This window comes from Aristolochia californica, unplaced genomic scaffold, assembly GCF_029961685.1.
Source record: "Aristolochia californica isolate CCGP_79_NKW_82.1479 unplaced genomic scaffold, dmAriCali1.0.hap1 SCAF_8, whole genome shotgun sequence".
NCBI classification, from domain to species: Eukaryota; Viridiplantae; Streptophyta; class Magnoliopsida; order Piperales; family Aristolochiaceae; genus Aristolochia; species Aristolochia californica.
Window position 1 is genome coordinate 38,049,260 of NW_027182279.1, and position 72,089 is coordinate 38,121,348.

Sequence of the window (72,089 nt, forward strand, 5' to 3'; positions counted from 1 at the left end):
CATCAAATGAAGTTGTTCATGAATCGAAAGGGTTCTGAAATTTAATATGGGAAAAAATTATCGTCCAGAACAGATATATTCAATATTTCACCAGCTCAGATCCCTATATACTGTAATGTCTCTTCGTTTTCTTAGGCAGATTCAAGTGGCTGGAACAATTCTGGCACTCGCTTCAGAAATCGCATTTTCAGAAACAGAAAATGGGTCAGAGTTGGGTTTTTTGAAGAAAGCTCGGTTCTGGTGTTTGATACTCTTTGGGCAAATGGACAAAACAAAGAGACCTGATCCAAACAAGTCGGCAAGACTGACTGGCTGTCTACAGATCGAAATGGGTTTGATCGAGTCAATCGGAGCAGGCTGAAAGTTTCTTCCGATTCGTTCTTCTTTTTTTCTTTTTTTCTCAATGTACTCAAGGAAAGAACTCGATTGCAATCTCTGGCCAGTGAATCATCAGTCATATTTTGCTGGTTGGTTCTTGGCAGATTGCAGACTGTCAGAGATTTCTTTAGTTTAGTTTTAAATTTTTTGAACTGTTAATTGTTGTAAATAATGATTTAGTTTCTCAAAATTAAGTAATCCATCTTACCGATAAAGAAACAGTGAGGGAACAAAGATTACTACGTTCATCGCCATATTTTCAAAATCCATTACATCATTTAATCCAAAATCTTAACATGAGATAGAACTAGGGTCATCTTTTCATACGAGTCCCGTATGAATGGATAACCAGACTTTTACTGAGATACGACTGGGGAAACTCCAGTGATTTCCAAGAAGGTCGAAAATAGTATTTTTTGCGACGTGGGAGAAGGGGGAAAGCATAAAAATAATCAGACGTCGTTCCAATATTTGATTAGTTTTTGGTTTTCTTTCTTCCTGTTTTTTAATCAGAATACTTTAATGGCGGAAGGAAATGCCCAGGTCGGGTAATATTAGTTAAAAAGAGAAGACCGGCTGGTTGGTGCCTTCCCTGTCAGAGTAACAACAAGCGGAGCGTTTCACCTACTCTGTTCTCATTCCCATCTTCTTCCCCAGCTTCTCGCATGATTACAATTGCTATTTACAGAAAGCGCGTGACAGAGAAAGGGAGACAGGCTGACTTAAGAATTTTTGGAAGGTTTCACCGGACTGGTTTTGTTAGGGGTCGTTGGAAATATTACTGACGCTCTCTCTCACAGAAATTTATAACTCTAGATTACATAGTTTACGGTCCTATTTATAGACATTAAGATTTAATCGGCACCGCATACACTTCTCATATTTGCAGAACACGTTTACTGGTTTTGCCGACTTCCTTGCCAGCGCATTGTGCTTGCCGACCTCCTTGCCGGCGCATGGTTCTTGCCGACTTCTCATGTGCCAGCACACTGAAAATCCAAAGCTTTTTTTTGCTGGGCTTCATGGATCAAGGTTATGTTCCAACACTCCCCTTTAAACTTGATCCTGTAACTTCAAGTAGAGTCCTTAATCTTATGAAGTCTTCACTTGTCAATCGCTTGGTAAAAATATCTGCAACTTGATCTTGTGACTTTACATATTCAGCCTGCACTTCCTTTCTTGCAATTCACTCCCGTATATAGTAGTAGCGAATGTCGATGTGCTTGCTTCGATCATGGAATACTGGATTATTTGCTAGAGTAATGGCTGATTTGTCGTCGACATAGATTCTGGTAGGCCCTTCTTGTATTAAACCTATTTCTTTCAATAGATTTCTGAGCCAAATAGCATGACAAACGCATGAAGTAGATGCAACATATTCTGCTTCACAAGTCGACAATGTGACAATCTGTTGTTTCTTTGACATCCATGTGAAGGAGGTATTTCCCATGAAAAATACAAATCTAGTAGTACTCCTTCGGTTGTCTATGTCTCCACCCCAATCGCTATCGCTATATCCAATAAGCTTGTAATTTTTAGAAACTGAATAAAACAAGCCTAAGTGCATAGTACCTTTTAAATAGTGAAGAATTCTCTTTGTGGCCTGGAAATGGGTGGTTGTTGGAGATTCCATGTAGTGGCTAACCAGTCCAACTGCATAAAGAATATCCGACCTTGTACTGCCTACCAAACTTTTGAAAAAAGTTGGATCTACGTTTTCTCCTTCTTCATGCTTGGATATCTTGATTCTGTATTCCATCGGTGTGTTGGTTGGCTTGCAATTTTCCATCTTGAACTTTTTTCAAGAGTTCTTTTGCATAACTTTCTTGTGAAATAAAAATTTCATTTTCTTCTTGCTTCACTTCGATGCCAAGATAATACACCATGAGCCCGATATCTGACATCTCAAATTCTTTGGCCATTTCTTTCTTGAATTCATCAAACAGGTTTGGATTATTACCTGTAAAGATCAAATCATCCACGTATAGGCACATAATCAACACATCTTCCTCTTTAATCTTGATATAGAGGGCATGCTCGAATGGACATTTTGTATAACCATGCTCTTGGAAATACTTGTCAATCCGGCTATTCCATGCTCTTGGTGCTTGTTTTAGCCCTTGAAGAGCCTTTTTAACTTCAAAACTTTGTCTTCATTTCCCTTCTCTTTATACCCTAAAGGTTGCTCGATGTAAACTTCTTCTTCAAGAACTCCATTGAGGAATGCAAATTTTACATCCATTTGATGTATTTTCCATTTTTTTAGCTGCAACAGAAATGATTAGTCGTATAATTTTTAAACGAGCAACAAGAGCAAATACCTCATCATAGTCAATGCCGACTCTCTGACTATATCCTTTTGCCACTAATCTTGCTTTGTGTTTTTTGACATCTCCCTTGGCATTTCTCTTTGTCTTGTACACCCATTTAACACCAATGGGTTTATGCCCTTTAGGGAGTTGAACGAGTTCCCAGGTATTGTTCTTCTCGATAGCCTTAATTTCTTCATCCATGGCATTTTGCTATTTTTTCTCTTGAGCAGCTTCGTGGAAGCTTACTGGTTCACAATCAGCAAAAAGGCAGAAAAGAGTGAGATTACAAAATGGCTCGATTTCTTCATATATTTCTCGAAGACTTCTTATCCGTAGCGCGATTCTTTGGCTCCCACTTGAATGTGACGAAGGTGACTCATCTTCGTGTGTAATTGCAGTAGATGGAGTCGTAGGCTCTAGTTGCATTTCTCCATTATGTTCGACTGATATTGGTTTATCTTCAGATGGAGGGGAGATATTGAAGTCACTGTTATGAGATCCAAAATCCCATAATCCTTCTTCGTCAAACACCACATCTCGGCTAATTACTGTCTTCTTACTGTCTGGATTATACAACTTATAGCCTGTGGAATGTGCATCATAACCAATGAAGATAAAACTTTCGCTTTTGTTATCAAGTTTGGTTCTTCTTTCATCTGGTATATGTGCATGAGCTATACTCCCAAAGACTCTTAAGTAGGAGGTGCCATGCTTTTTTCCATTCCATGCTTCTTGTGGTGTTTTTACCCAAACACTTCTTGTTGGAGATCGGTTTGATAAATAAACTGCACACGCCACAACTTCTGCCCAAAACTCTTTAGGTAATTTCTTGCTTTCAAGCATACTCTGAACTATATTGAGAATAGTTTGGTTCTTTCTTTATGCCACTCCATTTTGTTGGGGAGATCTAGGAACCGTTAGTGGTCGACGAATTCCATTGACTTTGCAGCATTCCTGAAATTCTTTTGGAAGTAAATTCTCCTCCTCAATCAGATCTCATGGCTTTGATTTCTTTACCACTTTCCTTCTCTACTAAAGCTTTGAATTTCTTAAAGACTTCAAATACTTTTGATTTTTGTTTCAAGAAATATACCCATGTTTTTCTTGAAAAATCATCAATAAAGAGAAGAAAGTAGTTGCTTTTACCTAAAGAGTTTGGCTTGATAGGTCCACATACATTTGTGTAGATTAGCTCAAGTGGCTTCTTGGCTCTTAACTCTGATATTTTTGGAATGCTTTTTCTGAATTGCTTCCCTGATAAACACCCTTTACACACTGGATTTGGGTGAGCCATTCGAGGTAGGCCTCTCACCATATCTTTCTTGGATAATAGCTTTAAAGCTTCAAAATTTAGATGCCCAAAGCGAAGATGCCACAACTACGATGTATCTTTATAACAAGCCTGTAAACACTTTGCAACGTCGTTTTGTATATTTAAAGGAAACATTCTATTCTTTGACTTATGTACCTTTGTTATCAAATCTCCTCTGTCATCTCTTATAAAAAGGCTATAATCTTTCATATGAATGTCATAGCCCTTTTCTAAGAGTTGACCCAAACTCAATATATTATTTTTCATATTTGGTACATAGTCGACATTTAAAATTAATTGATGACTACTATCTTTTGCACGAATAAGAATGATACATTTTCCTTGTACCACCATGGTGGAATCATTTCCCAGAGACACATTTCCACTTATCGATTCATTAAGATCTACGAACAAGCTTCTTCTTCCACACATATGGTTGCTTGCCCTTGAGTCAAGATACCAAGTATTCTCTTGCTCTTCATTATTGTTTATGTATGCTAATAACAACGTTTCTTTTTCTTCTGTCTTTGCTTCAGCATAATTTGTCTGCTCAACGAACTTGTTCTTGGGAGCTCTACAATCTGAAGCATAATGCCCAAATTTCTGGCAATTATAACATTGAATATGAGATTGGTTATACCTGGAATTCATGTTTCCTCTTCCACGACCTCTTGTTAAGGTTTCATCTCTCTCATTGTTGTTGTTGGAATTCTTATTCCAACCTCGTCCATAGCCGCGGCCTCTTCGACGTCCACGGCCTCGGCTTCTTCCTCGACCACGCTCATTTATTGCGTAGCCTTGTTTTTCATCATTTTCTTTGATTTGTGTCTTGAACAGTTGTTTAGAGAGATCTTGCTTTTTTTGTGCTTTTCTTCATAGGCTTGCAACGATCCTTGAAGTTGCTCTGTTGCCATTTCTTCCAAGTCTTTTATTTTTTCAATCGTCATGACGATATGCTCAAATTTGGGATCAATGAACGGAGTATCTTTTCTACTATTCTCACATATTCTAGCTTTTCACCGTTTTTTTTTCAATTGATTAGAAACAACTACTACTCTTGAGAAATAAACCGAAATAGACTCGGATGCTTTCATATATAAGGATTCAAATTCACCTCTTAGTGTTTGGAGACTACCTTTTTCACCTTCTCGACTCCTTTATAAGAGGTTTGCAACTTCTCTCACGCTTCTCTGGCGGAGGTTGCACTTGAAATCTTTTCAAACTCATCATCATCTAATGCTTGATAGATGAGGTCGAGAGCTTTCTTGTCTCTCTTTTTTGAATCCTTTAAAGATGTCTTTTGCTCTTGTGTAAGAGCATCTTCTCTTTCTGGCTCACTTTTCAACGATGTCCCAGACATCGTGTGCTCCAAGAAGTGCTTTCATTTTTATACTCCAGTTATCATAAATATCACTTTTGAGAATCGGAACTTGGAAAGATGTCACACTATTTGCCATTTTTTCAAAAAGAAAAAACTTATATAGTTTTTGAAAAGGTTCTACCTTATCAAATCGAAACTCTCAAAAATACGAATCCAACGCCTCCAAAATCACCCCGATCGGACGTCGGATGAACTTCTACAATCCTCCAGAATATTACTGAGTCAACTCAGCGAGTGGAAACCAGCCGAGTTGGACGAGTCTGTCCATGCGCAACTTTGGCGCTCAGGATGGACGAGTTGAGCCGAACGTGCGGGACGAGTCAACCGTGCGGAAATCGGCACGAGTTGATCGGATGACCCGATGATTAAATCGGGACAAGTACTGTTAAGTGAAAAAATTTAAAAACTCACCAGTACTGTTCGTCTTCTTCCTTCTGCAAAAAAAATAGAGACGTCATCGTCTCTGTGTTTGGATTTTCTTTTGCCGGAAAATCCTTCCACCGGAGACGTCTTCTGCCGGAATCTTGGTAGCGGTTCCTTTCATAAAGGATTTTCGACCAGCTCTGATACCACTATTGGCAATATTACCGTCGCTCTCTTTCACAGAAATTTATAACTCTCTCGGGACAGCAAGCTCTCTGAACTTTTCTCTTATTTCTGGATTCTAGATTACATAGTTTACGGTCCTATTTATAGACACTAAGATTTAATCGGCACCGCATACACTCCTCATCTTTGCCGAACACGTTTACTGGTTTTGCCGACTTCTTTGCTAGCGCATTGTGCTTGCCGACCTCGTTTGCTGACTTACTTGCCAGCGCATGGTTCTTGCTGACCTCTCTTGTGCCAGCACACTGAAAATCCGAAGCTTCTTTTTGTTGGGCTTCATGGATTAAGGTTATGTTCTAAGAGGGGTGTCTATGGAGTAAAGTGACAGGTCTGAAGATGGCCAAGCACTAATGGTCAGTTGCAGGTTGTGAAGACGTTTTAAATTAGTTCTAACACAACGTTTTAAGGAGAAGACTTCGATCACAAGGTTGCTTGGGTTAGTATTTGTGGAATTTCTTTGAGTGAGATTTTTTTTTTTTTTTTTATAATTTGTGGGAAGTTCCGAAACTATGGTTCTTTATATTATATGTAATACTTATATTTAATTTTTAAATTATTTTAATAAAATTGGAGGGAAAATATATATAAATTTTTTTAAATGTATGTAATATTATTTATGTTAGTCAATAGAATAATATATTAATTGAAAAAGTTATATTTAAGTGATTGAAAAATAAAGATTTATGTAAATTGATCGATGAACTATGTGACAACAATTTCAAATTAATTTATTTTGTTGGATTTGAATAAAAAAATTTTAAGATAAGCTACATAAATAATGAAAGTTTAAGCGGTAAAATATGAAAAAAAGTAGTGTCACTATCCACCATAATAATATATAGTTCCAAAAATAACTATTTTCTTCTCATTCTTTCTAGTTAATCTTATTGTTGATGATCGGTTTCTCATAAACTTTTCCCTTTATTTTGGACCTCTTTATTTTCCTTTGTAGGAGACAAGAATTTGCTCGATTTAATCACTCCCATGTAGTCTCTTTCTTCATGTATGTTATCTCACTCAATTCACGAAATCTTACTAATTTATTCATTAACACTGATTAATAAATTCTATCTTGTTTCCTTAAGGTTGTGTTTGGAACATAGAAAGTGGAGAGAAAAGAAGAGAAAGAGAAAGAGAATGAGAAAATACAAGAAAAGAAAAGAGGTTTCTTTTTTCTTGTTTGAATGCCCATGGAAAATGAGGGAGAAAATGGAAGAGAAATATAGTTTATCTTATTTAGATGCACGTGGAAAATAAAAAAGAAAATAAAATTAGCAAAATTTTAAAATTTTGATGATTAAGATTTTCTCTCAAGTTTTTAGTTTTTTTTCTTTTCTCCCAAAATTCCATAATTTTGTAAGAAAAATTTTATTAACTATTCTCTCTTATTTTCTTTTCTCTCAATGATTATGTGCCGCCAAACAACAAAAAATAACTTTCTTTCCTCTTTCCTTTTCTTTTCTGTGGGTTCCAAACAGACCCTAACTATTTCTATATTTTTCTTCGGGGTAAATATACATAGCATATATTCGAAAACTTATAGTAGAAATTTGCGCATATAAGTCGAAAACTTTCATTTGGGAGTAATGTAAAGAAAGAAATATTATATGTATGTATGGTACACTATTGTTGAATGCGACATCGACAAATCTAGTAAGAGAACGGTTTCCTTTATTACAAGAATTTTGGTTATGTTCTTGATTAAAGTAGGTCATGGTATTTGATGCATGTCATGTTAGATGTTGAACTGAACTACACATTTACAAAAGTCTAATCAGTTTTTAGTCATCAAAGTGTGAGCCTCGGAAGCAATTACTCAAAGAAGGTTGGTGAATCGAGTTGGCACCACAAAAGCTTATATAGAATTGAGGCTTATGTGAACAATCCTTTGCCCAGAACTCGTAGAGAACTCATGACTTCTCAGTTTAGACTTGTGAGTTAACTCGATACTCGTAGACCAATACAACATGCTTCAACTCAAAAACAGACGATCTCAAAGTTTATTCCTTTGAAACTTCACACAAGAATACAAGATTTGATGGCTCTGGAATCCGGCCGGCCAACAATAAACTCTTTACAAGTAAATAAGAATCTTTGATGGAGTTGAAGCCAACAGCTAGTGTATTGAACGAGCAAACTAAAGCACTTGGAAGGGCTGCACTTCTCCATGGATTTCAAGGAGCTGTAAATATGCTTGGAAGGTGCTTAATCAGCAGTAAAAGGCATTACATAGCAGTTTTAGAATGAGTCGAACTTGACTTAGAACTATGTAGTTAATCCTGCAATATTGATTGAGTCAAGAGGTTAGTTGTGGGCAACTGGATCTTTCTTCTGTCATCAACTCTCAGTGGCTTCGAGCTTCAATCCTGAGATCTTAAATGGTGGCAGTCGACCAGTTCTTTATGATGGAAATCACTAAAACTCTTTCAAAACACTGTGCTTGGTTTAGATCACTTGTATCTTAGTTCTTTCTGGGTGGAAATCATATACGAGTTACAGTAGTTAGAGGACTCAAAAACCAAAACAAGAACAAACTCTTTGTAACTTCAGTTATGAGTCCATGTGGTCCATCTTGTCCCAATGTTTTGATTCCAGACTTGAAGCATCCCTTCCATCTCTTCTAATATTTTTTTTCACTTGAAGCTTTCCCATACTAAATGTCATTTGAATTTCTCACTCGGCCATTGACTTCGATCAGGCTGTTGGGTTTACATCTACTGGTTTAGTAGCAAAAGTATCAGTTGAGCCAGGATCTCATGATGTCCAGCTGAGGGATATGCAGGAGAAATGGGTGTGGCTCTACGTCCTCTCCCCTTATGTCTATCGGTAACAGAAGCACCTCCTCCCTCCACTTTGTACAAATCTTTGCACAACAGCGATGAGGGCGAGGAACTGAGTGATAAGGGACAAACATAATCACTTCAGTTATCAGATAAGATCCTATTGGATTTATCCTATGTGATCATGTAAAACTTATATTTTCTATTCTAAATTATATAAATACCACCCTTAATCAATTGTAAAGTTATGGTTCAGTTCATCTTCTGATGTAGTTCAGTTCAATATCTAACACTGAAGACTCCTCCCTCCCTCACCTATAAAGAAAATAGGGAGTGTTGAAACATGGAATCGGTGGGGAGTTCCAACCTTCTGTCCCTTCTGTCCCATTTTTTTTCTATAGTTTTGGGGAGGTGCTCCACCTTCCCCTACAAGCCAAAGAGAAGGGAACAAGGCTGGGTGGGGTAGCACAAGTCTGTGAGCCATGGAGAAGGGGACAATCTGTCCAATTCACATGCTGAGAAGGTAAAAGATATTGAATATATAAGCCTATATGACTTATGGGTTTTTGAGCTATACATCTTCACTCAAGCATTTGCTGGCCTACTTATTGTCTCATGGGGTTTTCTATATATGAGTCACTTTCTAAAACAAACGTGAATTAAAACCATGACTCTTACCATTCTTCATTTACCAAAACTTTCTTATGTCTCTGAGAAGTAAGCCATGAATAGGTGTCATTCACCCTTTTTCGATCCACTCTGTTTTACTATAATTTTTGCAACTTCGGATTGGGATTTGACTCATCGTCACTTGATCCTGAGTTGGATTAGGCAGGTTGGGTTGACTTGCCTGAGTCACCCTTGACTTATTTACAAGGGGATTTGGCTAGAAAAAAATTGATTTTTTTTAAAATTACCAAAAATTATAAAAACTTTATTATGATATATAATATGTTATTTATAGTTGGTAAAATATTATAATTATTTGTGATACATAAATTTTAAGGTGTTGTTGGGTCCGCCATAATACACAAAATATTATCGAGACCCAATGGCATCGGGCAAGTAGACCCAACTCGCCACAATCAACTAGTCAAGTCGCCCCTGATCTTTCTATAGGGCAATTTGGCTAGAAAAAAATTTAAACATAAGGAAAAAAAATTGTATGATGATATATAATATATTATATATAATTAGCTAAATATTATAATGATTTATAATACATAAATATAGTGTAAGACTAACGACCTTCACAATTGGGATCGGTATTCGACTCAGTGTCCAACAATCCTAAGTCCCAACTCGGCGTGCAACATTTGACATACACAACTCGACCTGACACAGTCGTATAGTATTAATAATATTAAGTTTTTTTATTTTTTTAAAATAATTTATAACTTAATAAATAATAAGTCCTATTAATTAACTTAAATACTTATTTAGTAATTTTTCAATCATTACTTTACTTAGTGATTGACATTAAATTATTAATTGGTTACTCACTAATAATTTAAAGTGTTTTAAAGCCCTAAACCCTAACAATTATTGATTGATAGTAGTTTATTTTAAAATCCATTGCTTGACATATTTTTTACTATTAACTATTTATTTACGTTAATTATTAACATTGTTAATTAATGATTTATATTAATCATCTTTATTTAAAAATTATATTATTAATATTTAATATTATTATTCATTATTTCTTATTATTATTATTAACTATTATTATCAATCACTATTCTTCTAAAATATCAATTAGAAACAAATCAATAATTAGTGGATATTTTTGAAATATATGTTAATAATATTAAATAATAATAATTTCTATTACATTATTACTAATTAATAACTATTATGTTAATACTTAGTACTTCTTAATTAGTAATTATAAATTTATTTTATCGTTATTTTAATCGTTAACTATTATGATCTATTATTATTCATCCACAATATCTATTAATCCTTTCTTTATAATAGATTATAGTATAATCAATAATCATTTCATAATTAATCAGTTAATCTATAATAAGTAATAACTTAATAATTATCATATTGCATTGGTTAATGGGGGGTTTAAGTTAGGGCGAGTGGTCCTTCCCTAAGAGGAAGAAATTTTCCTATAAGCATATGAGCAAACGACATTAAATAATTAAAATATGCATTAAAAGTCAACTCAGGTATTAAACGGAATTAAAACATACATTAAAGTTCAATGTAAGCATTAAAACATGATTAAACAACTAACACCGTAAAATATGATTCAAATAGTAATTATTAATTATTAATTAGGCATTAAAAGGAACAACTACTTTTAAATAATATCATAAATACAATAATCCATATTTACCCGTTAGTGAAATATTCCCTAAGTAGAACTTAGGAAAGATTAAAAAAATATATATATATTCACCTACAAAGAAAGGGAGCCAGAGGAAGAAGAAGAAGGAGAGCAGATCAAAATAATTAGTAAAAAATATTATAAAATATGTTTTATTATGTGAAAAATAATTTTCATTACTTAGGATTAAATATTTTTAAAATTATTTTAATTAATATGTGCGGATAATTACTTAAATATACTAGTTTTTGGGTGGATAAACTTGGTTTATTTTGTGAACTATGAACCTGTTCAGCAAGGGAGAAAAATTATAAATATAAATTATTTTCTAATTAAATTATAATAAATATAGTTTATTAAAATAATTATAATTATTGAATTCATATTATTTTTTATTAATATAATCATTTTAAAAAAATTTGTTATTACTATTAGTAAAATAGTAATTTAAATTAAACCAAAAAACATATTTTGAAAAATATTAGGAAATTATGAAAATTTGTACTACATGTACACTTCATCATCACAGTGTGAATACATGGAGAATAGGGAAGATCTAATGAGTTCATGTTGGATGATGTGCTGGCTGATAACCAGACGATGTTGGCAATAGTGGTATGGCACCAAGTCGACTAAAGAAATTGCATTCCCAATGGTAAAAACAGGGTAGGGAAGGAAGAATAGCGGAATGTTGTCCGAAGGGAAGGAGGGAAGATGATGGGTGAGAAAGAAATGGTGAACAAACACCGATTTCGAGTGTTTTTGTTGAGTTGGATCGGTTCGTATTAAAACCTCAAAAGGGTAAAGAGCCGTTGAGCTCTGTCGTCGGGGAGGCAGAGTCGAGAAGACGAACAGTGAAATAAAATCAATTTCTCATTCATATGTTTACAAAATACAACTTAGGGTTTTATACAATGAAGAGGGGTCAAGTGGTAAAAACACAAATATTACAAAATAATAAATTAATAAATTAATTAACTAATAGATTACATTCTAATACTCCCCCTCAAGGTGGCGTGTAAATGTCCTTGACAACCATCTTGGACAATAAAGAAAAAAGGTGGGTAGAAGGGAGAGGTTTAGTAAACATGTCGGCTAGCTGGTACTGAGAACGAATGGGAAGTAACTTGAGGACTCCCGAAGTAACACGTTCACGAACAAAATGATAATCAATCTCAATATGTTTGGTGCGCTCATGGAATGTGGGGTTAGAAGCAATGTGTATCGCAACTTGATTGTCGCAGTATAGCAGCGCAAGAGATTCAACTTTGACTTGAAAATCTTGAAGAAGTTGTTGTAACCAAATAATTTCACTGGCAGTGGAAGAAAGAGCTCTATATTCAGCTTTGGCGGAGGAGCGGGAGATGGTGGTCTGCTTTTTGGCCTTCCAAGAAACTAAAAAATCACCAATAAATATGCAAAAACTGGTAGTAGATCGACGAGAATCAAGACAGGAGCCCCAATTAGCATCAGAAAAGGCCTTTAAAGGAACCAGAGCACAAGCATTAGAGTAAGCACGCATCTGCAAGGAAGAAGTAGAGGAAAACAATAGCCCTTGGCCAGGACTGTTCTTGAGATAACGAAGCAGGTGATGCACTGCCTTGAGATGCGGAAGACGGGGTTGGGCCACAAATTGAGTAAGCTTGTGGACAGAAAAAGTAATATCGGGGTGAGATAAAGTGAGGTAAAGAAGTTCAGTGGCATTTAAACGAAGTTTGGGATCCATGGGAACAAAAGTTGGTTTACAAGCCAAGTAGCATATGTCTTCAAGTAATTGTAAGGTGTAGTGGCATTGGGAAAGTATTATACCTTGCTTGGACTGAGCAATCTCAAGACCAAGAAAGTGCTAGAGACAACCAAGATCCTTGAGCTTAAATTGAGTATGCAGAAAGTGTTTGAGCTCAGTAATAGCGTGAGAGGAAGGACCAGAAAGGATGATATCATCCACATAAACCAATAGGGCGACAAAGGAGGAGCCATGACCTTTTGTGAAAAGAGAGTAATCGGATTTCGATTGAAGAAAACCAAAGGTGATTAAAACGTGAAAAAATTTTGAGTACCATTGGCGCGAAGCCTGTTTGAGAAGGGACTTGTGAAGCTTGCAAACTAGTTTGTTGTGAGAGGAAGAGGACTCCCCCTATCGAAGGTAGCCAAGAGGGAGATCCATATAGATTTTTTCAAAAAGATCACCATGTAAAAAGGCGTTATTGACATCAAGTTGAGCTAGATGCCAACCATGGGAGGCAACAAGAGCAAGAAGAACTTTCACAGTTACTAATTTGGCTATTGGAGAAAAAGTGTCGACAAAGTTCAAACCTTCTCGTTGGGTATAACCTTTAGCTACCAAACGAGCCTTATGTCGCTCAAGAGAACCATCATAGTTAAGTTTGATTTTATAAATCCATTAACATCCAATGGTATGTTTATCAGGAGGCAGAGGAGTGACAGTCCAGGTGTTGTTAGCTTCCAGAGCGGCCAACTCGTCACGCATAGGCAACCTCCATTCAGGACACTTCACTGCTTGATGATAGTATTGAGGTTCAACCTGAGAAGAAAGACTAAGCACAAAGTGTTTGTGGGAATTAGAAAGGGCATGATAAGAGATGGAGTTAGAGATTGGATAAGGCTGAGAGAGTGAAACAGATGGAAGAGAACCAATAAGTAAATTATAGTGATAATCCTGCAAGTAATGAGGTGGATGAGTCTTTCTAGTAGATGTGCGAAGAAGAGCACTAGCGGATGAGGAAGGAACAAGTGTGGGAAGATCATGAGGTGGATGACCATCAACTGGAATATCAGAAATAATGGGGGTCGGGAAAAGGATGAGCTTGGAGGGAGGAGTGAGGCAGAACTAAATCAGGAAAGGGATCAGTAAGTTGATCTGAACGTGTGATAGTATGGAAAAGGGAAAACTTCCTCATGGAACATGACATCTTTGGAAAGGAAAACCTGTTTGGTCTCCACATCATAGAATTTCTATCCTTTCACACCAGTTGGATAACCAAAAAACACACAAACCCGAGCACGAGGGTGAAACTTGGTGCGATGAGCAGCTAAGGTGGAAACAAAGGCTAAACAGCCAAATACACAGAAGAGGGAATAATCATGAGATGTGTTATAGAGCAAATGGAAGGGGGTGTTATGTCGTAAGAGAGGAGAAGGAGTTCTATTAATTAAGAAAGCCGCGGTAAGAATACACTCAGTCCAAAAAGGGACAGAGATGCAGGATTGAAAAAACAACGATCGAGCCACATTCAAAAGGTGTTGATGTTTTCTTTCAACAACCGAGTTTTGCTGAGGCCTTTCAACACATGAAAACTGGTGCAAAACTCCTTGAGCTTGAAAAAATTCAACAAAGGATAACTCAGGTGCATTATCAGATTGAAAAACCTTGATTTTGGCATTAAACTGCGTAGAAACTATGTTAAAAAAATGCGGTATCACAGAGACAGCATCAGATTTAGTCTTCAATAGATAAATCCAAGTAAATCTAGTACAATCATCAACAAGAGTTAAGAAAAAATGATGACCAGTATAAGAAACAGTATGATATGGTCCCCAAATATCACAGTGCACAAGATCAAAAGGAAATGCTGACAAATGATTATGAGATTCAAAAGATAATCTACGTTGTTTAGCTAGAGGACAAATATAACAAGGATCAGATTTATGTAATCTAGTTACATCACAGTTTAACTGATCCTTCAAAAAATCAAGTCTCTTATGCCAAACATGGGCAAAAATATTGTTAACAAAAACATGAGAAACAAAATTCAAACTTTGAGCACTGAAGACATAGAGATCTTGGATTTTGTCACCCTTGCCAATCGTCCTCTGGGTGGAGAGATCCTGGATAACAAAACAATCAGGAAGAAAACTTACTGTAAGGCCAGAGTTAGTAACTAAAGCACTAACAGAGATCAAGTTGAATTTGAATTGAGGAACAAACAGTACGTCTTTAAGCATAAGGTGAGAATGCAATTTAATATCACCAGCAAAGTGGACCAAAAGTTGAGAATTATTGGGCAAAATAACAGTAGTATGTGGGATAGCATGCAAGGAAACAAAAACATGAGCGTGAGAGCAAATATGTCGAGTGGCTCCTGAGTCTACAATGCATGATTGAGGGGAAGAAATTAGAGGATTTAAAGTCACAGAAAAACAAATACCTGCCAAGCAGTTGGATGTAGAAGATGTCGGAGCAGTAGTGACTGTTGCTGAGCTACTCAGGTATGTAGAAAGCATTGATATGAGTTGCTGATATTGAGTAGGGTCCAGATTCTGAACAAAACTTCCAACAAAAGGAGAACCTTGGCTATCATCAGCAATAGAAACTTGATGAGCAACAACATGAGAATTTTGGTTGGTTTTGGGTACGGGGCCAGGCAGATAGCCATGGAGCTTGAAACAACGAGCGATAGTATGACCAGCAATCTTGCAATGAGTACAGTAATATTTGTCCTTGTTCTGATTCCGGGGAGCACTGTAATTTTGATTCCGAGGAGCATTGTAATTCGGATTTCGGGGGGCACTGTAATTGGGTTGAAATCTCTGAGAGGATTGTGAGCAGGGTTTATTAATTTCTGTCTTCCCAGATTTAACCGTAAATGTCATCGTGTCAGTGGGAGTATGTGAACCCGAGGCTTGAGTAGTCTTCCTTTGTTGTTCCTCTTGGACAACTAGAGAAAAAACACGATTAATAGGGGGCATCGGATCCATGAGGAGAAGCTGACCACGAACTTGGGAGAAAGAGTCATCAAGGCCTATTAAGAATTACATGATATACTCCATATGGTGGAAATCAATAAGATTTTTAACGCCACCAGACGAGTATGTCCCACAAGAGCAATTAGGGCGGTAATTGCTTAGTTATTCCTAAATGGTTTTCAGCTTGGTAAAATAAGTGCTAACAGAATCCTTATCTTGACGCAAGTTCATCAATTCTCGTTTAAGCTGAAAAATACGCGGGCCGTTTAGTTGTTGAAAACGATCCCGAAGGTCTAGCCAAATTTCTCGGGCAGAAGCAGCAAAAATAACACTCGCAGAGATTGCCTTGGAAACCGAATTTAGGATCCAAGAGAGGACCATGTTATTATTCTGGGTCCAAGAGTTGAACAAAATAGGATCAGCACTTTGAGGTTTAGGTATGGAACCATCGACAAAACCCACTTTGTTCTTCACGGATAATGCGATCAACATCGCACGACTCCAACAGATGTAATTTTCACCGGTGAGCAATTGCGAGACAAGAACTTGCCTGAGGCTGTCCGAGTGGTGAATATAATATGGATTGGATGGTTCTTCAAAAATGGAACGGGATGAACTAGTACGAAGACCAGAATCGAAAGCAGTCGTCGATGAGTAAGTCTCCATGGAGTACTGACCGAAGCAGACCACCAATGCAACTCAAAAAAAATTCACCGAGAAATTAAAGCTGTGTATGCAACCACATAATCCAATAAAAATTCTCCACCTGAAGCCAACAGTGAACGTTGTGCCAACCAAACAGATCCAACACAAATCTTCCAACAAAATCCAACAAAAAATATTTCCCCCAAGGCCAACAGTGAACGTTGCACGAAAAGGCACCTTCGCGACTAGCTAGAAAAAAAAATCCAATCTACACTGAGAATACCCTCTCTGCCAACAGTTTTGTATCTCCTCAAGGACGGAAACGCCCAGACAGAAACGCCCAGCAGCGAAATCCAACCGGTAGCGGAACCAGACGAAGAGAAAAAAAATTAGAAGAGGTACGAAAGCTAACCTCTTTGCCGAGAAATAACCAACGGAGCCAACTGAAGGAGAAACCAGCCCCTGTAGAATGTCGATGGCCGAAAATAGGTTGCCGAAAGCCGAAAAGCTTCGCCAAAATCCGTCTTCTCGGTAACGGAACTAGATGAAATAAAAATCAGAAGAGGGACGAGGACTAACCTCTTTGCCGAGACACCGATGGCCGAACCAAACGGAAAAATAATCAACTGAGTGAGAACCACCGCTGCTGAACGCTGATGGCCGAAACTAGTCGTCGAAAATTTTGGGGAAAGAGACGAGGAGAGGTCCGTCGTCCGAAAATAATCAGAGAATGAGGATCGTCTGCTCTGATACCATATTAAAACCTCAAAAGGGTAAAGAGCCATTGAACTCTGTCATCAGGGAGGCGGAGTCGAGAAGATGAACAGTGAAATAAAATCAATTTCTCATTCATACGTTTACAAAATACAACTTAGGGTTTTATACAATAAAGAGAGGTAAAATGGTAAAACATAAATATTACAAAATAATAAATTAATAAATTAATTAACTAATAGATTACATTCTAATAGTTCGGCAATTAACGACTCATGACTTGCATGGTTCCCTATTTAACCTGCCTGATTGGCAACTTCAGGTCGACCCAACCCAAGGGTTGTGTCCCATATTAAATTATCTTAATTGATACCAGAAACCCACCCAAAACTGCAAATTTCAGTTCGGGCTGTATTCCCAATCTATTCAAGAAACGGGTCGGGTGTGGTTCAACCAAAATGGCAACTTCAGTTCGACCCAACCTCGTGGTCATGCCTACTGGTTAAGCTATGATTTTGGGTTAGTTCAGACCATCATTCATATCTAGCCCAGCCCCTTCTTGGCCCGGTCCAAAACACATCTTCTTTGCCATTGTTCCAAAGATGGAAAAAAAGGGGGAAAAAAAGACAAAAAAATTAGAAGAAGAATCGTGCGGTCACATGCCCTATCATCGTCACCGATCAGTCGACAGAACACAAATTTCTGCCATTGGCGAGAGAAACCGCATGCAGAGAGTCTTTCGATAGTTTCATCTTTCATTCAAATCTCGACCCACAAACTGAGTGAGATTGATGGAATGTCTCCTCCGCGCCTCGTACGTAAGCCCCATAAATAACTAAAGCAGAAAAAATAGAAAAAAGATTCATTAGACGACCAAAAACCCAGAACACTAATCCGCTCTGTCATGTCTCCCTCCTGTCTTTTTTCTCATCTGACTCGGAGGCTGGTCGAGAGAGTCATTCAAGTAAAATCTGCAGCTTCGGTTCTACAAACCCATCAAGCTCAGCTTCATTTGGAAACTAGGAGGAGGATGCAGTTGGTCGACCTTGTCCGATTGGAGTCTGGAGTTTGCAGCATCTTTTGATGCCTTCGGCCTTGTTCGTTCTCTGCGATGAGAAAAGTTGTCTACGCCAACAAGCTCTCTCCTCCGATTCATCCGTTTGGTGACTTGAAGGGATGGATTACAGTTCTTTTGATGCTTTTCTTTTGCAGGCATAGAAATGGTAAGTGGTAGGCTGGGGTTCGGGAATGCCCTAATTGGCTGTATTGGGAATATAGAAACCTACCCTAACGAGTGAAAATGTGATCGACCACGGTAACCTAGAGCCATGTGATTTCTGCCCCTTCTCACCCTGCTCAATTCCCCAAAAATTTCAATAAAATATGCACTCTCAGTTTGATGATAGATACCCTTTGATATAAATGAAAGGATGATGTAAAAAATACTCAGAACCTCAATTCATAAATAATGAAATATGAAGAAGATCACCATGGGTTTTTTCATTCATAGCTAGGAACATTTTTCAGCTATTAATCTTGCAGGAATCCCTGCATCTTGTATACTTAGTTTTTTTTTTTGTGTTCAAACACGAAAAATTTATAGCAAAATCAGCCTACAGAAGAGAAAGAATTCTTAAGAAAAGAATTCTTTTGTTAGGTGTGACTCACTGAATGAGGACTTCAGGTGGGCAATCAGATGTTCAGCTAGTCTTGCAAATAGTAGTTTCTCTTTTTGAAGATATTTACACCTTAGTAGTTTCTGTTGCATTAGACATATGAAGAGAGACCTATCTGATGGGTCCATCGCGATCTTGCATCAGCCTGATTGGAAGATCCTAATGGCCCCTTTGCCGGTTTCAGATTCTGAGACTTGATCAGGATGTTTGGTATTCTTTTTTCATTTTCTTCGTCTCTAGAGTGAAAGCCATAAAATATGCTTAGCGGAGACTTCGAAATTCCAGCATCCTCTAAAAGCTCTGCCAAACATGGCAGGGGTATAAGCTGGCAGACAAAGTTCTACATTCGCTAAGAAAACCCTCAAAACAGCAAGCGACATTTGCAGGCTGATGCCGCGAATGGGATTTTCAGTTTCGGGGTTAGGAATTTGATGGGCATTTCTGCAAGCCTCATTACTATCGGGTCAGATGATGATATCTCTCACCTGGGTTTCTCCTCCCTGCACTTCTTTTTCTTTACCTTTTGGGAGAAGGGTGGTTTCTTGATTTTTGAATTCTTTCCACTTGTTTGTTCTTGGTTTTGTTCTCTGGGTCTGTTTATCTGAGTCTCATCACCTCTGCACCGGATCACCATGGAGGGAGAAGGAAGTCACAGGGAGAGTAACAAGTTCCCTTGGCTTTACAGTCAGCCCAGATACTCCGTCGGAGATTCTTCTTCTTCTACTGCTGGTTTTCTTGGTGGGTTTTCATGGCCGCCAAGATCTTATTCTTGTAGCTTCTGTAGACGAGAATTCATGTCTGCTCAAGCTCTTGGTGGTCACATGAATGTCCACAGAAGGGATAGAGCGAGGTTGAGACAGTCACCTCCTTGGGATGGACAAGCTTCTAACCTCAACTCAAATCCTTACCCTAGCCCTAACCCTAGCCCTAACCAAAATCCTAGTCTCTCGTCTTCTTCCCCTCCACCCACTGAGATCCCAGTTGCAGTCACTCAAAGATTCCCTTCCTGGCTTTCTCCTTCCTTCACCTGCGTCACTTCTTCTTCACCCTCATCTTCTTCCTCCGGTGAGGCGAGGATATCAGGACAACTAGACTCCACTGATCCTCCGTCCTTGAAAGAAGACCACTTGAGAAGGAGGAAAGCCATTAAAGCTTTGTTCATTACCGAAGAAATGAAGACCTCAGAAGATGAAGAAGATGGTTCTGATGCTCATGGCCTTCTGAGGAAGCAAGAGAGCTTAAAGCTAGACTTGGAGATTGGCCTGTGCACCAACCCACCTGATCATAATCTGGATTTGGAACTTCGTCTTGGGTTCACTTAGACATTGCACCACTAAGAACCTGCCCTTGTACTTTTTTGCTCTCTCGTCATTTTGCTCATTCACTGCTTTAAATAATTTTACATGTATTTCAGATATTCAGTAGGGAAAGACACCATTCCTGCATCTACACTGAAAATCATGGCCAGATAGCTGCTGGACTTGCAGTATGTAGGAGACCATATGAGTTTGATCTATTAATCATTTTGAAATCCGTTTTCAGTCATCTAAGAACTATTTTATCATGAGATTTGATGCTACTTCACAAGTTTACTTCAGTTGTGATATGTATTTCCGTAGTAAAGAAGAAATTTATTACAGGAAAGGATTTGCCATGAGATCTGATGCTACATCACAAATTTACTTAGCTTCTTCTTGCTCTTCTTAAAGCAGGTTTAATGTCCTACTCTTTCACATATTATATCCCTTTGCAAGGATTGATTCCACTATGTTTTTATCTTATTAGTAGAGCAGAACTGATCATGAATCTAAGTTATGGCTCAGTTAGAGTGAAAGAGAAACGGTAGATGCTTTTAAGTGATGGGCTTCTTCTGGTGTTCTTTGCAAGCTTTTGACTTCTATCACATTCCTAGGGAAATGAGTAAAGCTATGCGAATTACCAGTATTTCAGTTCATACTTGCATTGGAAATGAGTAATTATTTTTGGATTTTCTAGGCTATAACTTCAAGAAAAAAAAAACAATGTCAAGAATATTGTCTTATGTTGACATATTAATCCATGCACATGCTTCCTTGTCTTTGTTCATTCCAATAAACCAGTAAAGGACTACAGCATGGTTCTAACTACATATAGGATGAAAAGGACCACAATATAGAAGCTTCATTGACAGTTTTTTAGGTTGCCATTTGTGTGTGTAAGTGTCTGAATAACTGAATGATGCAGTTGAAAGTTTTACTAGAGTAGTTGTTTCAAATAAATTGATCCAAGAATGGTTTCTAACCTTTGCTGATGGACTACAAGAGTAACAAAGCTACCTTCTTCACTAAAACCTTCAAGCTTAATCAATAACTTGATATGCATGCCATACTTGTATAGTTGTAGTCGAGAAGATGAATCAGATATATTTCCTATTTGCTTTTTCCCGAATAATATGATGTTTCATGTATGACAATTCCATATATGTACCTTCTATACTACTCGAAATAACTAGTTTTAAAGTTTAAATATGCGAGGGATGTCCATCACCTTTGATGATCCTAGTTTGTAACTACTTCAGACTCCAGAGAAACATCTCAAGGTTTTTAAAATTTCAGTATAAAAGAGAATTAGGGTTTTCCATTCATCTGAGTCACCTATGATTGAAAAATATGCAGAGTTTTGGCTCCCAAAATGAAATATATAGATATATACATCACTTCAATGTACATTAATTAGGAGATTTATTCTCTATTTTAAAAAGAAAAATAAGAATTTTCATTCCAAGTTCAAACTGGGTAGAGTCTAAGCCTCGTTTCACCCCGACGGCTAGTCAGGATTGGTGCGTGGGAGAGTTGGGTGAGTGTGTCAGGGGCATGATAGCCCTTTTCTTAAAAAAGGGGTGGTAATAGGGTCAATGTGGTAAAAGAGGGGGTTGAGGGGAGCCCTTGTTCCCTACCACTTAGACAGTGAAAATAGGAAGAGATGATTAAGCGCCGAGAGAGCGTCAGAGTCAGCCAGATGGGACGTCATCTCCCGATTAAACGTCACATTGTCCTGGCCTGCCACTCATCCTTCTTTTCCTTTTTATTTACCTGATTGCCCTCCACTGACTCCTCTGCTTATCTGACTCGCGAACCGGCCGACTCACTTGGTCTTCAAAAGGTTAGTCTGAGAAGAGATATATGGGAAACAGACTCGGTCTGTAACTCTAACGGAATCGGTCTGGCAGTGGTTTTGAGCTAGTTTTTCAAGAAGAAGCAAACTTCAAACGAGGGCAAAAGTGACAGTTTTCTGCTTTCTGGTGACAGGCAATAAATTCTGAGAGGAAGGAAGAGAGGGTATGTCTGTCTGAGAGTATCTGCCCAAAGAGCTTCGTTTTGGTGAAAGAAGGATGGGGAAAAGCGAGCTTCAGATGCACATCAACTTCACTCCAATCACTCATTCATTGCCTTTTAGAGGCAGGGTTTCTCTTCCCTCAACTCCTTCGTAAAGACATCTCTCCCTGTTGTCTCTTAGACGTCAGTACCTCACACACCTGATCTCATTCAATTCACATGGTTGCCCCTAATGAAAGAGAAGACTTCTTCTTGGTCTTCAAATATTTCTAACATAAATATGTTAAGAATATCTAGGATGTCAAATTTTTACTGGATTACTTGTTTGTTTAGTTCGTTTATAAACAGATAAAAAATAAAATCCACATTCAATTGAGATTTTGAATAATTTAACCTGTTTATTCTCTACCATTTTGTTAAATGAAATGGGTAGGAGTAATGACTACTCCATACCCGATTACTTGCTAATTTGGCGGATGATCTCGTAGTTGCAATTTTGTATATACTAGTTATAGTCAAACCTTACCTCACTATTTGTTACAAAAAGGACACATTCCGATAAAGCTGCGTCTGTGCCAATGGGAATGCTTAGCACAAAAATGACTAGTAAAAAAATAGGCAAATGGTATAATGGAAAATCTTTCCCTATTTCACATGGAACAGATATCTAGAATAAATGAAATTGGTAATAAAATATCCATCTTCCCTCTAGTCGTAACTAAGAAAACTTGTGGTTATCAGGATGTTCCCTCCCCCCTCCCCCCCCCCCCCCCCCCCCCGCCCTTTTTTTTTTCTATCTTTAACTCTAGGTTAACTAGGAATGTTCTTAGTTGGGAAATCTAAATAGCTGATTAGAAGGCGTAAATAGCTTCTATTTTAAGGAAGTATAAAAAGAGCAATTAATTGGGAGGGAGTGGGTCTAGTAACTTATGAGTTATCAATTGTCTACATGAATATTTCTACTGTAGAACCTAATTCTGTTAAAAAAAAATTGCTTCTTAATTGATTCTTACATATTTCCTATTCACATAAAACTTGCTTAATTAGGATCTAAACCGATTACATAGGTACAGTAAAAAAAAATCTTAAAGATGAGTTCATACTTGGTCTTTGTTTCCTCCAATCAGGTAATTACTGAGGAAATGTGAATGAGCCTAATCACTGGGCGACTGGTTCAAATCAAGCATCTGGAGGGGTACGAACACATTCTTTTAAAGTCTCCACCAAGTACCCAGATTTCAATTTACCGTGGAAGGAAAGATTCCCAACACAGTAACTATTATATCTGTATACCTTTTAGTCTACATTTTCAATTATCAGACAAGTGCATAGTAGAAAATGAAAGACCGGCTACCACTTACAAGTGAAATGTTAAGAACCCAGTTATCTACGGTCTGTGAAAAAAAATCTTACCAGCCCCATACAGGAGAACTCCGTCTCCCTGGTGGAGTCTTAAGGATAGCACTCACTTCTCCAATCGGATGGGGTTGCAGGAAATGCTGGTAACATGTTGTATGGTATGGTTGACAAAAAGCAGAGACCCACTGCGGAGTCGTCATAGCAGAGGTAAGGTTGAAAATGGGATGCTGGAGGTTCGACAAGATTGTTGTTTCTTCCACTGGATTGTGGACAAAATTGTAGCATTTGGATATAGGAGAAATCTCGTGTTTTCTGCCAATGTTCACAAGGAGTTGATTATGTAGCTTCTTGATAATAGGGAACTCCTGCAAGTTTTCCGAGGTCAAGAATCTGAACTGAAAGACATCTGCGCGTGCTCAGTGTCACGGTGCTCAAAATAGCATACCTTTGTGAGCTCAGTGAATGAACCATCAATTAAAGCATCAGGAAGAAATTCCGCCAGAAGCCCAATTCCCCTGTAAACGAATAAGAAAATGTTGGTCTCTAGTTATATCAATCCTAATGAGATGAGAAATTTCTTTAGGATGAAATTTCTTTAGGATGAGGATATTACCTAGGATCAATACAGAAAAGAATGTAGCACCTGATTATGTGGAAAAGGAGACGAGGAGACAAATCTTGGTGTACAGCCAGAAGAGTGACCTAAATAATGAAACAGTTGAAGAGAAAACGAACTTACATAATTTGAGGCTGCAACATAAAGTAATCTCGGAATAGCTTCAGAGCCAACGACACATACCAGATCTTTCAATGTTTGCAATAAATCTAGGAGTAATCTGTCATGCATACAATGAAAGATGTAATGCAACCCTATCATGTCCTGGAGAACTGCTTCAAGGATATGCATTGCAACCTAGAAGAGATCAATTTTTGTGAAGTTTTGGACTACATGACAAATTTCTCTGTATCACGAGGTCAAAGAAAAGAAAGCAGGCAGCAGTCATACCACTTTCGATAATTCATTCCCAAATTGTATTGCAAACAAACACGCATCAACTACGTCATTCTCAGTGACCCAATGAATAATTTGAGGCTCCCGAGCCTTCAAAAAATAATAATAATAATAATAATAAGAAATTTTAGTAGAATTTCCATATGGTAGCATGAGTTACAGATTACAAAAGCAGAATCAAATTGCAAGCACCTGGCATAGAATTCCAAGCACCGAAAGAGAGATTGCTTGCACATTCTTGAATGTCTCTTCTTGGCTTTTGAACATTATTAAAGGTATCAAGAAGTTTAGAACACCAGCTGTATTTTAGGAAAAAGAAATATTGAGCTGGTTAATGTGCATTTAAGAATCAAGCTTGAACATTAAAAAGTTATCACATTCTTGAAAGGCAAGTAGTATATAAAAATTGGAGAACATGGGATCTTACTATGTACGAATTTCTGCTTTATTTCACTGTTGGCTGCAATTGTCTGCAAGTTTTAGAAAACCTCATGAACATAAAAAGCGGATGCCGCAGGGAAAAATAAAAAACACCAGATTAAGAGTGAGGAAGTATACCTGGAGAAGGGTGAGAACATTGGCCAGTCGCTTAGAAGATCTTGCGTTAAGACTTCCATCGATCATCTTCCCGTAAAATGAGACAACCTCCTGTTCCAATACAATTATAAGAAAGCAATTCATTCCAACGGTATCGCATTTATGCTGATTAAAACAGATGAAGCATACAGAGGGACCTGTAACAATATCGTCATTGTCCCACAAGAATTGAATAGCAAGAATCCAGCTTTGTTGTAGTTCTCAGCATCTTCTTCCCTTTTCTGACACCAATAAATAAGGTGCAAACGGGTCAAAACCTACGCAATCTGATGAACCATTGATGTCCCAATAGAAACTTTAATAGGATGAAATAGAATGAGGACGAAGAGCAACCTTTCGAACTGACTTAAAGTGGAAGTCCACATAAGATGTTTAATCGATCCAAAAGGAAATTTGGTTATAATTGTTGGTAAAAAAATAATGAATCTGAAATCCTAAATATTGCATAACCTAATGTAAAATTATCATCAGAGAGTAGTATGACAAGTCCAAGAGCAACTAGGAAAAGTAACCTAACTAATTCAAAACAACACTACCAAGTGTTGAACTAGGAACTGTTTATCAGCACGGACAAATAATGGACAGCCAATTTCAAGTAACTGAACAATGGAACACTGCCACAGAAAAACTAAATTAGAATGCAGCCTTGATAAAGTTCAAAAGTACAAAATAAGGAAAAAATCAAATCAGCGAAAATTCATATCGGTCTCAAAAAAAGAAAAAAAAAGAAGGGAAAGCTAAATTAAATCAATAAAGGACGTCGTAAGCAAAAAAGGAAAAACAGAGGCCAGAGGTTCCAAGTGTAAGCAATGTGAATCATACATCTTCCAAGAACACGCCGAAATTTCCTAACGACCTCAACAGAGAAAGTTAAACAAATAAATTGCAAAATTAATAACCTCAATTGAGAACAAGCAAACTAGATCTACGAAATAACATCAATCATAAACTAGAGTGAAGCAGCAAGGAAGTATTCAAAATAAAAACACATAGACGAGTCAACGAAGAAAAAAAACCGAAAAATAAAGAAAACGAAAAAGAAACCTCGAGTAGAAAATTGCTGAGAGCTCGCAGTGCTGCTTCTCTGAAATTCATATCTTGAAGCTCCAGAATCACTTCCGGTATCGCCATCGGCTTCGCCATCCATCTCATTTTGTGCTTCCTAACTCCTCTTTTACGTTCCTTAAATGCCGAAAACTCTGACAAAATAGTCCTATTAAGGAAACTCAGAAAGAAAAGAGACCAAACGATCAATTGAATGGAAAAAACAGATTACAGAGGCGGACCTTGATCGATTATGGAATCATCCAGGAGATTAAGAGATCGTTCTTCCCACTGCTCTTCTTTCTTCCTCGGTGCTTCTTCGATCACCGCCATTTCGTTTTCCTCTTTCCTTACTCCGTACATTTTTAATTTTTTTCGTTTCTTTCGGAAGTTTTTCCTGGAGGAACAGAGAGCGCAGGCAGTTCAATTCAAAGGGTTCCACCGTTTTGGAGGGAGAACTGGGAAAGCGGTTAAATACAAGAGTGACAGATTGTACTCGCGGACGCTTGTTCAATTCCTTGTTGGGACAAATATCTACACGCGCCATTAAAGTGGGCCACGCCAAGATCCGCCTTTTAAACGCGGAGAGACAATGATTGGTCTTTTAGCAAAAGTCATTCAATTCGTGTGAGTGCCAATATTAACTTATTTTATTAAGAGGTTTGATGTTGTTTTCATTTCATCAAATCCTAGATCAAAATAATTGTCGTCTTGTTTAAGTCCAGGGTGGTTGACTCGGGCTCAAAAATCTGAGTCAGGTCAAGTTACCCAAATTCAGAGTGGGGCGATTCCATCCCTCTACCTGACTTGAGTGTCATACAAATCACGTTGATTCACCCCAGGTTGTGAGTTGACTCATCGAGTCATACAACAAAATGTCTTATACCCCAACATGTCATTGACAATACACCATTCGGTGTTTTCTGAATTCATATATAGCAGATCTTAGAAATCAGAGCAACTCACTAATCCATGTGGGATTATTTCTTAATACTAACTCAAGCCAAAAAATCTAAATTAGGTCAAGTTATTCAAAATTCAAAGTTGGTCTCTCGGCAATTCCATCTATCCACCTGACTTAAGTGTCTTACCAATACGAGTTGATTCACCCCTAGTTGTGAGTTGACCCGTCGAGTCATACGACAAAATGTCTTGGGCAATACATCATTCGGCATTTCGCTCACTAATCTATGTGGGACTATTCCTTAACACTCCTGGTTATTTGCCTGCCGTGATACCATGTTAAATTGGGTCTAACGCCCATCCAAAAATAACTAGCCAACATAGTAAATATCTTTTCCAACTAATAAACTCAAGATAACGGAGTCACTTACATTTGTTATTTTAAATCCATCGATATAAACTAATCAAATTGGCCCCGTGACAACCCAGAGCTTGTTTCAAAACCTGAACTGAATCTCGCAATCATATCACTGTGAGCAGCTGACATATGGTTGATGAGGGATCTCCCACCAGCAACGACAAATCTGCGCAGTTAATTTTCAGAAAGAAGGTCGTTTCCAACAATAGGCACAGCTCAGGAGGGAGACACGGATTGAAAGCCGAGGAAGAAGAGAGGACACTGATACTCCGCGGCCACAAGCGCGTAACCAACTCGCCCTAGAGAAAAGCCCGGCCATCTCTGGAAATAGGAGGGCATTCACCTTGTCGGCCTTATTAAAGGGAGCTACCTCCTCCCGGTCATGCCCGTCTTCTGCATTCTGCTTTAATCTGCGACTGGAGGTCCGAAAAGGTGCAAAGAGGGAAATAATTGACGCTTAGTCATGTTTATAGGCTTGTGAAGACCGCCGACTCTTTCTGTATAGTTTTTGTTTATAGTTTCCAGTAATTTGTTGAAGATGTCTTCATTACAAATGAGCTTGGAAGAGATCAAGAATGAGAATGTCGACCTTGTAAGAAGGATTTCATTCCAATATCTCCTTCTCGTTTCTGGAAATTTCCGGAGTTTGACTGATATGGTTCTGGTGTTTGGTGCGTCTGTCACAGGAGAAGATTCCGGTGGAGGAAGTATTCGAGCAACTAAAATGCACCAAACAAGGTCTGACCATGGACGAAGGGGAGCAAAGGATCCAAATTTTTGGCCCCAATAAGCTTGAGGAGAAAAAGGAGAGCAAATTGCTCAAGTTTCTGGGCTTCATGTGGAACCCTCTCTCATGGGTCATGGAGATCGCTGCTATAATGGCGATTGGTTTGGCCAATGGAGGGGTAGTTTTTTTTCTCTCAGTTTCTTTTAGCTCTTGCTACTTTCTTTTATTTAGTTTGTGCAATTGAAACTAATGTCGCTTCAAATGCAGGGCAAACCACCGGATTTCCCAGATTTTGTTGGTATTGTCGTCCTGTTGATCATCAACTCCACCATCAGCTTCATTGAAGAGAACAACGCAGGCAACGCTGCGGCAGCTCTCATGGCCGGTCTGGCTCCCAAGACTAAGGTCCTCCGCGACGGGCGGTGGGGAGAGCAAGAAGCTGCTATTCTGGTCCCAGGTGACATTATCAGCATAAAACTAGGCGACATTGTTCCTGCTGATTGTCGACTGCTCCAGGGGGATCCCCTCAAGATCGACCAATCCGCACTCACCGGCGAGTCCCTTCCGGTAACCAGACATCCCGGCGACGAGGTTTTCTCCGGTTCCACCTGCAAACAAGGTGAAATAGAGGCCATCGTCATTGCCACCGGTGTGCACACCTTCTTCGGCAAGGCTGCCCACCTTGTCGACAGCACTAATCAAGTCGGACATTTCCAGAAGGTGTATATAAATATGCAATGCAAGCTTCCTTCAATCCATGGAACGAAGATTTAATGGATTTGATCTTGGGTTATTACAGGTGCTTACGGCAATCGGCAACTTCTGCATTTGTTCGATAGCTTTTGGCATGCTGGTTGAGATCATCGTCATGTATCCGATCCAACACAGAAAATACAGGGATGGAATTGACAACTTGTTGGTGCTGCTCATTGGTGGAATCCCCATTGCCATGCCCACTGTGCTATCAGTTACCATGGCTATTGGGTCGCACAGACTATCGGAGCAGGGAGCCATTACTAAGAGGATGACGGCCATCGAGGAGATGGCTGGCATGGACGTCTTATGCAGCGACAAGACGGGGACCCTCACTCTCAACAAGCTCACTGTGGATAAGAGCATCATCGAGTTGTTTGTCAAGGATGTAGACACGGACGAGGCAGTTCTTTTGTCAGCGAGAGCATCCAGAGTGGAGAACCAAGATGCCATCGATACTTCCATTGTCGGAATGCTAGCGGATCCTAAGGAGGTAAAAAGACTAAAAATAAGCTTTTAACATTACATTGTTCTCTGATGATCATTCCTCATGGGTTGATCCTCATTCCACCATTGCAGGCCAGAGCAGGAATTCAAGAAGTTCATTTTCTTCCATTCAACCCCGTCGAGAAGCGCACTGCTATTACCTACATTACCCCCGATGGTACCTGGCATCGTGTTAGCAAAGGAGCACCTGAACAGGTGATCAAAGATCTTGCTGCTTCTTTCGCTAGCATTTGATGATTGGATGAAAAATAAAAATAAAAAAAATACTAATTCGTTCTCCTACCAGATTGTTGAATTATGCAACCTCAGGGGCGAGGCGGAGAAGAAGATCCATGCAATCATTGATAAATTTGCAGAGAGGGGACTGAGGGCACTGGGGCTGGCCAGGCAAACGGTGCCGGAAGCAAACAAAGAGAGTGCAGGAACGCCATGGCAATTCGTCGCTCTCTTGCCTCTGTTCGATCCTCCAAGACATGACAGTGCAGAGACCATCCGCAGGGCTTTGAACCTCGGCGTCAATGTGAAAATGATCACCGGTGACCAACTGGCCATCGCAAAGGAAACTGGACGCCGCCTTGGCATGGGCACCAACATGTACCCTTCGTCCTCTCTCCTCGGCCAAAGCAAGGACGAGTCCATCGCTACCATCCCCGTCGAAGAACTCATCGAGAAGGCTGATGGGTTCGCCGGAGTCTTCCCGGAGCACAAGTACGAGATCGTGAAAAAGTTGCAAGAGCGTAAGCACATCTGCGGTATGACTGGGGATGGAGTGAACGACGCCCCCGCCTTGAAGCGAGCGGATATCGGTATTGCTGTCGACGACGCCACTGATGCTGCCAGGGGCGCTTCAGACATCGTCTTAACTGAACCTGGGCTGAGCGTCATCGTGAGCGCAGTCCTTACCAGCAGGGCCATCTTCCAGAGGATGAAGAACTATACCATCTACGCCGTATCCATCACCATTAGGATCGTGTTGGGTTTCATGCTTATTGCCCTCATCTGGAAGTTCGATTTCTCGCCCTTCATGGTGCTCATCATTGCCATCCTCAACGACGGAACCATCATGACGATCTCCAAGGACAGGGTTAAGCCATCCCCCATCCCTGATTCCTGGAAACTCAACGAAATTTTTGCTACTGGAATCATCCTCGGCACTTACCAGGCTATAATGACTGTCGTCTTCTTCTGGCTTGCCCATGATTCTGACTTCTTCACTGTAAAAATCCAGATTATCTCAATTTCTTTCTTCAACGATGGCACGGAAAATTGATCATCAAACTGAAGTAAAGAAATTCTTACATGTTTTGGGAATTGGATGCAGAATACATTCGGAGTGAGGTCACTGAAGGGCAGCACATACGAGTTAATGGCAATTTTGTATCTTCAAGTGAGTATCATCAGCCAGGCACTGATCTTCGTCACTCGATCACGGAGCTGGTCATTCATTGAACGACCTGGCTTCCTTCTCGTCGGTGCCTTCTTTGTAGCGCAACTGGTAAGAGGCAATTTCGTTCATTTGTTCATCGATCATTCCATAAGAATCGATTAAAAACGAAATTCAGAAACTGATCAGATATGGATTGTGGTGACTTATTTGATCTCCTAGGTTGCAACTTTGATTGCGGTTTATGCCGATTGGGAGTTCGCCAAGATGAAAGGCATTGGCTGGGGATGGGCTGGGGTTATCTGGCTCTACACCATCGTCACCTACATTCCCCTTGACATCCTCAAGTTCATCATCCGATTCGGACTCAGCGGCAAGGCCTGGGATAATCTCCTTCAGAACAAGGTACTCGAGTCATAAAAAGTTCTGCTACACACCATAGAATAACAACTGAAACTGACTGGGCATCTCTAATGGTGATTAACAGACGGCGTTCACAACCAAGAAAGATTATGGAAGGGAAGAGAGGGAGGCTCAATGGGCATTGGCACAAAGGACACTCCATGGGCTGCAGCCAGCCAGCACTAGCGACCTTTTCAGCGACAAGAACAGTTACAGAGAACTATCTGAGATTGCCGAGCAAGCTAAAAGACGTGCCGAGGTTGCCAGGTACAGATCGAGACGATAAACAAAATGAAAATCCTTCTCTCAGAACTTTTTCTTTTTTGAGGCAAAAAAACTGATTCTGTGACAATGTCTTTCAGGCTGAGGGAGCTTCACACACTCAAGGGGCACGTAGAATCAGTGGTGAAGTTGAAGGGACTGGACATTGAGACTATCCAGCAACATTACACAGTTTAAGAGTGGAAGAGAAGAAGAGATCAGAAAGAGATGACTTCTCCTTTTTTTTTTTTTTTTGTTCTTTCTCAGTCTATTCTTTGTAATTAGCAAGTTGCAATAAATAAGCCTGTGTTTGTTATCCATGCTGAAGTTGTATAGCAAGTGAACAGTCGTCATTTATCATGAAAAAAATCAATTAAGCAAGCATTTGGATTAAGGCTCTCCCTTCTCCTCATTTTCTCTTCTTGCTTAGTCTCTCTCTTCTTCTCCCCTAACTTCTCACACTCTCATCAACTTTCATCATCATCTTCTTCTACCTTCTTCTCTCTCGTTATTCTTTGTCTAAACACTAAATTATATGGATAAAGCTCTATAATTTACATGGTATCAGAGCAGGGGTTCGGGGCTATAAATTTTAGCTGCTCAAAGCTTTCATTGGTTGCATGGAAGGCGATATGAGTGCTACAAGGAGCTTCGGTGGTTGGACAAGAATAGCGTGTATCTTCATCTAAAAAGATAGGTTTTTTTGTTTCTCTTTGTTCTACCTTAGAGCATCCCTTGCCTGTTTGTTTCTTTTTATGTTTTTGTGCGAGTTTGTTTGCATGCACATTAAAACCCAAGTGGCATGCATACTCTGGTGATTTTTTCAAGTTGTTGAAACCTGGCCTTATTGCCTTTGATTCGAAATGAAATTTCCTTTTGAATTACAGCCTTAAGTCTCTCTTGTTTGGCTTGTTTTTTCACTAGTTCCTCATAAAACACTAAGTTAGGGTTTGAGTCAACTACTATCTCTTGAATGAAAATTCTGGATGCTTTGGATATTTTGGTATTCTCCCTAGTTTCATACCGGTACCCAGACGAGTCTTCAATTGTTTTTTCTTTTTCTAGTTAAGTGAAGGCTGCTACATTCCTTGTGCCCTTCTTGTTCTTAACTTAGAAATCAATCTTTGGAGTCTTTTCTATTCAATATGGCATAATCTTTACAAATTCCTCCTTAGAGTTTGGTAAGTTAAAACATATTTCTTAAGGATCGCTATTGTTCCTCTCAACCAAGTTCCAAATTACCTCTCTTGGGCTTAGTTTGTAAAAGGTTTTTGATAACCGTGATTTCGATGACTACCTCACTGTACCTCCTCCCACAACTATGAGGAATATGCCGACTACAAAAAGTGGCTAAAGGAAGATACTTTGGTAATCAGTTGATTGATAAATAGCATGGAGGTAGTTAATGCAAATAATATTCTGCACTTAGGCACAAATATGGGACACCTATGCAAAGTCATTTTTAATTTCTGATAGCCTTTAGAAATTTATGATATTTTTTAGGCCATGTACAACACCAAGTAAAGAGACAACCTTAATATTTTATTTTTTTATTATTTTTTTCAAAATTCTTAGTGTTCTTGTAAGACTGGAAGCTCACATTACCTTATTGAGTTGACATTGTAATTAAGCAAAAGCAACGTGAGAGAGCTTGACCATATGCTTGAAGGGGGAAATTTTTCTCTTTTGGAGCTCTCTCTCTCTCTCTCTCTCTCTCTCTCTCTCTCCCACGTGCAACCTTCTTCTCAACCTTAAGCTATCAGTCTTCCTTCCTTCACCTCTTCTTTCTTCCTTCTCTTTCTTTTCACCTAACTATGCCTTCTACATGTCAATACCCTAGAATTTAATATGGTATCAAAGCAGGGGGTTCTAGGGCCTTAATTGAATGCTCTTATTGAAAATTTGGATGCATGAGAAGACATCTTATGGTTGCTATACCAAGTGAAGCACCTAAGTTGATAAATGCTACTACAACTCTAAAGTTCGTGTGTTACCTCTTGAGATAAAGTTCAAATTGTATTCCTATAAAAGGGTACTTTTTATGTTCAAATTGTGTCTTTTTCTTCCATGCATGTTAAAATCAGCTCTTCATGCACATCTAGAGGTATTGATTTGAATTTTTTTTTTTTTCATCAAAACTATGCAAATCATAGCATAGTTAGAATCATTAAATTGCCCATTAAAATTCAATCATTCCTATTAAATTTCAGGAAATAATTTTGAAACTTTTACAAGTTTTTCATATTTTCTAAAGTTGAAACTCTAATTTAGGATTTGGAGTTTTTATTTTTTTTCAATTTTTATTTGCATTGGTATTGGATTTGTTATGATAAGTAATTTCCTATATACTTGGAATCTTATAGTTGTTTCCTTCTTTTAAAATTAAAAACATAAAAAATGTCTTTTTTCTCATCCATATCCTTCTAATAGATGTGCAAAGGTCTGCCTTTATTCCCTCTTTGATCTAACTTTTGAAGGTTCCTCAATTCTCTATTGAGTGTCAAACTCACAAGTTCTCTTATTCATCATAATTACTCATTCGTTATCCTTGTCACATATCTATTTGTGTGATTGTTTTTTAAATGAATACTTGCTATTTGGAATCCTAAATGCCATCTCCAAATATGGCTGAAGGGTTCTTCCTTCCATGATTTTGGGAAAAAAATATTTTTTTAAATTACCTCTATTCTATTAAAAGGTGCTTCAAATTATTCTTCTGGGTCCCAATTAGTCAAGAAGTTCCTCATTCTTCGAGAGTTGGTTGATCACCTAAGAAAGTCTCCTCCCTCCTTTAATGAGGAAGATGCTAACTACAAGAGGTGGCTCAAGGAAGATACATTAGTAATCAATTGGATGATAAATAGTATGAAAGAACTTACCTCTTTGTCATTGAGTACGAAAGCGTTCGAGCCAATTTGACATTTCTTCACAAAGATCAGGCTCTTTGACTAGAGTCCTCTTTATAGCCATCATTTTGGTCCGAACCATGGTGATATTTCGATTTTGGTGAAGAAGGGGTGAAAGTAGAGAGTTTAGCCTTGGATTTGAATGAGGGATTCCTCGAAAATCGAATGACAGGAGCTTTGAAGACAATGAAGCACTAAGAATAGGTAGGGTTTGAGTTTGAGAATGATTTGGAGTGAAGAGACTAAGGCAGAATTCATTTGAAACTTTTTAACTTCTCACCTTGCATCATGAATGATCGATCGTTTTGTTTCGATTGATCAATGTACTATGCAAAGTAACAAAAGTGGAAACTTTTGATTTCCACTTCACTCTTATGACACTACTAATGTGGGATGTTTTCTTTAAACTCATGTTTTTCAGCCTAAGTGGATCAAGGTGGGTTGCACATGCCTAGTCTTCCTAGAAGCTTTGAGAATCGACCATATCCTAATGACTTTGTAAAAATATCCACCAGTTGATTTCAATGGGAACAAATTCAATTCTAATTACCTTGGTTTGAACCAACTCTATAATGAAATGATGTCTTATTTCTATTTGTTTTGATCGAGAGTGGTGAATCGGGTTCTTACTTAGACTTATGACACTTATATTGTGACAATGTACTGGAATTTGTTTTTGCTCTAAACTATAATCATCTAGTTGTTGTTTCATCCAAAGAAGTTGAACACAACAACCTCCACAAGCAATTTATTCAGCCTCGGTGGTGGATAGTGCAATTGAGTGTTGTTTATAAGAAAACTATGAGACAAACATATTTGTAAGTAATTGGCAACTACCACTCGTACTCTTTTTGTCAAAATTTCAACTGGAAAAATCAACATCGGAGTAACCTACTAGATCAATGGCTAATGATTTTGAGTACCAAAGACCTAAGTTTGGTGTTCCAAGTAGATAACGAAAAATTCATTTCATTGCCACTAAGTGATATTCTCTAGGCTCGAATTGAAATCTAGCACATAGGCATATCAAGATCATTATATTTGGTCTTCTTGTTGAAGGGTAAAAGTAGGGAATCTATCATGCTTCTATATAGGTTTTTATCTATGGCCCTACTGGAGTTGTTCGAGTCAAGTTTCAAGGACGACCTCTTGGGTTCTAGATGAACCTTTCACAAAAGAAAAATACAATGAAAGGATAAAACAACTTACATCCTTTGACAGTTAAAGAGTACCTTCACCTTGAAATATCCAAACCTCTAGCTTTGTCGCATAATTTAAATGTAGGAGCTTATCTAATGCATATGCAAAGGAGAGGAATGGAGGAAAGAGTGTGGGAATTTAAAAAAAGTATGCTTACTCTTTCTCTCAAAAACCCTATGAGAAGATTTTCAAGGATTTGAGAATAAATGTTGAAGAACATGCCATAAATGCTCATTAATTTCTCAATGGGAGGTTTGGTGGGTATTTATAAGTTTTCCAAGCCAAATTAACCCTTTTTTGCCCGTTTGCGAAAATCAATGTTTACATTGATTGATCTCTGTAAAGTGACTGATCGATCTATCAAGTGTAACAACTATTTTTATATTAGAATGTGTCTTACTGTTGATGGTATGATTGATCAATATCTTCCCGTTGGGTTTGCCATTTTAATTTGATTGATCAATGCCAATGTATGATTGATTGATCAGAAACCCCCTACAGTGCATTACAAGTATGATTGATTAGTGAACTTCACATGTTCGATCATGCTTTATCTCCCTAATTCAAAAAGTTGTATATTATCGATCGATCATGTATGTTGATTGACCAATTAAGGTAAAATTTACTTGCAAATCATGCTTTATAACACAGTTTGGCCATGTTCAGGATGATTGATCATACTTTATAATCTTGGCCTGTGCATTTTTGGATTGTCAGTATTAACAGATGTTGATCGATCATTCTTGTGGTGGTTCAACTAATTTGACTTTGAAAGCATGAGAATGAATGACCCTAATTGTTTCTAAGATGTTTGAATTATGTATATGTTGATTTTAAAACATGTATGAATACAACATATATCTTAAAGCTCCAAATTTGCATTGTACCTCAAATCGAAAGAGTTGGACAACTCTCTTTTACATAAACTAAGTTTTGACATATCTCAGTAAATCCTAAACCCTAGTCTTCACACTGTCTCCATCTTCCAATGGTACTTCTTCAAGATTTGACTTTCAATGATGCTTGAGGACTTTGAGAAGTTTGATTCGTTTTGATACTTTAGACCTTGAAATGAATGTAGCTTGAAGGAAAAATATCTGAAATACTTAATTAAAAATTTTCAGCTCTATTAAATTTTGTTATCATCAAAATTAATAAGGGAGTCAACAACACCTGTGTTATGTTTTACTCTGGTTCTGATAATTTACAAAGACTCTATGATGTTTTTCTAACAATGTATAATACTAACCATGATGGTAATCTCATTGAATACTAGCCTAGTTTCATGGTTTCTTGCAAAAATACAGTTAGCTTAGCTCTATTCCACATATGTTTTAGTTTAGGAAAGTCGAAGAGAGGCTTTGGTTGGGGCTATCTACTTAGCCAACCTATAGTCATATATTGATGTGGTAAAGACACAAGTTATAAGTTCAACCACAAAACTCTCCTTTGATGACATTTGTGCCACTATGCTCTAGATTCCAGCCAAACAAGCAGATTTGAAAATATATTTGGTTAAGAGTTTAGCCATGCTCAGTCAAGGTAGACGATAGAATTTCTTAGGTAAAGGTTGGGGTAGGAGTTAGTTCGACGTAGAAGAAGAGGCATGAAATATGGAGATACATCCAAAAATCAGGTTACCGCTCATGTTTTCTCCTTTTGTGGATTGAACAATCACCTAGTAGATAGATATTGGAAGTTTCATGGAAAAGCAGCCAACATGAATCAAATGGCTGATGCTCTAGAGACTAAGGAAACTAGAACTTCTTCTAACAAGAGTTCCAAGACTCTTATAGATGAATATTATGAGATTCTTAAAAAACTTAAGAATATGTTGGTTACCTCCTAGTGCTACCATTGTCATTATAGATATGTATTTTTCTCTTTCATGTTCTAGTACTTCACCTTGGATTCTTGATTTAGAAGCCTCTAAATACCTCATTGAAACAATTGGTATTATTTTCTCCATCTCCTTGTCCTACTGACCAGTTTGTCTTAATTGCTGATGGTTCTAATACTAAGGTTCAAGACGTAGGTTGTTCTTCACCTTCTCCATCATTTCCTATGTCTATTGTTTTGTTTGTTCCACATTTTTTCTTAAATCTGATGTCAGTGAGTCAAATTACAAAAAGACTCAAATGTTTCATTACCTTTTATCCCACTTATTGTGTTTTTCAGCACAACTACGCCGAGCAGGTGATTGGTGGTGCCATAAAAGAGGAGGCCTGTACTTATTTCAGCATTAACAATTTCTTCACAACAAACTCTACAATGGCACAATTGGTTGCGCTATCCTTCATTACCTATGTTACAAGAGTTAGTCCCATCTTTGAAATCTATTTCTAGTTTACAATGTGAGTTTTGTCAGTTGGGTAAGCAACATAAGAGTGTTTTTCCTTCTCATTCTAAGAGGAATAGTTCTAGTCATTTTTCTCTTTTTCAATCTGATGTATGGGGCCCAATACAAGTTCCTAATATTTCTCAGTTAAAGTATTTTGTCATTTTTTTGGGTGATTATAATCGAGTCATGTGGTTGTACTAAATAAAAGATAGATTTGAAGTTTTTCCTATATTTTACTCTTTTTATCATATGGTTGAGACTTAATTATAGCAAAAGATTCAACTTTTTTGTGTTGATCATGCAAAAAGATACTTGTCGTCTTAGTTGCACTCCTTTTGAAATAAAAAATGCATGATTCATCAAATATTGTGTGCATATATTCCCCAGCAGAATGTGGTAGCAGAGTAGAAAAATAGACATTTACTAGAAGTTGCTTGACCTTTACTTTTATCCATGAATGTTCCTTAGTTCTATTGGCCACATGCTATTTTTTTTGCTTCTTATCTTAACCAATTGCCCACCAATGTTTTTCACAATAAATCACCTTTCATGTCTCTATTCCAAAAAGAAATTTTTTTTCTCTTTCTGCTCGAGTATCTAGGTGCACCTATTTTGTTCATAACTTATTACAAAACTAGAATAAATTTGTTTCCAAATCTTTTAAGTGCATATTCTTAGGTTATTCTAGGAATAAAAAAGGATATATTTTTTTTTATCATCCTTCTTCTTACAAACCTTTATTTTTGCTGATGTTACCTTTTTTGACGATCCACCTTTTTACTGTAATGTGTCTGCTCCTCCTAAGTTTGAATCTTCTATCGGTATGCCCTTACCAACCCATCTTGCATTCACCAAAGCCACCATTGTTGGATCCTCTTTCTCCATTGACTGACCAATCATTTGTTCCATCTCCTGATCCAAAGGCTAGTGATTCTCATTCTTCTCATATTATTTTTAGTCCTCCATATGATACCCATCCGATTTCAATCCGTAAAAAATATCATTCTTGTGTTCAACATCAATCCTCTACCTCTTATCCTATTTCCAACTTTATTTCTACTTACCACCTCTCCTTCGAATGTAGTTATTTTCTATCGGCATTGCCTACTTTGTCAATTCTTGAATCATGAAGAGGCTCTACAACATCCAAGTAGGGAAAACTGCCATGGAAAAGGAAATGACAACCATGTATCATAATCAGACTTGAGACAAATTCTTTGTCTACTAAAAACTCATGGGTTGTCAATGGGTTTTTACAATGAAGAATAATCTGAATGACAGTCATGCTCACCTTAAAGCCAAGTTAGTTGCTAAAGGGTTCACTTAGACTTATTGTATTGATTATGAGGAGAGTTTCTCTCTTGTTACTATTGTGCGAGTTCTTATATCTCTTGCTACAAATTTCCATTAGTCTCATCATCAACTTGATGTCAAAAATGAATTTCTTCATGGTAGTCTTTTTGAGGAAGTGTATATGGTTCAATCACCTGAGTTTGTGGTTGAAGGGGAGAAAGTGTGTAACCTAAAAAAATTCAACTTATGGGCTCAAACAATCACCACAAGTTTGGTTTGATAAATTTAGCAAGGTGGTTTCAGATTTAGTTATAAAAAGTATGAGATGGATCACTTGGTGTTTGTTAAATATACTAATAAAAGAGTTGTTCTTATGACACTGTATGTGGATGATATTATTAGCAATGGATGTGATAAGAGTAGCATTTGTCAAATTAAAGAAGGATTGGGTAATGTTTCTTTGTATTGAAGTGTTATAGTCACAACATGACATTGTTTTATTGTAAAGGAAGTATGTGTTGGTTTTACTTGAATAGATTTGGATGCTTAGTTTTTTACCTCTTGAATCCCCAATGGATTCAAATATGAATTTGTGTGTAAGGCTTGGTAATGAGGTAGATGTTGGTAGATTTCAAAGGCTGGATGGTAGGTTGGTTTATTTAATAGTTACTAGACTAGATATTTCATTCGCTATATGAGTGTTATTAGTCAGTTTTTGTACAAGTCTAAACTCTCTCACTAGAAAGCGCTCAAATGGATTTTGAGATATTTAAAGAAGAACCCATGACAACTATTAGTTTATAACAATCATGGACACATCAATGTTGAAGGTTTTTTTTATGCAATTTCGGTAGGCTCTTCTGATGATAGAAAGTCCACTTCTAGTTATTGTACAACAATTGGTGGAAATTTAGCTACTTGACACATGTTAAATAGCAGATATAGAAGAGTCTTACATGAGTCTCATAGTAAGAAGTCTCATAGAGCCAGAATTAATATTGTAGAGTCCTATAGGAGTTTCACAAAAGAGTCTTATTTAAAGGTATTTTAGTTATGCTAGTCTTCTATTTATGTTCAATTGTTCAATTATTTTAGGACTTATCTTTTACTATTTAACTTTGAGTGCAACTGGGATAAGGGTAGTATAATTGTAATGGAATTCAACTTGTTTCCTTTATTATCAATAGAGGCTCATTGTACTCAAATTATGTCAAGTCAATGAAGTATTTCTCTTTTCAGAAATTTAACACAGTATTAGAGCCAGATTATTTGAGTTGACTTGGTCAACCCATAAAGATAATGTGATCCTTTTATTATCTATCATCTCTAGTAGTTTAGGTTCATCTTTTATCTTTTTTCTTTCTTTTCTATCCTAGTACCTGTTGTTTTCTTAGCGCTTGCACCTCCATAATGAACTTTTCATATTTCAAATTATATATTGATATAAATTTCTCCGCGTCTATTTTCTAATGCAATTTTTTTTTTTTGGAAATTGGAGTTTTCTATAAAGAGAAATCAATATTTGAAGCAGCAAAGATCAGATTGCAAGAGAGTTTTGAGTAGCAGTGAAAAAAATTCAATTTTAGAGTCATTTTATGCCATCAAGAATGAGACTTTATATGAAGAATAATATGTCAAAAGATATATCTATAAGTCTATTTTCTTACCTATCAAAATAATTCTCAATTTGAGTTTTTAAGAGGGACATAACAATATTGGAAGAGTCAATGGTCATGCTGGCTAGAGAAGAAAGAGTACTTAGTACGATCAGATTATTGAGTAAAACATTTATCGAATTATTTATCTCAAAATAATTTTATTTATGAATAAATATTACACGTGAATGAAATTTATCACAGTTTATTTTAATGAGAAGAAATTTTCATATCAATTTGATCTATATGTAAGTAGACATTCACATTAGAGTAGACAACCATAAAGCTATAGAATGAAGAAAATATAGAGATCATAACATATTCAATAATGACGTTTTTATGTCAAATTATGCATCAAATTAAATATTTTCGAGTCTAATTTCTTATGAAAGAAACTGTTTATGATTATGATCTATATTGTGGGAGGTATTGATATCAGAAGTACTAAAGGTCAGTTCTGCCGAAAATCTCTCTTTTTTCCTATTTTCTCTCATATTATCTTTCCATTTATTGGCATGAATTGAGTTTCTTCGCCTAGAATACTAGTTTTTTAGCCAAATTTCTCTTCTAATCAAAGAGTTTTGGTTAGAAATAATCATTCCATGATTTGTCCGTGCAAGGTACACAAAAATCTCATGCTTCGATGTTGTTTTCAAGTTTTACATTTTGTTACTTGATTGTGTATCTTAATCATTGTCAATCCAAAAATTGTGGTCAGCACAAAAAAAAATTATACTTGATTAAATTTATTTAAGTTTTCTTATTATAGTCTCCCCTAGTTTTTCAATAAAAAAATTCTTATTCTATATTCGTTTGAAAGTATGAGCGTTGCATAGTCGCCTCCTTCCAGTTAAAGTTGTTTTCCTCTAGTGTTTCTTCAGTTTATCTTCTTGTGCCCAACATCTAACTTAAGTCAAGTATTGTATTTGTCACCCAAATAGTGATTTGTGTTTGAGCTACCCTTAAAAATGAGTAGTCTCTTTGTTAAAACCTAAAATTGGGTCATTTTTCTGTGTTTAAAATAGAGCGGAGTGTGTTTTAAATTATGATTGTTTTGACTAGTGTATGGAGCTTTGTCATATGACTAAGAGTGATTTTCTTCTCTTACATTGTGTTTTCTTCAAGATTGATCTCTATGTTCTTCTTATCCTTAACTTGAAGGGGAGAAGTAGAAGAATAAGTACAAGAAAGAGGTATTTTGTTTCACATGTTTTTTCTGTGACCAAAATATTCGAGAAAGGGAAAGAACAAATGATGAAGATTTAACATCTATAAAAAATTTAGCCAATAAAGATTGAAGACCAAAATCATTTCATAGCAAGTTGAAGTTATAAACTCCAACTTGAGAGGGAGTGTTGAAGAGAAAATATGGAAGAGTCTTACATGACTCTTATAGTAAGAAATCTCACAAAGCTAGAATTAATATGATGGAGTCATAGGAGTCTCATAGGAGGAGGTAGCTAAGTACAAAATTGAATTTCAAAATTCAAGCTCATGCATAGTTATGTAAACAATTTGAAGATCTCAAAGTAAAACATCTCTAGTTCAAATTTAATTGACCAAAATGAATCAAACAATTTTAAAGTAAGTGTTTGTTGAAACTTGAAATTGAAAATTTAGCCCCTAATATTGAATAAATACGCAAATGTGACAACTATTCCTATTTCTAGAATAATTGATATGATTTCAATGCCCTTGAGCAATTATTCTAACAAGGATAAAGCTAAGTAAAAAAATGTCAAAATAATTGTGCAAAAATACTTAGCTCGTTTGAAGAGTGGCTTTCCAAAATCGAAATTCAAACCTCAATTTTGATTTCAAAGTGTGAATGAGCTCAAGAGTGGTCATGGAATCCTTAACAGTTAAAATTATAAAATTTTGAGTGAAAATAGTTTAAATAAACGAGTTCTCAACATTCACAAAAGAGGTATTTTATCCTTTTGTAAAACTCAATAGAATCATGACCAAAAATTATGAAAAAAAAGTACTTTTTTTTTTGAGAACTGCTAATCACATGGATAGGTTACTTACAAAATTTGGAGACTTATCTTAACTGAATTGAAACCTTAAATTTCCTCTAACTCTTTTGGGTTGCATCGTGCGAACACATGGGGGGCTATTAGAATAGTCTTCTATATACTCAGCCTTTTTTGCTTCTTTAGTTGTTCAACCATTTTTAACTGGTCATTTGAATACTCAATCCAATTATACTTCACCAATAGTTTGTCTCTCTCATAGTCGCTTGAATGGATCCTTGACGATTGAATGATCTTCTTGGTCATGCCTTATTCACTTGTTTTCTTGTTTGGCTTCTTCTGGGCTTACCACTTAAAAGTATTGGCAAACATGCCTAAGTAAAGAGCTTTCTCTCTCCTAGTTAGTCAAATGGTTGGCTTCACACTATTCAAATGGATGGTTTTGCCTAGTTGAACATCGTTTTGTACATTTTGACGTTGGCCTTGACAATTGTTTCCCAAGAGCTTTCTTTTTTGTTCGATCAAACGAGTCTTGCTAAGTTGTTTAGATCATGTTCTTTTTGCCTTGAGCATTTGTAACCTTTTTTGATGGGTTGTTCCAAAATTTCTTGGTTGGTCAAATAGCTATGCTACAAGAGCTCGTTTAGGGAGAGTCACACACAAGTGAGTGGCACCTCCTCTCACATTGTTCTTCCACTGGTCTCATCTCTCTAAAATCCATGTTGCATTTTGATTGTTCGGATCTCCCTGATATTGTGATTGTTTAATTGCTCATTCTTTTTCACTTTGTTAACTATTAGTGGACTAAACCACTATCCCAAGTCAATGGTAGGGTTAGTTTTCATAATATTACACACAATAACCTAAATTAGATTTTTTCAATGATTTTTATTTTTAAATTAATTAAAATTATTTTCTAAAAGAAAGCAACAAAGAGATGAATTAAGGAACTTTTGCTACCAACTTAGGTATGTTATAGTGATGCATTTTTTAGTCTAGAACTTCACAACCCTGGGAAATTATAAACAAATAAAAAATCTAGAGGAAAAATGTCTAGCTTGTTTTAAATTTAATTAATGAGGCACTATAGTTAACAAACATAGTAGAATAAAAAAACTCAAGAACTTTTGCAAACTAGTTAGCTAGATCGGTTTCCCCTAGCCCACCCTTCTTCTTTTTTTGTCGGTGATGAACTGAACCCCCCACCCCCACTCCACCCTTTGTATTTTTTTTTTTTTTTAAATTATATTTAAATTTTTGTATATAACAACTTGATAATAATATCATACCAATTCAATCGGAAAAGAAAAATTGTGGTTAAATCAATTAACCCAGGCTTGGCTGCTTAACCGAATTGATTTGCGAAGAAACTCATTTTGATGGGAAGTGACAGAAATGAGTAAGATTAATTGGTTTTAATTATTTGATGACCATATGAGTACTTGTTTCATTCATAACCGGCAAGCTGGTGACATAAGAAAATTAAAATATTAAATTATAAATTATACATAAGAAAGGTTTTTTAAAAGTAAATATTTTTTAAGATATAATTAAGTGATAAACTTGTAACCCAACTTGATCCATAAACAGTTGAGCATTTATGCCCCTTAAATTTAAGACCACTTGAGTCGCGGGTCAATTAGGGTGGACTCAGGTTCAACCCGACCCAAGGGCCCAAGCGTGGACCACAAAATTTCATAAAATAACAGTAAAAACGAACAACTTCCATTTCTCTAACTAACAACATCAAAAAGGGTCAAAAAGGTAAAAATTAATTTTAAAAAATTACATTTTTAGCCTCCGAACAAGAATTAATGACCGTCAACAAAGACGATGGGATGTATCCCTTGAGAGCATTCGTTAATGGCGTCCACGCCGCTTAATTTTGAAAAGCTAAAAACATTAAAAAAAAAAAAGGGTGAACAATGAAGTCTCAGAGAAGAGATTTGAGCGATCGGGCTTTTCTGGGCTTCCTCGATCGATTCTTGTAATCGGCATCATCGTCGTCGTCTTCGTAGTCATCATGGCCATTATCGACATCACCAGCAACTTCTTCATGTGCATCATCCGCGTCCTCATCAACAACATCATCATCATCATCATCAGCGTCGGCGTTGTTACCATCATGGGTCGGAGACGCCGGTGTGGCAGCCGCCGGAGCGGTCGCCGGTGTTTCGTCCACATCCGACCCCCTTCGCCTCCGCCAGCGCGGCCCGAAACCAGAATAGTAGTAGAAGTCCGACACGGAAGTGGTGGACGACCTCTTACCGCGGATACGGCGGTACTCTTCCCCTGCCGCGTCGGGTTTACGGAAGGATTCGTAGCGGTAGCAGCGTTTGAGTGTTAAGTGGTGCTCGCAGAGCGAATGCCCTTCTTTCGCCTCTTTGCCGCATTTCCACCCCTTGCTGCCGGTCTTCCGGCACATAATCTTCTCCTTGTCACGACATTCAATCTTTTCCTCTTTCCCTTCGATCAATTTCTTCCGCGGAGACGCTCTGCAAAATACTCCAGCTTGTGAATTGAAGAATTTTGACTTCGATAATTTTCTAGTTAGGCTGCGGATAAAAGCGAGGAAAACCCTAATGTAATGGGCAAGAAGCACAAGGTCTGGAGCTGCTGGGAATCATCACTGACCTCTCATATTCAACAACCTTCTCATCTCTTTCGTCTTCCCCGTCCTGCATAAATCCACACCATTCTTTCTCATGTTCCAAACCCAGAATAAAATATCATAAGCAAATAGAGAAAACCTAGAAATCTAATTCATTTCACTCGACAGGAAGACTGTCCTAATCCATAGCGTAAGTGTTCTCGAATCCCAATCCCAGCTGCACAAAGAAAACCAACAGCACGCCCACAATCGAGAGAAAAAAACCCTAGAACCAGAAAGTTCAAAATGCAGGAAGATAATCCATTTCCGTGACGGCGGCAGGCTACGAATTTGAAGATCCGTGAAACGAAGACAAAACAAGATTGGGCCGTATAAATTTGAAACTTACCTCAGCTTCTTTCAGTTGAGATTGGGGCGTGAAGGTCATCACATCCCATGGTGACCGGTTCAGCTCGCACACATGCGTCTCGACCTTGGCCTGCAGCGCTGGAATGATGGGCGGAGAAGCGGCGCAGGCGGCGGCGGCTGCTATCTTAGCGAACTTACGAATCCTCATGCGTGGTCGGCGTCGGGAGAGATCAGCTTCTGCCTCTTCTTCTCCTCGTCGCTTCCCCGCTTCGGCTCTCTTCGTTTCTGTGTTGCAGATCTCGCCAAAACACGCGAATGAGGGTTTTCTTTTCTCTTCCTCTCCGTTCATTTTTATTAGTCTCGCTTTTTTAATTGACAAAACTGCCCACGTAATTCTTTTCTATTACAAAAACAACCCTCTTCTCGTCTGAAGTCACTTCAAGATATGACACGTGGCAGAAATTCAGCCCTTTAACTACCAAAATGTGATGTCTGGGCCCACCATATTGAAGACGTAAATGAACGGTTCCGATCAATCGTGACATCTGTGGCACGAAAACGCGAGCTTTGGTAGTGTGAGCACCCGCGTGCTCGCAAGTGTAATTTGGTAGTTTTACAGGAACCGGAGCAGTATTCTTTAGAGCCCCTGCGGCTACAAAAGCAGGCCGAGGGCACTTCTCTGTTATCTAATGACGTTATTACCCTCATTGCAACAAACAAAACCCACATCAATCCCAGATGTATGACATGCTCAAACGTGACCGGTTTCTCAATCGCGCGAGTGATGTGCTCTGGTTGAGAGGACCCACGTTCCAGCCAATGACATAGCGAGTACCGGCGATGAACTCAGCCTCGGCCAGTAGTACTTTTGGCGGGAGATTCGATTCTTTTTTTGTAAAAGATTCATATTTTATAAACAAAAGAAAAGGGGTTTTCAATTATCTCATTATCTCAAATCGGACGGCTGGGGTCGTTTAGAATATCCTCCCTTGACACGTAGGAGATGACACGTGCGACGGGCTACCTACTTAACTATCATTAACTGCCATGGGTTTCGACGTTTTGTAGTTGTGAATTCGAACTGAGGGTATTTTGGTCAAACTAAGCAAGAGATATTTAATAAAGGTTTTAGGCGGGGATCCGGTGAACCAAACCGCTAACCGATAATAGCTTGGCAGTAAACGAGATCGACGGCTGTTATTCGTTACCCAGTGGGATCTAAGTTTGTGAGCTCCACGGCTGAAGTGAGGAGTTTCTTTAACATGAGGGTAGGATCGTAAATAAAAGTCTGAAATGTATCGAGTTGAAATAGGCGGAGAAATGGAAGATAGGAAAGGAATCGCCTTGGGTCTGGTTTTCGCTAGAGATCTGTAGAGAGATAAAGAGGATCGAACGACGATTGAACGCTCATGAGGATCCGCAGGCACGCCAAGCTTGCTTCGGTTTCTCCTCCGTTCGGTCTTCCGACGTGGGTGAAGAACCAGTTGTCGTCGCCGCACGAGGAGACGGCTTTCCTTTCCCAATCTCAACCAAAAGAGCACCAGGTGTGGTTAGAACTAGATGAGATGGTTTAGGGGTTATTTCATTTCTGCTTTTGAACACCGAGTTTCCTGTTTTTCTCCATCGTATTATTTGAAGTGTGTTTAGGGATTTCTTCGATTTTTGAGGTCTGTTATCGAGCTTTCTGCTTTTAGGGCTCTTGCGAGGCCGTGGATAAGAAACTGTCGGTAGAAGAATCAAATCCTGAATCTGTTGATTTGAATGCTTCCTCAGTGGTGGAAACGACTAAAGAGGTTGAGCTTCTGGGCTTCCTTTATTGTTTCACTTCTTCTTCGTTTTAAGCTTTCTGATATGTGAACAAGTACATATACGATAATTTATGCAGGACGAAGAAGAAAAGCACGAAAACGAAAGGTGAGTAAAATCACTCAAGAGTGTTATGCTTTTTATCGTAATTTGATAAACCCCAAAAAATATCATGCAGATTTCGAATAAACAAAATATTTCATGCGTTTCAACTATCAAACAAAACAATTGGGTTTTGTAGAGCGAAATCGTGTAAAAGGAAGGCAGAGAATTACGAGAAACAGATCATTTACTGTCGAAAGAAAAGCACCAACGGCTGGAAATGCAAAAGAGAGGCGAAAAGGGGACATTCGCTCTGCGACCACCACCTGAAGCAGCGGAGAGCTTACCACTACGAGCCTCGCCGGAAACCCAATCGCACCGCCGGCATTCTTGATCCGAGTTTCGTTCTATTCCTGCCGTCTTCGGACTTCTACTACTACGCCGGGTTCGCCCCGCTGGTAAGGAGGAAGAGGAGAGGCTCAGAAGCTACGGAAGAGGCCGTAATCATGCCTTCGTTGTCATCCTCCTCTGGTGATGGCGATCACTCTCGTGCCCACGACCGCGACGATGATCCCAGCGACGCCGATCCTGAGAAGAAGAGAGGAAGAAAGCCCATGAAATCTCGATCACTCAAATCCCTCTGATTTTCGTTCACCTTATTCTAGATTTCTCATAAATGATGGCGACCACGTCTCCGATCCTCTCCTAACCTGATTTTGTTTTCCCTTTTTTCAAGATTTTCTTCCTTTTTCTGAAGCTGTAATTACTGGTTACTGCCGCTGCTGCTGCTGTTCCTACTTCCGATACTCGACGGTAATTTTGAATTGGTACAAGGGTATGCATGTAATTAAATGATTCCCAGATCGTCTGGTCCAAAAAGTTATCTAATCGGGGACAGTTTTATTGACATTACAGATTGTTGCAGTAAAAAAAAAGAAAAAAGGGCCAATCAGAGGGTGACATGTGTTCAACCCTTTGGTCGGCAGAGGAAGATGGGAGTCACTAAATCGTGTTCCTTAATATATACCACATAAACTATGTGACTATTTAAATATGGAAGAAAAGTATAATAAAAGGTGACAAAAATCATATAACCTAAGGTTATTGATATAATTATGGATCATGCATCTAGTTTTGCACCAATGTACTTAATTTATAATAATTGATGAAATATTTTATTCCTCCAGAAATTCAATATTGAATGAGAACGGTTTTTTTTTTTAAATGAATTCGCTCGGTTAACCCACAGAAATAATGTATTTATTTTCTTATTTATCATATCTTCCTTGAAATTTGCATTTTCATACTATATTTTTTATATTTTAAATTATATATTTATGGAAAGATCAGTGAATATAGTTTCCAGTGCAATTTTTTTTTTGTTAATCAGAGTTTTCTACAAAGAGAAAATAGCATATGAAGTAACAAAGTTAGGCAGTAGAAAATATTCATGCGACAGTAAAAAATTTCTTTACATGTTGAAGTTACAAAGTCAAGTTTGGAGGGTACGGTTAAAGAACATCCATGGAAGACTCTTATATGACTCTCATTTAAAGGAATCTTATAGGAAGACTTAAGTTTAACTTAGATTTTATCTATTTGCTCTATTAGACATGGAGACCTAATAGAGACCCAGTGTATTCTTCTCCATAAATTCAAGAAGGGTAAAAACTTCCGACCATTTCTATTTGCAAACGAGTCGAGGCATCCTCCCTTGTACTACTTTCTATAAATTTTTAAAATTTTAATTATTTAATATTAAATTTACTCTAATTTAGTTTTAAGTTTTTGTGGTTTAACTGACTAATTTAATTTTTTAATTATTTAATGGCAAAGCTCAACATCAATGTTTTGTTAGCATATTGATGCACATTGATCAGTTTCAATTTAGTAGGGATGTGAAGACAACTAGTACATGTTATGGAATTTGTCTATGTAATATTACCTTATATAGAGTTGCATGTTTGCTCATCTTTTCCCTCTCTCAACTTGTGTCCAAGCCCTACTCCCTCTCTTTCTTTCTTTTTTTTTCTTTTTCTTCACTAGCTCTTTTTTCCATTTTTTTCTCTTTTCTCTCTTGCCCTTATACACATCTTCCCTCAATAGTTCACTTCATTTTCCAACCCACTTAATTTCTCTCTCTCTCAATCTTTTCTTGCACTTGGTTGAGAAGATTGGACCTTTCTAAGGGTATTCTTGTTGACCCAAGTGAATTCTCAAGAGGAGGTGAATTCATAAGTAGACAAAAAAATTCTTATCGATGTTCTCCTAATAGTAGTCACTGCCCAAGAAGCCTTAAAAAATTCCTCTAATAACTCTATTAGCAAAAAAAAATATTCAAAATAGATTTTGGCTCTTTTTTAAGCTACATGTATGCTCAAATACGCTACTACAAATCTCTCTTTGAGGTTGAATGGATAGATTCTAGCTCTACCAAACTCACCTATCTAGATCAATTGACTCTAGATCGGCCTTATCGAGAAAATATAAAAATACAAAATTAAGAAAAACTTACACCCTTTGAAATACAGATGTTGGAAGACATCTCAAAGGGAGTAGAGCATTAAGTCTCCCTTCTTCTATCTTAAATCCGTCCCTAGACTTTTCTCTTCTCCCAAACTCTCTCTCCATCTCTCTTTAGTCGTCTCTCTTCTTTATCTTTTCTCATTTCTTCCTGTCTTTTCTTCTCCTCTTCTTCTTCCTCTCCACTCTAACCACCCTGGTCGAACAACTTGTCATGGGATTCTAAATCCAACATGGTATTTGAGTTAAGGATTTAGGATCCCCATTTTAAGATGGTGGTTACAAGCCTCACGTAAACTACTCATGAAGCAAGGTATCAAGCCAACAACAAGATAATTTTTTTATCTTTATTCTTTATCTCCTTTAATGACATGGTTGCCAAGTATTTGATCTCTGGAAAGGAATTAAGATATGATGGTTTTCATATAGAAGCTTTGAAGGATATATCTCTTGGTTTAGAAGATGTTTTTATAATGCTTATTTTTCACTCGGTTTGTAAGTTTGCTTTCTATTGATCAAGATCGGTTATGTTGTGACAATTTGCATGAAAAGTTGATATTTTATGCATTATAATTTATACGAAGTCAAGCTTTATCATCCTCTAATTAGTATGATCGAAGATTATCTCTTTCTTGGATTTGATGAATAAATTTAAATTGGTTATTGTGTTGCTCTCGTTGCTCCTCTCAAAACAACTCGAATAAGTTTTTTTTTTTTTTTTGGACCAATTGCGAAGCCTTAAGTTTTTTAAATGATAATTCTTGCATGAAAGAAGTTTCTATCTTCCTCTCCTCCACATTTTGATAAGTGGTGGATTTACTTGCTCAAAGATTCCACAGAAAAGGGGGAAATAAAAGTGTTTTCTTTGGATTAATAGTTGGAGCCAAATGAAGAAGGAAAGTTCCTTCTTTAGATCACCTTTCCAGCCCACATGATATTGGAAAGATTTCAAATTGTTTTGACTTGCTTTGATTTGGTATCCTTGCCAAAAATAACTAAGGCAAGTCTAGATTGAGATCCTCTTGAAGTGGCGCCTATTACAAAAGGAAAGTTTCTTTTTTCTATTGGCTGATTTGATGGAAAACCTTCCATGCTTAGATTGATACTCTTTCTTAATTAAGAAAGATGCATGTGTATCTAATTGATATTGACCTGTATGAAGGATTTTTATGATTGATTTATGCTCGGGTTGGTTCCTCTTGATTTATTCTCTATCCCTCGTTTTTTATTCCTCTTGATGACTCGAGTTATCCTTTGGCTCGGGTTAGTGGCTTTGCTTAATCATTTGAGAAGTGCATTAATACATGGTCAAAACTTACATATATTAAATTTGCTTGGCTTTGGATATTGAAGTTGATATTTTATTAGGCCTTAGATTATATCGGTTGTTGAAGTTTCTTCTATATTGCATAAAAAAATTGCTATTGATACTTAATGGTTGAAGACTACATGGGAAGTAAAGTGACCTCCTCAAAATTACTACTATAGCCTTGAGAGGGTTGTCTGATTACCTAAGCTGGTCACAATCGGTTAGAAGGTTTCTCATTACCTAAGATCTCTTAGGACATCTAACCAGATCAGCTCCACCTGTTGATGAGGAGGACACCTCCTATATTAAATGGTTGAAGAATGATACATTGGTTATTAGTTAGGTCATAAACAACATGGAGGAGCATGTGGCAAATAATGTAGTTCACTTTGAAACCTATAAGTAGATATGAGATATATGTATCAAGTTGTATTCAAGTACAGAGAACCTTAAGAAATTATATGATGTATTTCAAAGCATGTTCAATACAAAGCATGTGGACAACTTACATGAGTACTTGGCAAGGTTCAAAGGGCTGATTTAGGAGTGAAAAATTTCTTAGCCCTATTCCACTGATATATCAATTCAAGAAAAGCAATGGGAGGCCTAGCAGCAACGATTTTTTTGTCAAATATCAAACAATATATTAAAGTGGCTAGAACCCAACTCTTCAACTCTTCATCACTTCCATCATTTGATGACATAAGTGCAACACTACAAAGAATACCAGACCCTTCTTCCACCTCTCAGATTGAGGTGTCATCTTCTATGTACTCAGATAATAGGGGTACAACTTCTACTACATGAGGGCACGGTAGAAATCATAGAGGAGTTGATGAATTTCAGTCCTTTTGTTAGCATAATAGCATTGTCCATCAGACATATTGTACCTACAACCCTCTAGCTAGAATAAAAAATAGACATCTCCTTGAGGTAGCTCGTGGCCAACTCTACTCTATGAAGGTGCCCTATTTTTATTGGCCAAAAGTCATTCTTACAATCTATTTCCTTATTAATAGGCAACAATCTTTAGTACTTCCCCTCAGAATAGTAACCCTGACCCTAAGTCACTTAAGTGTATCTTCGTGGGTTACTCTAGTACTCACTCTAGTACTCAAAAATGTTATGCAATCCTTCTCTTTGGAAATTAATTGTTTATAGGGATGGCACCTTTTTTAGGACACATCATTTTATTCTTACAATGATGCTCCTCTGAGTCTTTCATCAGTTCAGGCAGCTTCGAAGCCCGTTGTGCCACTTGATGTGGATTTACTTCAGCCCCCTGAAGCATCGACTAGTACCATACCTATGGAGTTTACAGATCCCTCCAAGGTAAGCTCATCTTTCCCTGTTGTATTTGGCCCACAATTTGATACTCGACTCATAGCTCTACTAAAGGAGCCTAGGACTTGCACTAGGCCATCCACTTCTCATCCTATATCCAAATTTGTTTCTCACCATCGTTTGTCTTCTTCATGTTGTCAATTTGTTGCATCTATTTCTTCCATCTTTGTTCTATAGTCATATATGGAGGCTCAAACACATCCAGAACGGAAGGCGGTATTGGAAGAAGAAATGTATGAGAATCAAACTTGGGCTCTAGTTCCTCTTCCTCCCGGAAAGAAACCCATGAGTTGTAAATGAGTTTTCACTATCAAGTACAAACTGGATGGTTCTGTTGCTCACCTCAAGGCCCGACTCATTGCAAAGGGGTATGCTCAATGTTATGGAGTAGATTATGAGAAAATATTCTCCTCAGTGGCTAAATTAAACTCGGTAAGCATCCTATTATCTCTTGTCGCTAATTCCTCTTAGCCCGTATATCAATTGGAAGTGAAGAATGCCTCTTTTAATAAGGACATTAAAGAATATATATATATATATATGCATAAACCACCTAGTTTTGTGGTTGAGGGGGAGTCGGTATACAGATTGAGGAAATCTTTATATGGGCTTAAACAGTTTCCTTGGGCTAGGTTAAATAAATTTAGCCAAGTAATGTTACAGTTAGGATTCAGTCGGTGCTCAATAGATCTTTCCATATTTGTCAAGAATACCTTCAAGTAAAGAGTATTACAGATAGTTTATGTGGATGATATCATCTTAACTACCAGCGATGCAGACAACATAAAAGAAGTCAAAAAGAAGATATAGGAAGAATTTAAAATGAAGGATCTTGGACTTCTAAAATATTTTTTGGGTTTAGAGGTCTTCCAGTCAAAGCACGGGCTTATATTATCTAAGAGGAAATATGTTTTGGATCTACTTGAGGACACATGGATGATGGGGTGTCGACCAGCGGACACTCCTATGGATGTTTATACAAAGTTGTGTACAAGCTTTGGAGAAAATGTTGATATAGGTAAATATCAAAGGCTTGTGGGAAAATTGATTTATCTCACAGTAACCAAATCGGATTTATCATATGTAATAAGTGTAGTGAGTCAGTCTATGCATAAACTACAACTTACCCATTGGCAAGCTCTGGAGAGGATATTGAGATATTTAAAAGGAGCTGTAGGGAAAGGATTTCTCTATAAGAATCCTGGTCACTTCAACATTGAAGGTTTTACGGGCGTAGGTTGGGCTAGATCACTTGATGGCATGAAGTCTACTTTTGGATATTGTACCTTAGTAGGTAGTAAACATGGAAAAGTAAGAAGCATAATATTGTTACGAGATTTAGTGAAGAAGTAGAATACAGAGCTATAGTCAGTGCAGTCAGTGAGCTTATATGGATCAAATCTCTTCAGACTTAATTAGGATTCTATAAAGAAGCCCCTATGAAATTGTATTATGTCAACTAGGCAGTCATTTGCTTCAAATCCGGTCTTTCACAAAAGAACGAAACACGTTGAGGTAGATTGACATTTCATATGGAAAAATTTTCAAACCGATATTCTATCACTCAAACATGTTTTACCTCAAGGACATATGATAGATATTCTCACAAATCCCTTCACATCCAAAATACAAATCATTATATGCAACAAGTTGGGCTACGATGTTTTCCCTCCCCCAGCTTGAGGGGAGTGTTGGAAGATGGGCTCAAGCCCACGAGCTCAAAACAAGAAGCCCACACGTCAAAGGAGTAGCATATGTGTAAAATATGGTACTTTCCATAAAGATGGCATAGAAGTGTAAATATGTGTTCCTTTTATGTCTTTTGTTTTATCAAGTTGTAGCCCTAAGGGTATTGTAAAACTATAAATAAAGGCATTGGCTAAGAGGTAGGGCATTGAAGCACTCTCCTCTCTTTCCACAAATTCGTCCAGCCATCATTTTTCTTTTTGACGCAACCCTCTTCTCCCTTAATCCAAACTCTCTTCTTCCATGTTCTTCTTCTTCTCTTCTCCTTCTCTCTTCTTCTTCTTCTTCTTCTTTCTTGTTGATCCAAATTTCCTTTCATGAGATCCTAAATTCTACATGGTGTCAGTGCAAGGAGTTTAAGATCTCTTCATGGAGTTATTATAAAATCTGTTCAAGAAGTTGTAAAAGGAGTTCAGTCATAAAGAGATAAGTTCATTATCTTCTTATTTACGTTTTTTTTGTTTCCTTTTCTTATTTACATACTCCTTTTTACTGTTTTTCTTTACTTCTTGAATTTTGAGTCACATCAAGTCAAGATAAATCTTTATATGTTGTAAAGATTTATTTCTATGACTAAATTGATGTTATAATCTTGACTCCTTGTAAATCAATTACAAGAGTGATCAAGATCATTTGCTGTTTGCATCTTATTAAGATTGATGGGTGAAATTCAATTACCTTTATGTAATTTGGATCCATCTCATTTGAGGTAGAATTCCAGCACATGTTGTTGTATCTTCTCCTAGTTTAGGTTGCTCATGGGTTTGTATTATGTTGTTGGATGCCCATTATATGTTTGATGAAATGCCAACAACCATTTACCCTTTGTAGTTCCGTTTTTTTTTTAACTTCAATAATTGAATTTTTTCTTACGTTGAAGTCTCCCATGAGCTGAAGATAAATCTCTTCCAAGTGTCTTGGTTTGTCGTTAAATCTTCTCTAAATTTTTGTCTATTGCTCGTTTGTGTTGGAGTTTGGATTAAGACCTAATCGGTTGCATCTACTTTCTTCTCTTTGTTTTTATGAATACATGAGAAGTTGAGTGATGGCTGGATGTTATTATCACTTTCTAAAGGCACAAATTTGTTGATAATTTGGTGCTTGGCCTTGTGAAAGAAATTGGTTCTTGTTCTCTTTTGTTGGTGATTGATTTGGTCTACGGGTTCTTCAAATTACATAGAGTAATTGTTCTTTGAAGAAGGTATTTTCCCTTGACCTCTATATTTTAGTTGCCTCATCATGGAGATTGGATACAATAGTAATAAGAGTGATATACTCCGTGTTACTATAATTCCACTTAGAGGTCTCTCCAATTACATGAGCTGGTCACAATCGGTTCGGAGGGTTCTTATTACTCGTGACCTCTTGATCCACGTTGTTAACTTTCCTCCTCCGATTGATGAAAAAGATGCGTCCTACCACAAGTGGGTTAAGGATGATAACATGGTGATAAGTTGGCTCATTAATAGCATGGAAGAGCAGGTGGCCAACAATGTGGTCCACTTGGAAACCGCCAAGAACATATGGAACACTTGTGCCAAACTTTACTCAAGCACAGCTTCATTACAAAAAATATATGATGTCTTACAAAACATGCTGTATACGAAACATGGAGATAATATTCACGAATTTTTGGCACGGTTTCGCGGTCTTCTTCAAGAATGGAAACTAGCTCAGCCATATTCCACTGATATTGTCGTTCAAGAACGACAAAGAGAAGCTTTGGCAGCAACCATTTGCTTATCGAATATTAAACCATACCTTAAGGTGGCCAAAACTCAACTTCTAAGTTCTTCTGCTCTTCCATCCTTCGATGATATTAGTGCTACATTACTTAGGATACCGGATCCATCCCCTCCTTTTCCTATTGATGCTCCATCGGCGATGTTCTCTGGCAGTCGGGAACATCTTCCTTATCCCGAGGACGGGGCAGAAATATGAGAGGGGGACGAACTATGAGAGGGGCTGAAAATAGAGGTGGTAGAATGGGTCAGAATTCTTTCCATACTGAGCCTCAACTTTGCAGTTATTGTGGTTGTCAGAACCACCTTGTGGCATCATGTTGGAGACTTCATGGCAAGCCTGATTGGGCCACAGCTAACCCAGTCTCAGTTAACGCTGAGAAAAATGAAGATAAGGCTGAATCATCATCCAAAAATGTGACTCTTACGGCTGAGGACTATGCTGCATTTCAGAAAATGAAGTCCTTCATGGAATCATCTATTCCCTCATCATCTATTGTTGCCACTACTATTGCCTCAGGTATGCTTTCTTCCTCTTCTTCCTCTTCCTCTTGAATCATCGACTCCGGGGGCCTCCGAACATCTATCAGGTAACAAACACTTGTTGCAATCCTTATTTCCTTGTTATCCTCATAAATTCGTTACTATTGTTGATGGTACCCAAACCAAGGTCCTTGGCAAAGGTTCCTCCTCTCTTACTTCATCTATTCCCCTTCAAGATGTTTTGTTTGTTCCTCAATTTCCTTTAAATTTGCTCTTGGTTAACCAATTGACCAAACAATTAAATTGCTCTATCACCTTCTCACCGTCTTCTTGTGTCTTTCAGGATCTCACTACGAAGCGGGTGATTGGTGGCGGCTATGAAAAGGGGGGTTTGTACTACACTCTTCCACCATTAGCTGTATTATCGTCCACTACATCTGAGGACTAACTTTGGCACAACCGACTTGGTCATCCGTCTACCCCTTCACTTCGTTCTTTGGTTCCATCTTTAAAAGGACTTTCTAATATCAGTTGTGAGGTTTGTCAATTAAGTAAAACATGTCAGAAGTACATATTCTCCTTGTCTTACAACTACAAGTACTGCTCCGTTTGAGCTAATACTTTCTGATGTATGGGGCCCTTTATGTGTCTCAAATATTTCCCAAGTTAAATATTTTATCATTTTTATTGATGATTTTACTCGAGTGACTTGGTTATATCTATTTAAAGAGCGTTCCGAAATTCTTCTTTTGTTTAAAATTTTTCATGCTATGGTCTTGACACAATTTGGGAAGAAAATTCAAACCCTTAGATCTGATAATGCTAAGGAATACATGTCTCATGACTTCAAAATATTTTGTGAGAGTAATGGGCTTATTCATCAAACATTATGTGCCTATACTCCTCAACAAAATGGTGTTGCTGAAAGGAAGAATCGTTATCTTCTTGAAGTTGCTCGGGGCCTCCTCTACTCCATGAAGGTAACCTATTTCTATTGGCCTCATCCTATACTTACAACATGATTTCTCATTAATAGGTTACCTTCATCAGTCCTTCATCATAAAACTCCTTACTCTGTGTTATTTAATGGTGAAGATCCTTTTTCTCTTCCTTTGAAAGTGTTTGGATGTACGTGTTTTGTTCGTGTTACATCTCCACATAAAAATAAACTTGATCCTCGGTCTATGAAGTGCATTTTTTTGGGATACTCTCACACCTAGAAAGGTTATGTCTGTTACAATCCTACCCTTCGGAGGATGTTTATCTCTAGGGATGTGACTTTCTTTGAGGACACTCCCTTCTACTCCTCCCATGATGCTCCTCCAGGATGGACTTGTCCTTCTACTACTCCTTGTCCGCTTGTGCCATTCAATCTTGAAGTGGATCCATCCCCCGATGCACCGGTCGTACCTTCACCTGTGGAGTTGTCGGATCCACCCGAGGTAAGTCCTTCTCCTTCTATGTATGGGCTTGAGTTTGATACTCGGCCTATTGCTTTAAGAAAAAAAGTCGCTCCTGTACTACTTCGCATCCTATCTCAAATTTTATGTCTCACCATCGTTTGTCTTCCGAGTGTTTTCAGTTTCTTGCGTCCCTTTCTTCTACTTCCTTTCCGCAGTCGTATCAGGAGGCCCTGAGACATCCAGGATGGAAGGCGGCTATGGATGAAGAAATGCACGCTTTATACGAAAGCCAAACCTGGTACTTAACATCACTCCCGAAAGGTAAAAGATCGGTTGGTTGTCGATGGGTTTTTTCGGTGAAACATAATCCGGATGGATCGGTTGCTCGTCTTAAAGATCGACTGGTTTCTAAGGGCTATACGCAGTGCTATGGGATAGATTATGAGGAGACCTTCTCTCCTGTTGCAAAATTGAATTTGGTACGCATCATCTTATCTATTGCTGCTAACTCCTCATGGCCCATCTATCAGTTGGATGTTAAAAATGCTTTTTTAAATGGTGATATCAGTGAGGAAATTTATATGGTTCAACCATCTGGTTATGTGGTTGAGGGAGAGTCAGTATGCCGGTTAAAAAAGTCTTTATATGGGCTTAAGCAGTCCCCTCGGCTTGGTTTGATAAATTTAGTCAAACACTCCTACGGTTTAGTTTTCATCTGTGCTCAGTTGATCATTCCGTATATTATAAAGATATGGTCAAAGGGAAAGTATTATTGGCCGTATACGTGGATGATATTATCTTAACCGGTGATGATGCTTTGAGCATACAAGAGGTGAAATAGACGATATGTCAAGAATTCAAGACTAAGGACCTTGGTATGCTTAAATATTTTTTGGGTATAGAAGTTTTTCAATCCAAACATGGGATAATATTGTCTCAAAGGAAATATGTCTTGGATCTCCTTGAAGAAACAGGAATGAAGGGTTGTAGACCAGTTGACACAGCTATGGATACAAATGTAAAATTGTGCCACAAATGAAGAAGATATTGATATTGGCAAATATCAAAGACTTGTGGGAAAACTGATTTATCTCACGGTAACTAGGCCAGACATATCATATGTTGTAAGTGTGGTGAGTCAATTCATGCACAAACCACAAATTACCCATTGGCAGGCTATAGAGAGAATATTACATTATCTAAAAGGAGCTCTAGGAAGAGGATTGCTGTATAAAAAAACATGGGCACTTCAACATAGAAGGCTTCTCAGATGCAGATTGGGCTGGATTCTCTGATGATAGAAAATCTACATCAGGATATTGTACTCTGGTTGGGGAAAACTTAGTTACATGGAAAAGTGAAAAGCAAAATGTGGTTGCAAGATCTAGCGCCGAAGCAGAATACAGAGCTATGGCCCATACTGTTAGTGAACTTTTATGGATTAGGACCCTTCTTACCGAACTAGGTTTTTTTAAAAAGGGGTCCATGAATCTGCATTGTGATAATCAAGCAGCCATTCATATCACTTCAAATTCAATTTTTCATGAAAGAACTAAACATATTGAGGTGGATTGTCATTTTATACGGGAGAAGTTTCAAGCATGAATAATCTCTCTCAAACATGTGTCATCTCAAGAGCAAGTAGCTGATATTCTCACTAAACCCGTTACATATAAAATCCTATCATTTATATGTGGCAAGCTGGGTATTTATGATGTCTTTTCTCCTCCAGCTTGAAGGGGAGTGTTGGAAGATGGGCTCAAGCCCACGAGCTCAAAACAAGAAGCCCACACGTCAAAGGAGTGACATATGTGTAAAATATGGTACTTTCCATAAAGATGGCATAGAAGTGTAAATATGTGTTCCTTTTATGTCTTTTGTTTTATCAAGTAGTAGAGAAGACAACTCAAAGTGGCACAAATGTAAATACTCTCCCATGTCAAGAGATAGCAAAGAAGGTAATTAAGAGGTCTTTTCATAAGGATAACACAAGGGTGTAATTAAGGGAGATGATGTATGTCTACTTATGTCTTTCCTTTGACAAAACTTCTAGCTCTAAGGGTATTTTAGTCATTATGAATTACCTTCCACAACTATAAAGGGAGGCTCAAGGCAGGGGGTAGAGCATCAAGTCTCCCCTCTTCTCTCTCAAATTCGTCACTAGAATTTTCTCTTCTCCCAAGCTCTCTCTCCATCTCTCTCTTCTTTCTTTTTTCTTTTTTCTTCATCTCTTTTCTTCTCCTCTTCTTCTTCCTCTCCTCTCTTACCACCTTGGTCGAGAATCCTTTTATGAAATCCTAAATCCAACAAGTTTAAAACTGTAAAATGGATAAGTTAAATCTGATTGTGAAAAAATTTGTCCAAAAGCTCCAAGATCTCTTGTGTACCTAAAAAGCAGAGTTTTGGTGTTGTCCCCTTCCATGACTAGATTTTTTGAGACTTTTGTATAAAACTTGGACTCTAATAGTCAAATCTTCATTTCTTCACTTGTGGGTGCTTCTTCAAAATGACTAGACACACATTAGAGCTTGAGGTCTTACTTAGAGTTTCATCAGTTTTTTTTTCTAAACCTTGTCACTGTGCCTCTTGAAGGAGTTGCATCTGAAATGCTTAATTAAAAATATTAGTAAAAATTTTGTTATCATAAAAAAAAAATCAATTCTATCAAAGTAGTCATTCTTTGGGACATTTTCCAATTATGTAAGCAAAACAATCATTGAAAAAGAGAATGAATATGTGGTTGCACCTATAGCCCCTAACAACAAAGATTAAGTTGTGATATTCGACTATGGGTAAAGCTCTCTTCTTTGGCAACCCAAGTTGAAAAGCCCACACTTTGAATGAATTTATGCATGGAAGCAAAATCTCAAGACCTTCGCCCTCTCATCAACCTCCTGACAAAAGAAGCTTGCTCCAAGTTAGTCCTTGCAATTGCCTCTTTACCATCTCCTTCGGTACTCTTGTTGCTCATGCCATCCAACCTCACTCACACTCCTCAACCTACCTTCCCACCATGCCAAACTTCCCTCTCATCTTCTCCCTCAAACCCCTCATATTTTTCATCCATCTCAAATCAACCAAATCTTTATTTCACACACCCCTACAACTATAAAACACATCACCTGCCATACACCACTATACTATAATCTCAATTTCAACCACCAATTAGTCCACACTTGACTTATACCACCAGCCCTAACCCTAAACTCCGCAATAAGACCACTTTCACTCTTACCACCACCTAAACCCTAACCCACAAGCACCACCAATATACCATCTGCCCTCACACTCAGCCCACCAATAAAGTTTTGTCATGTTCTAGTTCCCTACTACCAAGGATAACTAGGCTTGCTTTTCGCTATGTATAACTTAGATTTTGACCCAACAGATTGGGCCTACATGGTTGAACAATTCTTTTCCTTCCATACAACTGAGGAAGGCCAAAAGGTGTTATTAGCTTCCTTTCACTTAGAAAGGGGATACTGGAATCTGGTTCCAGTGGCTAGTCCCCTCCTCTCTTGGCAAGCATTTGTACAAGCCTTTGTGTACGTTTTGGACCGAGTGAATATCAAGATTGGAAATCTATCCTAGCCAAGCTCAAGTAGACAAGCTCGGTTAAGGAATATTAATATAGGTTTGAAAGAATTACAAATAGAGTTTAGTGGCAATTTCATTGGAGGACTTAAGCCTGAGTTGGCTGGCAAAGTGAGAATATTACCCAAAGACTCTTATTGAAGTAATTTACCATGCTTGAGTATAGGAAGAAAATTTGTCACTCCTACAATCTCTACCCAGAGGACCTCCTTTGCAGCTATTCCAATCCCTCACTCCAATAACAACCAACATAGTGGCCCTAACTAAGGGGAGTTTTTTTCCCCAAAAACCATTCAAGAAACTATATCTTAAAGAGATAGAAAAGAGATGATAAAAGGTTGGTATTTCCATTGCAATGAGAAGTTTGTTCCAAGTCACTGGTGCAAAAGACTTTAAATGTATTTTCTCAAAGAGCAAGAGGAATCATCACATCGAACCATTATTTCAGAAGAAGAATTTTTGCAATAGTTCTCTAGTGTTCAACCTTGAGGACAAGGTTGGTTTTTCAAAGGGGGTGGTTCAAAGTGGGAGGTAGAATGATAGAAGTTATTAATTATTTTTAAAATAGTCTCACATAGGCCATGGGGGGAGCTAGGGGTATTTAGATATATTTAGTAGAAACTTGGGCACCAAGTGAGAAGAGAGGGGGTGCCAGCTTTAGGGAAATTTTAGGTAATTTTGTTTGCCAAAAACCAAAAGTTAGTCAAAAGAGGAAGTCTTAGTTTAGAAAGTTATGTTTGAAGTGAAATTCTTAGTTGGTATTTCTTTTCAAGAATTTTAATTTTTCTATTTGATGTAATTATTATCTTACTAGGAGTTTTAGTTTCCTAATTGATACATATGAGAAATTATAATGGAAAGAAGCTTAGCTAAGGCAAGATATACATAAGCCTTAATTTCCACTAGCATTCTTGTTCATCCTCTCCCTTTGGCTACTCTTGCTCAAGCTCTACTCTCTTTGTTTCATTTTCTCTTTTTCTCTTGAGCTCTCTTCTCTTCTCTCCTCTCCCTTGTTCTTCTCTCTTATATGAGAACAATTTTCAGAATTCACCACTCTGATCGGGGTGATGTTCTTCCATTAATTTATAACTGTTATATCACAATTACAGAGATTTAAAATTGATTACAATTGATTTAATTTTATAGAAAAGGTATAACGGAGCTTGATTAGCTCCTGTAATGGAGGATCAAAATCCTCTACGAGGAAGGCCCTAAATAGAGCAATGATTCTCAATCAACGTCTCTTATGGCAGGATCTTCAACAACCCCCCACAAGCTAAGCATCAGATTAGGACAGGCGTGTAGCTTGAATCAAAAAAATTGAAAGAGAGGCCGAGAGACGCTTTTGGTGAATATATTTGCAACCTGTAAGTGAGAGGGCACATATTGAGTGCAATTTTTTCCAGCCACAACAAATTCATGGAGAAAGTGGATATCTAACTCAATATGTTTGGCCCTCTTGTGAACGACTGGGTTGGAACTCAAAAAAATAGCGCTTTTGTTGTCGCATAAGAAAAGAGGCCGTTCAAGAAGAGAAACTTTGAGATCTCGAAGAAGATGTGTAAGCTAGAGAAGTTCGGCAGCCATGAGAGCAAGAGTACGATATTTAGACTCACAGCTGGAACGAGAAACTATAGGTTGCTTCTTGGCACTCCAGGAGACTAAGTTGTCACTAAGGTAAATAGAGTATCTAGAGGTGCAACGGCGAGTGTCAGGACATCCGGCTCAGTCAACATTTGAATAAGCAACTAGAGATCTCGGCGAAGCAGATGGGTAGAAGGACAAACCAAATTGGATAGTGCTTTTAACATACCGAAGAATGCGCTTAACAGCAAGGAAATGGTCATCAGTGGGAGAGTGTAGGAACTGACTGACTGAGTTGACAGCATGAGCAATATTTGGACGTGTGATGATCAAATACTGAAGGGCACCAACAAGAAAATGGTAAAGAGTAGGATCCAAAAATTACTAACCATCAGAGGATAGATGCTGAGAAATCACCATAGGAGTGTGAACAGGTTTGTTGTCAAGTAATTGAGCCTAAGCAAGGATGTCGCGCGCATATTTCAGCTGACTAAGAAAGAGGCCATCAGTGGTGGGTGTGGCTTCAAGACCAAGGAAATAACTGAGAGACCCCAGATTCTTTGTAGAAAACTCAGAATGAAGCATGCGTGCAAAGCTATCAAGAAGAGAGGAGTTGTTGTCTGTAATAATAATATCATCAACATATAAGACCAAATAAAGGATGTCAAAGTGCCTATGAAAGACGAAGAGGGAAGTGTCCGCGCGACTACAGTAGAAGCCAAGATGAGTAAGAAAGGAGTTGAACCGCCGGAAACAAGCGCAAGGTGCTTGCTTGAGGCCATAGATAGCTTTCTGAAGCTTGAAAACATGATCAGGAAAGCGAGGATCAATATACCCCGGAGGTTGTTCCATATATACTTGTTCAGTGAGATAACCATTAAGCAAAGCATTCTTGACATCTAGTTGACGTAGAGGCCAGCGATGGGTAACAACAATAGAGAGTACAACATGAACAGTAGTAGCTTTGATGAAAGGACTAAATGTGTTGTTGTAGTCGAGATCTAGTACTTGTATAAACCCCTTGGCTACAAGACGGGCTTTGAGTCGTTCGATAGACCATCAGGCAAATACTTGGTCCCAAATACCCATTTAGAACCCACAATATTGGTATGAGGTGGGCGAGGTACCAAAATCCAGGTACGATTATTTTCCAGAACTTGAACTTTTTCATCCATAAGGGCAAGCCAGGCAGGATTTTTGGCAGTAGATTTGAACCCTTTAGGTTCAGTGAATCTTAAGAGAGCATAAAGAAGACCAGAAGAGCTAGAGTACGCAAGATCAGCCAAGTGACGAGGTTTGAAAATACCAGCCTTGGAGCGTGTGAGCATAGGATGGGAACCCATTGGAATAGCAGCAACAGGAGCAGTAGGTGGCGGAACGGTGGATTCGGCGGGTGACAGAGTTGGTCTTGTAAGAGAAGGAGGGGCCTGCAAAGACTCATCCACGGGATCAGTACAAATAACACACGAACGGGAGCCAAATTGATTAATATGCCGGGAATGGGGCGCCGGAAGGGATGGTAGCATGACAGTAAAAGATGAACTGGGTTCCAAAAAATTGGAGAAGTGGAGAGAGGATAATGGTTGAGCCTGGGAAGAAGCTAAGGATAGGAAATAAGTCTCATCAAATTGAGCATGGCAAGTGATGTAGAGCCTAGAGGTGACGGGATCAAGACCCTTTATACGATGAGTTATATCCCATAAAGATGTAAGGAATACTATGCGGAGAAAATTTTTTGGGCATATAATCACGTAAACATGGGTAAACACGACAACCAAAGGGATGAAAATTTTCATAATTGGGAGAAAGACCTTAAATAATTTCAAAGGGGAAGTTATCTCCGAGAAGCGGTGCGGGCAATCGGTTGATGATGTAGGCAATAGTGCTAAAGGCATCAACTCAGTACCGAGGAGAAATGTGGGAATGGAAGAGTAGGACCAAACCAGTTTCAGTCAAATGACGGTGTTTTCGTTCTGTACGGCCATTTTGGGCAGGAGTGTAGGGACAAGATAATTGATGATGAATTCCAGAAGTATGAAGGTGGTGTTTAAAACGAGTACTAGTAAATTTTGTACCTCCATCACTTTGAAATTTTTTTATATGAGCAGAATGTTGGTTTTCAACAAATTTTTGAAATTGAAGAAATGTATCGTAGAAGTCAGATTTTAATTTCATTGGTTAAAGCCAAGTAAAGCGAGAATAATAATCAATAAACAAAACCCAAAGTTGATGGTACTGGTGAATGACCCCATATATCGCAATGAATGAGATCTAACAAATTAGACGACTTTTTGTCATTGCGAGAATAAGGTAAACGATGACTTTTAGAAATTTGACATGTAGCACATAATTTTGGAGATGGCAATAAGGAAGTAAGATAAAGATGTCCATTCTTATTTAATAAAGAAATAACAGAGTGATGCACATGTCCTAAGCGAGCATGCCATAAATCACATGAGGCATGAAGAGATTTATTTTTTAGAACGGAAATAAAGGCGGAATTTCCACGCTCTAGCACATATAGGCCTCCATCACGCTTACTGGTTGCCGCCACCTTTCCCATTTAGCGATTCTGAACAGTGAAAAAATTATTAGTAAATGTAACACATAAAGGGAAGTCATTCGTTAATTTACTAATAGATAAAAGATTTTTAGTAAGATGGGGAACAACCGAAACATCTAATAATTTAAGATATGGGGAAGGAGAAAGGTGACCGGTATGGTCCTTACCCTTGTAGGTGACAGATTGATCCAACAAGGAGTGGACCAGAGACATGTGGGTTGAGGCTCCTGTATCCACGAACCAGTCCAAAATCTCATTTTCAGACATAGAGTAAGATGGATTAAAAGCTTCGGTGAGGTGTGCCGATGAGTCTTACTGAGTATAACGCTGCCAACACCGATTGACATAGTGTCCTTCCTGGCAAAAAATCTAGCACCGCAGGGGACGACGACCGTGGCTGGAAATGGGACGGCCTTGGCCGTGACCGAAATCGTCGTGTTGGCCGTGGTTGGAGACGCCGCTGTTTCTGGAACTAGAGTGGCCGCCATGGCTGTTACCGCGGCCCCGTCTCTGGCGAGAAGAGCCACCAGAACGCTGAGAGGGGGCGTGGTTGGTAGTGAAAGCCGCGGTGGGAGGAGTTGTGGGCTCGAGAGATTTCTGAAATATCTCAAAGCTCTCCACGCGTGGCGTGATGTCGAAAAAACAGGGGAGGGGATTTTGGGTCATTTGGGAGGAGGAGAAGCCAGAGAACTCCGGGCCGAGACCACGGAAGAACCAATGGGCCTTGTTGGTGTCATCAACGGGACGACCGATGGCGTGGAGTTGGTCACACATGGCCTTGAACGCACGAGCGTACACTGTCACCGAGCGAACTCCCTGTTTCATCATTGAAGTTTGTCTTTGAGACGAATTTCACGGGCTTTAGACCTATGACTAAAGGTATTCTCCAAAGTGAGCCATACGTCACGGGAGGTGGAGAGGCCGACAGCTTCAGCCATGGCTTCTTCGAACAGAGAAGAGAGAAACAAATTGAGAAGGCGTTGGTCGGTAGCTTTCCACGCTAAGTGCTTGGGGTTCAGTCTTTGAGAGGTGGGAGGGTCGAAAGGAGGTGGTGGCACAAGGGTACCTTCCATGTGACCCAGCAAGTCTTGACTGTCGATGAGCGGGAGAAATTGACTCTTCCATAGGAGATAGTTGGAAAATGAAAGTTTGATGGTGACCATGTGAATCATGGTGTTGAAGGGAAGAAGTTCAGAAGAAAAATCAGAGGCCATTGAGGATCACAGGATGTTAATCCAGAATAGCTATGATAACATGAGAACAATTTTCAGAATTCACCACTCTGATCGGGGTGAGGTTCTTCCATTAATTTATAACTGTTGTATCACAATTACAGGGATTTTCAATTGATTTAATTTTACCGAAAAGGTATAATGGACTTGATAAGCGATTGTGAATCAACATTCGGCAGGATCTTCAACATTATACACATCTTTTCTCAATTGTTCACTTCATTTTCCAATCTATTTAATCTCTCTCTCTCTCTCTCTATCTTTTCTTGCTATTGGTTGAGAAGATAAGACCTTTCCAAGGTGCAACTGCAACTTCCATTTCTCTTTCCTTCCTCTATCGAGGACCAAAACCAGAGTGGTAATAAAAACCCGTAATCGAGGAAGAGGCTGGCTTCCTTACCCGGCTGCGGCGATGTTCATCCGGGGCGACTTTCGGCTCCCGGAGTGACCTGTTCTGGTTCAATGCCAAGTGGTGCTCGCAGGAGTACCCTTCTTTAGCCTCTGTGGCATTTCCAGCCTTTCTACTTCTCTTTTCGGCACCAAATTATCTCTTTTAAGGGGGATTTCATGATCGGCGGAGGGTCAGAGCTGTGTTTCAATAATTTCTAGTACACTTCCCAGAAGAAAAAACGAAAACTAGTATAATTATTGTAGTGTTTAAGCTTCTCCGTTTGGTGGATAGTTACAAACCTTCCATTTTTGACAGATTTATCGTCTGTCTTCATCGTCCTGCGTAAATCGCCAGATCTCTTATATCATAAACATGGGAAAACATAAGGGGGGGTTAGTGCACATGACTCAGAACATGATCTTCATGCGCATTACGCAGTTCATGTCCTGATGTCGTTAGGGGGCGCCGAAATTCATGTCATGTTCATGAATATACATGAATCACGAGTTCATGTCTCAAGAGTAACGGGCGGAAAGTGCTTTCCGCCCGATTTTGAGAGTCATCTACATGACTCTCGCGCGGGCTCTCTCTCGGCGAGCGGGGCTGTCTCTCGGGGGGCTCTCTGCCGCACACCCTCTCTGCCGTTTCATTTCCACAACCCTCTCTCGGTGTTGCCGCAGCCCTCTTTCGTTCCGCAACTGTCTCTCGTTCCCACAGCCCTCTCTCGGTGTTGCCGCAGCCCTCTCTCGTTCCGTCGCCGGCCATCGCCGTTGCCTACTAGCCCATCCCCGTTGCCATCGTCGTTGCCCGCCGTCGTCGCTGGCCGTCGCCGTCGCCTACTAGCCCGTCCCCGTCGCCATCGTCGTTGCCCTTTGGCTCGCAGCTGAGGAAGACGACGATGGTTTAATTATTTTTATTTATAAATTAATTATTTTTATTTATAAATAATTATTTTTATTTATTTAATATATTTATTTTACAGTTACTATATTAAAATAGTGATTTAATAGTCATAATTAAAATATTGTTAAAATAAATATTTGATAAATTATTTTTGGCATAATTATCCGATTGCTATAGTTAATTAAACCAATAGTTTTAAATTTTGTGATAATATATTAATAATTAATAATACATAAAATATATTATGTACAAATATATAGTGTGTTAAAGTTATGATTAGATCATTTTTTTCTCTTAAATTATTCATTTTTAGGTTAAAGTATATCATATGTTATTAATAAATTAATAACTCAACGTATTACTTTCGTTTTTGTTATTTATAATATTATTTATTTATTATTTGTAATTAATCATGTAGTTATTTCATTGGCTCATGTAATTACCATATTAATGTACAATAAAATATTTAATTCAATTAATAAATATATTAGTATATTTAATTATACATTAAATAATTTATTCATGTAGTAATAATAGTTGTTTTACCTAATTTGGGGTTTAAGGATTATGTTGTAATTAAGTGCACAGTAAAGGTTTAGAAATTCTCTTGTTTTTTATGTTTTTCTCATGTTGGGGCACTAACACTGGAAATTGTTTTCCAGTGCACATGAAGTCGTCAACACTAACACAAATTCTTACCTGATCTTCATGTACATGACATGACATGATCTTCATGTTGGACATGACTTGATCTTCAATAATCCACTTTGGGGCACTAACCCCCCTAAATGAAGAAGAGTGACAGAGTAAGAGCGACATTTTACCTTTCTTCTGTGTTTCAAAGGTAAAATCTTCTTTTCACCAGAATCACCACGACACCCCTTGTTCTGTTCTTTTCCGCATTTCAACCCGCTGCTGCCTCTTTTTAGACAACTAATAATCTTCTCTGCTCCAATGGCTTTTTTTTTCTTCTCTTCCGCTACTGGATGTCCCTCCGGCAACGGAATAATCCTGAAAACTCCACAAATGGTCGAATATTATTTCTGTGATTTCTCCGAGAGAAGTAGTTTAATCAGTTTGTACTATGATTCACCTTGCACTTTCAACGGCTATCACACATCGTTCGTCGTCGTCCTCTTCCTGTAAACATCACGATATTACAAAACCCAGAAAAGGCAACAAAAGAAAAACCAAGCAAGTCATGGAAGAAAACACCGATAACAATCCAAGTGGCAGGAATCCATATCAGAAGATTCAGTATTGCTCCATCTGATGCCCAGAAAAGAAAACCAGCAGCAGGGAACCACGGACACTCGCCCTAGCTCCGAAACAAAAAACGATACAGACAGATAATTCTTTTTTCGCAACAACTAACAACATGAGCATCCGAAGGAGAGAAGGAAAAATTACATTGCGCATAAATTCGAAGTTAACCTGGAGTTCTTGGGCATGCCATGGCGACCAGTTCAGCTGGCACTTGTGCGCCTCCGCGGCGAGACGTGGACGGAGAGAGATTCCGAGAGCAGAAGAGGCCACATAGAGCTTTAACTGCTGCCTTATTACTCTCATACGCAGCCGATATTTTGGCTTCCTTCGGCGCATTTGAAGTTGAAGTGAATGGAGAATGAGTTTATTAATAAAATATTTTTATAGATTTAATTTTTTAATTAACAAAATAAGCTAAATAATTTCAAATTTACAAAAATAATAATTTAACTAAAAATAAAAAATAATATAAAAAAAACATGGATACTTTTATAATGTCTAAATTTTTTATTAAATTCTTACTTTTAAAATATCCAAATTATCACACTTAAATTAGTAATTTAATATAATATTAAAAGTCATGAATATAATAAATATATAAATAGGGTATTTTATTAGTAAAATAATATAGATTTTAGTTTAGTCTAAATTAATATAATAATTAAAAATAAAAGATAATTATTAATTTAATTAATTTAAAAAATAGAATACTAAACAAAAATGATTAATCAAATTTTGACTTTTGCAAAATCTTAATAATCACTCTTAAATTAGTAATTTAATATAATATTAAAATTCAAGAATATAATAAAAAATACATAAATAAATAAGGAATTCTATTAATAAAATAAGATAAATTTTAGTTTAGTCTAAAATAATAAAAGAATTGCAAAGTAAAATAAAAATTTTAATTTAAATAATTATAAATAATAAAAATAAAAAATCCTAAACATTGATGTTTGCTTTTATAACATCCATATGATCAAATTCTTACTTTTACAATATCTTAATTATCACTCTTAAATTATTAATTTAATATAGTATTAAAAGTCATGAATATAATAAATAAAATAAGATGGATTTTAGTGTAGTCTAAATTAATAAAATAATTAAAAAGTAAAATAAAATTATTTTAAACTAATTATAAAAAATAAAAAATAAAAAACCTAAAGAAATATATTTACATTCATAATTTTCATAATTTCCATACATTCATAATTATAAAATTTTCCTAAATAAATACCTAAACATAGATTTTTACTTGTAAAATATAACCTAAATGTTTATATTCATTAAAATATAATAATCAATAACTATGCCACATTTTAGTTGCTAACAAATCTCAAAAATATGATGCTCTTGCAAATTGTATTGCACGGTCCCTTTGATTATTTCTTTGTTGGTTGTCATCGTCTATAAAATCATCATTATCAATGCTATCTTCATCATCATCTACACCATCACCCTCATCATCTTCTCCACCGAACTCATCACTTAAATCATTTTTTTTCATTTTCAAAGATATCTATCTAATCCTTTGTTCGTATATTATTAGGTAATATACATCAAACAATTCAATATTTGAAAACGAATTTTTAAAGCCCCAAAAGTACGCTAAATAGTAATCCTCTAGGATGAGTACCTTCGGTTGAATAATTCTCTCTCATTTTTAGAAGGATTATCTTCAAATTCTTACAAATGATAATGAATGCCTCGATAAGGAGTCAAGAATCCTGGAAGATTTGCATAACCTGCATCCACTAAATAATATTTAACTATAATAGAAGATATATTCCAAATGAATTAATTGAAATAGTAATAGATAAAAAATACTAAATAAAGAAATATTATTTACCTTCAGGTACCCAGAATTTATCTCGTCTCGTCAATGTTGACTTCAATACACTTGAATCAGCTATTGATCCCTCCCATCCAACAAGTATATACTTGAATTGCATGTTAAATATACATATTGCCATTACATTCTATGAGGGAAAAAAAACCCTTTCTATTCTAAAATCTTGTTTGTTGATCAAACGAGAGGTGAACTTCGATTTAAGTTCCATCAATAACCCCAATACAATCTTAATGATACAATTTCAATTAATACGAATATACATTTGATATTAAGCTAAAATTATTCATCAGATGACTTTATTGTTACCGTAAAGTAAGGATAAAACATGGGATTGTTCAAGAGTTTTGAGTGAGTACATCTTGAGGGTCATTTGATGTAATCAGAATGTCATTTGACAATAGTATCTAATACCTTATTGAAATATTTTCTTATGG

The 72,089-nt window shown here is 37.7% G+C and overlaps 4 protein-coding genes and 2 pseudogenes across 4 annotated transcripts; 3 read left to right on the plus strand and 3 right to left on the minus strand.

Annotated features, from left to right (window-relative positions):
• Window positions 1-4,787: 4,787 nt before the first annotated feature.
• LOC137938471 (uncharacterized) lies at window positions 4,788-5,459 on the minus strand (annotated as a pseudogene).
• A 13,938-nt stretch (window positions 5,460-19,397) lies between these two features.
• Window positions 19,398-20,379, plus strand: LOC137938133 (transcriptional regulator SUPERMAN-like). Its single transcript, XM_068783122.1, has one exon. It carries the CDS (start codon window positions 19,488-19,490, stop codon window positions 20,175-20,177), a length of 690 nt encoding a protein of 229 aa, XP_068639223.1. The 5' UTR covers window positions 19,398-19,487; the 3' UTR covers window positions 20,178-20,379.
• Window positions 20,380-23,578: 3,199 nt separating this feature from the next.
• LOC137938473 (cell differentiation protein rcd1-like) lies at window positions 23,579-27,356 on the minus strand (annotated as a pseudogene).
• Window positions 27,357-28,040: 684 nt separating this feature from the next.
• LOC137938165 (plasma membrane ATPase 4-like) lies at window positions 28,041-31,734 on the plus strand. Its single transcript, XM_068783152.1, has 10 exons — window positions 28,041-28,094; window positions 28,189-28,407; window positions 28,497-28,949; window positions 29,029-29,475; window positions 29,562-29,684; window positions 29,776-30,705; window positions 30,811-30,984; window positions 31,096-31,278; window positions 31,361-31,542; window positions 31,638-31,734. The coding sequence occupies exons 1-10, from the start codon at window positions 28,041-28,043 to the stop codon at window positions 31,732-31,734; spliced, it is 2,862 nt and encodes a 953-aa protein (XP_068639253.1).
• Window positions 31,735-44,748: 13,014 nt separating this feature from the next.
• On the minus strand, window positions 44,749-46,172 carry LOC137938131 (uncharacterized). The gene is made up of 3 exons (XM_068783119.1): window positions 45,907-46,172; window positions 45,542-45,585; window positions 44,749-45,402 (listed from the first exon to the last, which is right to left on the minus strand). Exons 1-3 carry the CDS (start codon window positions 46,072-46,074, stop codon window positions 44,841-44,843), a joined length of 774 nt encoding a protein of 257 aa, XP_068639220.1. The 5' UTR covers window positions 46,075-46,172; the 3' UTR covers window positions 44,749-44,840.
• A 1,081-nt stretch (window positions 46,173-47,253) lies between these two features.
• On the plus strand, window positions 47,254-48,568 carry LOC137939565 (uncharacterized). Its single transcript, XM_068784845.1, has 4 exons — window positions 47,254-47,410; window positions 47,561-47,659; window positions 47,752-47,780; window positions 47,914-48,568. Exons 1-4 carry the CDS (start codon window positions 47,276-47,278, stop codon window positions 48,356-48,358), a joined length of 708 nt encoding a protein of 235 aa, XP_068640946.1. The 5' UTR covers window positions 47,254-47,275; the 3' UTR covers window positions 48,359-48,568.
• The last annotated feature ends 23,521 nt before the right edge of the window (window positions 48,569-72,089 follow it).

Coding starts and splice junctions, on each gene's coding strand:
- LOC137938133 (XM_068783122.1), top strand. CDS start 19,488: ATGGAGGGAGAAGGAAGTCACAGGGAGAGTAACAAGTTCCCTTGGCTT.
- LOC137938131 (XM_068783119.1), bottom strand. CDS start 46,074: ATGAGGATTCGTAAGTTCGCTAAGATAGCAGCCGCCGCCGCCTGCGCC. Junction 45,586..45,906: donor CTCAACTGAAAGAAGCTGAG/GTAAGTTTCAAA, acceptor GGATTTATGCAG/GACGGGGAAGACGAAAGAGA. Junction 45,403..45,541: donor AAGGTTGTTGAATATGAGAG/GTCAGTGATGAT, acceptor AGTATTTTGCAG/AGCGTCTCCGCGGAAGAAAT.
- LOC137938165 (XM_068783152.1), top strand. CDS start 28,041: ATGTCTTCATTACAAATGAGCTTGGAAGAGATCAAGAATGAGAATGTC. Junction 28,095..28,188: donor AGAATGAGAATGTCGACCTT/GTAAGAAGGATT, acceptor CGTCTGTCACAG/GAGAAGATTCCGGTGGAGGA. Junction 28,950..29,028: donor AAGTCGGACATTTCCAGAAG/GTGTATATAAAT, acceptor GGGTTATTACAG/GTGCTTACGGCAATCGGCAA.
- LOC137939565 (XM_068784845.1), top strand. CDS start 47,276: ATGAGGATCCGCAGGCACGCCAAGCTTGCTTCGGTTTCTCCTCCGTTC. Junction 47,660..47,751: donor TGGTGGAAACGACTAAAGAG/GTTGAGCTTCTG, acceptor TAATTTATGCAG/GACGAAGAAGAAAAGCACGA. Junction 47,781..47,913: donor GAAAAGCACGAAAACGAAAG/GTGAGTAAAATC, acceptor TGGGTTTTGTAG/AGCGAAATCGTGTAAAAGGA.